At 42.0% G+C, this 72,089-nt stretch overlaps 1 long non-coding RNA gene across 2 annotated transcripts; it reads right to left on the reverse strand.

The window, feature by feature from the left end:
- Positions 1 to 41,575: 41,575 nt before the first annotated feature.
- On the reverse strand, positions 41,576 to 53,591 carry LOC141573943 (uncharacterized). 2 transcript variants are annotated; one of them, XR_012500444.1, is made up of 4 exons: positions 44,978 to 53,591; positions 43,296 to 43,392; positions 42,820 to 42,995; positions 41,576 to 41,993 (listed from the first exon to the last, which is right to left on the reverse strand). It is a non-coding gene; the product is annotated as an uncharacterized LOC141573943 (long non-coding RNA). The 2 variants fall into 2 exon arrangements; XR_012500443.1 differs by lacking the exon at positions 44,978 to 53,591 and having other exon boundaries at positions 43,296 to 44,966.
- Between the last annotated feature and the right edge of the window lie 18,498 nt (positions 53,592 to 72,089).

A 72,089-nucleotide genomic window follows, 5' to 3' on the forward strand; every position in this document is an offset into this window, starting at 1 on the left:
GTTTAGTTCTGAACTTTCTATTCTGTTCCATTATTCTACTTCCCTGTTTTACACCAACACCATACTTTCTGATTACTGTAGCTTTATAAAAAAAGTCTGAAAATCAGATAGTGTAAGTCTTCCAAATTTGTTTTTCTTCTTCAAAGTTGTTTTGGATATTTGGGATCCTTTGCATTTTCATGTGAATTTTAGAATCAGTTCTTAAATTCCTTACATCCTCTTCTGCCAAAATTCCACCCATGTCTTTGGCCATCTCCAAAGCCACATTTTCTGAAGAGGTCTCTCTAGATCCTAGGTGAAAGTAATTTCTCTTTCATCTGTGCTCCATTCACATTTCTTAATATTTGATTACATTTATTCATATTTGGCTTTATGCACTTGTCTGATCATTCCTGCCATATAGTAAACCTCTCAAGATTAGGAATCTTGACTTGGTTCCCTCTGTCTGCTGAGAAAACTAGTTCTATGCTTTGCAGGAGTGAGCCCTGCAGTAAGAGGTATCTGCAGCACACATCTATCTCATTGCTTGCATATTGTCAAGGAATCCTGCAGATTTGGGATTGTTTATTGATTGTTGTCTCCAAGACAGCTCAGTCTTTTTTATTTCTATTACTACTGCTGCAGTTTCAAAGAACAATGGGCTAATTATTTTCCAAATATGAAAACATACTGTAATTGAGTTGTGATGCAAATTATGTGCTGCTGTGTCTTAAAAACCTGCTTAGTGTTCACAGGCTCCTTCACTCATGGAACTTTTGGGAGAATGACATATCCTTAGAGATAGCACTGCGGACTTTGGCGACTTGAGCAGCAATATCTGAACTCACTCCTGCTGTTTTTCCAGTGTCCCCTCTAGCCCTCCTCCAGCCCTCCATGCCCGAACCTGCAGTTCTGCCCTCGAAATGCCTATTACTTCTCAGGAAGACTTCCCTATGAAACATAATCATATCCTTCTAGTGGGGACATTCAGTCCAGTGACCTGACAGCAGGGGAAAATGTTTAGTCTGCTCTTGGTAGAGCCTAAACTCTTCCATACTTATTAGAAGCAAATCCAATGAGGAAACTGTGTTGGCATCTAACAAATCAGCATAAATGTCGATGAGGAAGATCAGCTTCCCCATCCCACTCAGGCGTCATGTTGGTGTGACACTCACCGTGGCTAACATTTTCTCCTGTGTGCAATGTAAGTTTCAAGACATTATGAATGGCTTTTTGTTTTTCTTCCTTGGTCTTTCCACATTTACTGTGTCTGATGAGATTATATGAATCCTGCTTATTTTCAGCCCAGCACTTACCCTTTTTAAAGGATCACATGTTTAAAAGGCTAGTGGACAATTTGTTAGAAGATAGAAATCCTTAGATTTTGTCCTAGAGTTGAATCTTGGTTAGGGGTGAATGAAAATTCCCATTAAAATTTTAAATTCAGTGTTACAAAGTTTTAAAAATAGTTAAATATTAGCCAATTCCATTAAACACTTTAGCAGTTATTTACTTTTAATCCTGCTTCTGGGGCAATTTTGCAATGATTGCCTCCCTTTGTTGATTCCCTCTTTGTCAGAATCCTTGAGAGGCCCCTGTCATCACTGTCAGTATCATCATCATCATCATCATGGAACTGATTCCTCTGGAAAATTCTAGGAAAATAAACAGATGGGTGGGGTTATGTGTAGGTCAATGTGTGCATATACAATAAGAACTGTTATCAGACATTAGATGCAAGATATCCATTTTATTTAGAGAAGAATGTGGTCATGAAATCCTGATGTGGTGAATGAAGGAGGCAGTGGGAACAGGATAGTCAGTGGAAAGGAGGAGGAAGTGAGCGAAGCAGGGAGCATAGATCCTTGGTTAGCCGATCATCAAATTGGTGTGAATGAGGGGAGTGTGGTGGCAGAATCATGTTCCTCCCCTGCCACAGGTTAGCCAACAGTGACATGTTTCTGTACATGGCAAAAGGGATGACAGATATATTAGGAGAAATATCTTAGAGGATTTCTGTATTCTAAATTCTCTATTAGCCTTTTAAACCCATGATACATTATTAAAGTTTAGTGGAGGGCCACAAATAAAAAGGATTCATATAATCTCACCACACATACTGAAGGTAGAAAGACTAAGGAAGAAAAACAAAAAGTCATTCATAAGTGCCTTGAACCTTAAATTGCTCATGGGAGGAAACGTCACACAAGGTGAGTGTCACAGCCACATACATAATGCCTGAATGGGAGGGGAGAAGGGGATCCTGAGATGAGACAATAGGGTGAGTAGCCTGGATTGTCCAGATGGGCCCAATGTAATCACAGGGGTCTTTAAAATTGAGGACGTAGCCCAGCTGAGTTTAAAATCAGAGGGAGGTGTAGCCATGGAGCAGTGTTCAGAAAGGCTGCTGGCCATGAAAATGGAGCAAGTCGTGGGACACAAGCTAAGGAAGGTGGGTGACCGCTGGAAACTGGAAAAAAAAAACCAAAAACGAGGAAACATTCTCTTCTAGATCCTCTAGAAGGAAGGAACCCTGCTGGCAACTTGAATTTAGCTCAATGAGAACTGTGTTGGATCTCTGACCTCCACAGCCATAAGCTGATAAATCTGTGCTGGTTTAAGCTGTTAAATTTATGGAAGTTTGTTACAGTGGTAATAGAAAAATAACATAGTGAGCGGTAGTGTAAGGGATTAAAGTTCTAGGCTGGGGTGTGGAGAGGATTCTGACATTTACACCTAAAAAACTACCAGGTGCAGTGGAAAGGTGTTTTAAGGAAGACCTACCTGGCAGGGCTGTTAATAGGACTGTTTGGTGTGAGGAGAGCATTGGAGTAGAGGAATCAATTAAATCTCTACCAGAAAAATAAGGAATAAAATATAACAGTGCTTCAGTGTTAGTGGATGCAGGAATGGAAATGGGCAGAGAGATATAAACATTACTTTGAAATTAGCTACAGGTTTGATGATTGCATGTTGGGGAGAGTTAGCCGATGTGTGGACTGAATGTTTGCATCCCCTCAAAATCCATATGTCAAAACCCCATCTCCCAGGGTGATGGTATTGGGAGGCGGGGCCTTTGGGAACTGATTACTAGGATAAAATAAGGTCATGAGAGTAGAGCCCTCATGAATGGGATTAGTGCCCTTATAAAGGGCCCCAGATTGCTTGCTTCTCTCTGGCCCATGAAGATAGTGGGAAGACAGCCATCTTCGAGTCATGAAGGCTATCATCTCCCAGATGCATTGACCTCAGCCTCCAAAACTTAAGGAACATGCTGGTTGTTTAAGCCACCTGGCCCATGGTAATTTGTTACAGCATCCCAGACTGACGAAGACAGTGGAGAATGCCTCTGAGTTTGACACTGATTGCCTGGAGAATGCTGAAACCCAGGGAAGTGGGCAGCACAGACGTTTACTCATTTAATCCTGGCAACACGGTACGAGATAGAGTCTACATATTCCTCGCTATTTAAAAGGGAAGGAAAAAGAGGCACAAATAACAACAACAACAACAACAACAACAATTTTTCCAAGATTCACACAGAACCCCTGGAGGCAGAGTGAGAATTTATACTCAGGCAGGCTGACCCGAGAGCCCCTGCTCATAACTACTAAGTCAGATCACCTTGCTTATGTGGATCAATTTTTTTCAAGTGTGATATGAGGGTACTGTGTCCAGTAACTTATAATTTCAAAATAACTCACTGTAAGGGAAACATTAGTCGCAGGCATTGCAAACCACAGTAAGCTACACATACAAAAATAACTCGTTAGGGCAAGATAACCAATAATATTTTTAAATATTATACTTGCTGTACCTTTGCAATAAAATGTGTATTTATAATTCTGTCTGCCTACAGAATAACTTCATAATCCTGAATGTGGCTGGTGGCTCCCATGGTGGACAGCACGGGCCTAGAAAATTTAAGTGACTTGTCCAGCCTCGCCCAGGAAGCTAGTGGTGGGATCAGAGATATAGGTTGGGACTTTTCCTTCCTATCCAACAAGTCCCTCATGGAGGCTTAGAAGCTTCTCCTTTGGTGCCCAGCTGTCTATTCGTACTTATGACATCTTGTCAGGTGTCCCAGCCTGCTCCTGAACATAAGCCAGTAACAACATCTGCTCTTTTCTGGCCAGGTAATACCTTCTAGCAGCTTCCATTGACTTCTTGGCATCAGTTCTTACCTGGAAGGGTAGTGGCTAGAGATGCAAATGTGTCCATATGACAGGGTTTTCATAAACATAGCAGGAGTTGTCAAGAGAAGAAAACGTCAGGAAGACGAGTGGAAGCAGGTCATTTAATATACCAAATGGGTACTTTCAATGAATGTTTGTGTTTCCAAGTCCAGTCTTGTTCTGCTCGTGCATTACAGGCCAATAAATCGGGAGACCAGGTTTTGGGGCAAGAAATAGCGACTTTAATTTGGAAACCCAGCTGAGAAGATGGAAGCCTAATGTCCTGGAAAACCATTCCCCAAAGTCAGAATTCAGGCTCTTTTTATATTAAAAAGGGGAAGCAGGAATGCTTGGTTGCTGCAAACTTGGTTTATGAATTCTTTGTTGTTAGAGCCTTTTGTTCTTGCAGCTCTTAGCCTGGGTCAGATCCGTGTAAACCTCCAACAAACAAATGTTATTTTCTATTCTGTAACATGTTATCTTTATATGAATGGAAAAGTGTTAATATCCTTTAAAGTCAGAGCCTTGAGAATAGGGTCTCCTGTATATTTCAGGCTCTAGGCAACATTGTTTTACAAAAGGTGCAGAACAAACAAGAATAAACCTAGGAAAGAGGGCACAGGGTTAAACTCAAAAGAACAGATATAACATGGAGTCAGATTTGTTCTTTCCTATTTCAGTAGTGCCATGGAGAAGGCACTTTGGGCAGCTTGTTGTAGGGTCCTGGAGGCTTTCTCTCTCAGCCTCTGGGCGCCTCTATTGCAAAACCTTCATAGCTGTCTGGCCTGCTGGAAAACCACTCCGACTGTTTTGCCCGTAAGATGCGTTCTGTTTATAACTCATCTCTACTCCTTGGAAAACAACTCAAGAAAAACTCAGTTGGTTTTCCACCAGCGTTGGGCAGGGGTGAGGGATAGCATGTAATTATTTTATAAAATAAAAATAAAAATTAAAATAAAAATTAAAATAAAAATTAAAATAATAATAAAAATAATAAAAGAAGTATTAAAACAGCACTGGGCACATAGGAGACAGTCAATAAATATTTCCTGGCTTAAATTAAAAGTGATGGCTCAGTGATTCCATGGCTGCTCTATTTGCTGAGATTGTTACTCCTTTGCTCCATTACAATTTTTTTAACTGAAAAAGAAATACATGCATATGTTTAAAAAAATTCAAACAGAGCACAAAAATACACAAGTGAAAGAAGTTTTCCCTCACCCTCTGTTCTTTCAGCCCTCCCTGGAGATGTCACTGTTTATTATCCTTTGTGTGCTTTTCCAGATAGGCTATGCACATTCCCACCTCTGTATGTAAATTCCTTTAAACTTTTACCTATTTTTAACTTAAAGGGGTTTAAATCCTCAAGTGCCTTCTGCCTGGGTAATAGAAAAGAACAAATCTGACTCCATACTAGATCTTTTTCTTTGAATATAAACCTGTGCTCTGTCTCCTAGGCTTAATCTTGCTTGTGAAACAGTGTTGCCTAGAGCCTGAAATATACAGAAGAGCCTAATCTGAAGGCTCTTACCTTTAAGGATATTTAACACTTTTCCATCCATATAAAGATAACAAGTTGCAGAAAAGAAAATAACGTTTGTTTTGCTGGAGGTTTACAGAGATTTTACTCAGGCAGATAGCTGCAAGAACAAAGGATTCTAACAAAAAATAATTCCTACACCAAGAAGTTTGCTACAACCAAGCACGTAGGAAAGGAGCCTGAATTCTGACTTGGGGAGATGGTTTTCCAGGACATTTGTTTGCCATCAAGGTCTACAGAAACTTGCTATTCCATGCCCCAACACCTGGTCTCTGAAATTATTGGCCTGTCCTGCACTGAGGAGAATGAATTTGGACTCGGTAACACTCCTATCTACCTAGCAAGCTGGGCACTGGATCTGAGGACAGCTCTCCCACACCCAGGGAACTACTGTGAGCCCTTGATTGTTCCACTAGGGTGGGGTGTGGTTTACTCAGGAGGGATGGGCACTATGCACCAAAACTGAGGCAGTCTGCTCTGTCTGGGGCTCTGATCTTGTACCTCCCGCTCCCCACCAGCCCAACACCTGGAACAGTGGAGCTAAGACAGAGATCGTGCCTGCCTGTTTCCCAGCGTGTAAAAGGGGAATATGAACTCTTTCCAAGGTAGTTCTGAGCGACAACACCTTCGGGTGCTTGGTTCCCAGAGCAACAGGGAACCCAGCTCCGCGTGGGGTCAACGGGTGTGATCCCGTAGGGGTTCTGCAGAGGCCTCGGATGGAGGGCTGGACCAGGGAGGGAAAATTTGAGCTGCGGGCCTTGAAGTGTTAGTGAAGGGTACAGAGGCAGGACTGACTTCTGTTTCAGGATGCCACCAGAGGTACACATTTTTCTCTCCATCTCTGCTACTCCCCTCCCCTCTCCAGATCCCTCCCTTCTCTCTGCACTTCCTGTCCATCTGTCTCCCTCCACTTTTCTCCTCCTCCCCTCCTCCTCCCATCTTCTCCCTCCCTCACTTCCGCAGCTTCTCTCACAGAAACCAGAGGATCGCTGGCCCTCCTGCGCATGCGCAGTCAGTGCCAGGTGGACCGCGGTTTGGAAGCTCCAGCTCCGAGCCGGGGATCTGCCCCAAAGTCTTCTCAGCTATGTCGCCCGGTAAGCCTTTACCTCCTGCCCCGGGGCCGGGGCTTCCGGCTGTGGAAGTGCAAGGTGGTGGGCTCACGTGAAAGGTTCAGGCGGCTGCGGGAGGGCGGTCCACGTGTCACAGCCCACGAGGGCATGATTCAGCGTGTGTTCAGCTATATTGCTCGGGCCAGGCCCCTCTGCCCGCGCCACCTGCCCAGGCGCCCCGGCCACAGCTGCTAAGGGCCAGGTGTGCACCTGCCGCCTCTCGCCCCAGCTGGTCTCCCCTCAGTCTGCGGCTGGAGTCCCCTTCCCCTCTCCCGCCCGCGAGTCCTCTCTTCCCGGGCTTCCTCTCCTCAGCCGCCGGCCCGTTCCCGTCCCTGGGCGGGCTGTGTCCCGGGACGGCGGGGTCTGCGGACCCGGACGGGGCAGCTGGGACTGGGGCTGGCCTCCGAGGGGAGCTGCAGCCCGCGTCCCCAATCCCCCACTTTCCCTGCCCCGTGACCCCTGGGCTGCCCTCCTCTCCATTTCCAGCTCCCTCAGGACCAGCTCGGTGGCGTGGGCACTGCTCCCCAGGCTGAGAGCCTCCGGCCATAAAGCCCAGCTTGTCCTGGTGGAGTCTGCAAAAGGGATCGTCAGTGCTGAGGGAGCTTCCGTCACCTCCCTCAGTGTTTCTGCCCCAGGTAAGTTCCTTGAACACTTTCAGGTGTCATGATGGCGGTGCTTGATGATGTCACATGGTTTTATACTGAGAGGAATTACAGTGTTGAAAGCAGGACTTGGTTCAGTTAAAAATGAGCTGAAGGCATGAGTATGTGACATCCTCCAGGCTTCCCTCTCCCAGGCTGAAACGTGTGAGCATCGATTTTAGAAAGATAGTTACAGTCCCTAACTAGCCCAGCCCAGCTTGGGTGTGTTAACAGGAACAGCACCACCAGAGGCGTTGGAGACCTAGGGACATTGCAGTCCTAAAGAGCTCCTGGCACACAGTTTGGTTTGTTTTGTTTTTTTCTTTTTCTTAAATTGTGCGGCAGACTAGTTGTATAGAGGGGAAAATAATTGTCAAGAGATTATTTTTCATATAACAGCTTTATTGTGATATTGTTCACACACCATGAAGTCCATCCATTTAAATGGTACAATTCAGCAGCTTTTAGCATATTCACAGTGCTGCAACCATTATTATTCGAGAACGTTTTCGTCACTTCAGAAAGAACAGTGGAAATCAATGACCTATTCACCCTTACCCAGTGGTGGATCTAAAGAAGTTTCTTGGCTGTTCCTGACCATGAATTAACTTGCTACATTCCATGAAATATCTGGTAGTAATTCTAATCAGAATTGCATTGAATCTGTCTATCAAAACAGGAAGAATTAATGTCTTTATGGCATAAACTTCTTCTAACCATGAATATATCTGAGACCCTATTTTTTCATCTGTCCAGAGCCTGGCCCATGGGAAGTCCTCACTAATTTTGGGGCTTGTGAATGATGAGATTCTATACATTGTTGGTTGCAAATGTAGTCTTTCACAGAAGAGAAAAGTAACCTCAGTGAAGCCAAGTGACTCTCTGATAGTCAGAAAGGGTGACAGTCAGTGCTGGAGTGATACAGTGGACTTGCTGCTTGCAGCCAGAATTCTCCACCACCTACAGCTACGGGGATTACAGTGTTCTTTTATTTTTTTAAAGACTTGCTTTTATTTTTCTAATTATTTTTTATTGAAGTGTAGTTAACTTACAATGTTAGTTTCAGGTGTACAGCAGAGATTCAGTTATAAACATATTCATATGTATATACATACGTTTTAGATAGTTTTTAGTACAACTCATTACAAGAACTTGAATATAGTTCCCTGTGCTATATAGCAGGTCCTTGTCATTTATTTTATATTTATTAATGTGTATCTGTTAATCCCCCTTTTCCTGCCTGCTAACCACAGTTTGTTTCTATGCCCATGAGTCCATTTCTAGCAGCATCTTTTTTCCTAGTTAATATATGCTGCTTGGCTGCTGTCAGTTTCAGTAATTCCATCTTATCTGTGGGCGTTTTTCTTCTGGTGGACCTCTATGTGGTTTGCACACGTGGTAATAGAGATCTGTATTTTGGAGAACTCCAGGCCTCGTGTAGTCCCTGGTAGAGAGCGCCCACTGAGCTGATGCTTGAATTGGGAAAAAAGCATAGTAAATGTTGGTATTTCCACTATAGTTGAGACTTCCAGGTTTCTATAACCTCTCTAGCCAACCTTAATGTTGGCTGCACCCATACTGGGTAATTTGGTGGAACTCCATGGTATGGTGATGTAGAGACACGGCTTTGTATGCTTCTTCTCTTTCCTTTTTCTAACACTCATTCTCCTGGGCCTCCCAGATCCTCCCACAACAGTGCCCAGGGCTGGCTTGGTGCTGCACTCAGGCAATATTTGTTAATAAGGCCCTTTCCTCATCTCTTCTGAGCCTCCGTTTCCTTCTCTGCACAATGAGACCGTAGACTAGATAAGTCCTTTTCAGTTTCTTTTATAGCCATGTTTCCTTTGAGAAACAGAAAATGCAAATCTCTCCTCTCATTCCAACCCTTTAGATTTTGAAATGTCCTCCAAGGAGTGACATAGCTCTTTGTGGAAAGCTGATGTGATTGTGATTCCAGGTGGCACAGGAAAGACTCTTCAGAGATTTATTGCAGGGAAAAGGCAGGAAAGGGGCAGTATGTCACACTTTCTGGTGTGAGCAATGGAGCAGGGGATTGGGTTTAAATACGGTGTCTGATGTGGCCTCTCTCTAATCTTGCACAATGTGATAAACCTCTATCCCTCAGTTTTTTCATGTATGAAGTTGGGGTGATAGTATTTTAGGGTTTTTGTGAAACATTATACACATAATCCATTTGTTTCTCGGTAGAAACAAGAGCTGCTAGGGAGTCAGTGATTTCTTTAAAAAAAAAAATCTTGTCCATAGCACTCTGTCTGTGTGTATTTTGAAGTTCCTGGAGGATGAGTGTTGAAACTAAAGTCCATCATGGGACAGGTGGCCCATGGTCCTCTGTGCCCCAGATTGCCCCCTCCTCCCCAGTCCTCTTCCTCTCAGTCCAGAATGACATTCCCTAGTAGATTTATACAGAGTTCTTGTGGAAATAGCTTTTCATTTTATTGTTTCACCAAGAAGGGCTGCCATCATGATCTCTGTGGTCAGGTTTTGCTGACCTGAAGGCTATGCAATTGGGGGTTTCTATTTAATAAAAAGAAAAAAAATTACAAATACAAACTTAGACCTAGGGTGGTGACAGGGGCTCTTGGAAGTGGGGACCATTAGCTTTGTTAGCTTCAGGTGCAGTGGCCTTTGGCCACGAGGACCCATCCTCGTGCTCTGAAATTGGAGGGACCAGTGGGTTCAGTGGGAAATTTAACTGAGTGTATCTCATGGTCTAGGGATTGTCCTATTTGTGCTGTGTGTTCCTTATTTGAGACAGTGAGCTCATTTAACCTCAATAGCCTCTTTAAAAATTAGACTTTTAATTTTGTGATGTAACTTAGATTCCCATGTAGTTGTAAGAGATAATATGGAGAGGGCCTATGGACAATTTGCCCAATTTTCCTTAACGGTTCAATCTTGCAAATTTCGGGTACAATTCATTACTGAATCACTAACCCTTTGAGGTTTGTGTTATTGCCCTCATTTCTATTCATGATTAAACTGGGGCTTAGAGAATCACACAGGCCTGCCCAGGTCACCCACATGGTTAGTGTAGAGTCGGGTGAATGTGGGCTTGGGATTTCCAGGCAGTACCATTATGATGGTCTGTGGCAGGGAGCAGCATTCACTTTGCTTGTTTATTCATTCATTCAACATTTATTGAATAAACTCTGTGTGTCAGATGCTTTAATAGGGTTATCAGATTCTTCAGCAGTACTGAAAATCAGGTAATGTTTTCTGTTTTTTAATCTGAGAAAATTAGCTCTGAGAGGTTATAACCCCCCGAAAGGTAATATAGCTGATAAAGGAGGGATAGTAAATTTGTACAGTCCCCCCTTTTTATGCAGGTTGTAACCTAGGCATTTAACATTTGCAAACTTCCGTAATCCAGATAATTTCTTCTAAGGCAATGATTTTTTTTTTAAATTGAAGTATAGTCAAGTTTACAATGTTGTGTCAATTGCAAGCTGTTTTTTGAAATTTGAATTAAAAAATATTTTTTGAGGAGGGTAATTAGGTTTTTTTATTTGTTTCATTTTTTAAAATGAGGTACTGGGGATTAAACACAGGACCTCATACTTGATAAGCACGTGCCCTACCACTGAACTGTACCCTCCTCCCCAAGGCAAGTTTTCTTATTCATTATTCTGCAGCTTAGGAGTTCAAATAAATTGGATAGAAATCCAGATATTTTGATCCCGCTGTGGTTCTTTTCTTTATATTCTGCTTAAAGGGGTGTGGAAAGCAGTTTCTTTGTTCATTTCTTTATTCAGCAGTTTTGAGCACTGTCTTTGCATTAGGGTTTGGCTAGGTGCTTGGAACAGAAAACAAGAAATGACTCTGCTCTGCAGGGGCAGGAAGCCTAGACCAAAAGCTGGGTAATGTGATCCGACCTACAGTAGCCATGTGCAGGCACTGAGGACAAAATGTACCCCCGTCTTTGCTTGGGCTTCCCTTGCCTTCTGGCTGGTACACACCAGGTCACCGCAACCCAGAGGGGCCCACAGCCCACAGCAGAGTAAGTATATCGATCTCCTCTCCCCTCTCGGCAGGGGCTGCAACATGAGCACCCCTGACTACGTGCAGTGCGCTGAGAACGACCAGATTCTCCCCGTGGTGGTCCAAGCCATTGGGATCATCTCAGAGGAGAATTTCTTTTGCATCTATAAGCGAATCACCTTGGTGAGCCATATCAGCCCCTGTGGCTCCCATTGGGCACTCTGTATCCACTACAGGCACCACTATTCACCCGAGAATGGGTGGGGAATCTTCCAGACCCACAGCAAGGTAGTGGGCCTTGTCACCATTGCCGACTGCCTCTCTGCCAAGGCCTTCGAGAAGCTCCACGTGCAGAGGAGCTGTATGGCACATCGTTAATGACTCTCAGCTCTTTATGCTGCATGGGTAGGTAGCCGAGCAGAAGCGCAGCGACGTGGCCTTCAATCTACGAGGACTGCAGGCTGGTGGAGAAGAGTATCGAGGACTTCACTGTCTCTCTCTTCATCATGCTCAAGTCCAAGTGGCTGGATAGGGCCACCAACAAGTCTGGGGATAAGATCCCCCTCCTCTGCACCTTGTTTGAGAAGGAGGACTTCATGGGATTGGACACAGACAGCAGGTAAGTCTACCTGGAGGCCCGGCCACCCTCGATGTGTGCCAGATTGCTTCCCTATATCCAGGAAGTGATCATCAAGGAAGAGGGCTGTCTTGTAGCCAAGAGTGGATGGAGGTGCAGCCCGCTGGTTTACAGACACTTAAAAGTGAATCCGCCTTTGTTTCAGAGAGATCCTTTTAGGGATATTGTGGACACTTACTCCAGCTTTTCAGCCAGGACCCCTGGTGGGACCCCTGGAGTTGCTGTCCAATAGAGTAGCCACAGCGTCTGATGCTAGGAGAGCTGGGGAGGAGGCTGGTCTGAGCTGACATGTGCTGTAGGTCAAATGAACATCAGATGCTGAGACATCTAATAAAAGGAATGTAATCTACCTTGTTCCTTTCTATATTGTTTACATGTCAAATTGATAGTATTCTACGTACAGTAGAATAAGTAAGATCTGTTCTTAAAATCACTTTCTAGTATTTGTTTTTTGTTTGTTTCTTTGTTTAGTTTTTAAATGTGGCAACTGGGAAACTTTCTTTACATGGATCTCATTTCATTTCTGTTGGGTAGCCTGTCCTGGGACAGTCTCATCCCTTTGCTTAGATAAGAGATGCTGAATCCCGAGATGCAGAACGAGGCTCTGGTTGAGCTGGGGGTGGACCCGGTGTCTCCTGACTCCTAGGCCCAGTACCTGCACGGCTCAGGCCCTCTCTTCATGCCCGACAGCCACCATGCCAGGTTAGGTCATCAGAAACACCACCAGGGATTTCCGAATGAACTCCTTACGCAGGAAAAGGCGTGTCACGGAGTATGGGACAGAGCAGGGAAAGGTTCATCCTCACTCTGTCCCTGTGATTAGGTCAAAGGCCTCACTTTGCCTCTAAATTGTAGACGAGCACTTATGGGCTGCCTACCTGCCACCCCCACTTTCTGCTCTGTTTCCCCGTTTGTCCATTGTGCCGTCCCTCGGGCAGAAGAGTTTGAGATGCTTTGCCGAGAGGTGGTCCCCCTTGGCTGGGGAAAGTGAGGGAAGTTGTGTACCCCAGGCCTACGGCCTCGGGCCTTGAGTCTGGAGAGGGCTCATGGCGGTCTCACAGGTGACGGTCGGAGAACCTAGCACGTGCAGCCGGGTCCGCTGTGGAGGCGGTGATCTGTGATTCTTGAACTTGCCCAAGATCAGATCCTACTTTCTGGTTGTTGTTCAGTTGGAGGAGAAGGTGCCAGAGAATTGAAAAAAAGAATGTCCAGACCAGCCCTGTGAGTGTGAGGCACAGGGGACCTGAGTCCCACCTGCGTGTGGATGCCTGGCGAACTCTGCATGAATTTTCAGTTCCTCCCCGGATATTCCTCTATGGCTTAAGGAAGGGGCAAGGCATGTCGTGGCAATGATCTGTACTTGTCCTCACACGGCCCTGCGATCTACATGTCCGCACTCCCCTTCTGCTCCTTGGAGATGAGGTGGCAGGTTTAGGAGCCTGGGCACTGCTGAAGGCACAGCTGCCAGCACCGGGCTTCTCCCAGACTGGCTCCGTTCACCTCACCTGTCACCTCCTGCTGAGCCCCCAGGCATTAGTCCAGGTAGGTGCATCGGTGCAACGTAAGAAGGGACCAACTTCTCCCCCTGGACAGACTGGTGGGTGAGCAGTGGAAGCCTGGAGCCATGCCCCAGCCCCATGGCCAGTGCTTCCTCTTTTGTCATAGGAGGCACTGGTGACATTTTTGCTCAGCAACTGCTTGGTTCTGAGTCTGTAGACACACCAGAGAATGCCAGCTTGTTTTTGCCATTTCAAGTCTGTCCTTGGGATTTGGCAGAGTAGATGGATGTGTGCTTAGCCAATAGCGGTTGACACTGTCACCATAGTTTACCCAGAATCTCGTGTACCAGGCATGGTTCTCGGCATCAAAATACAGCAGCGCATTAAACCTCCCTCCTGGTGGGTCTGTCTGTTGTGGTACAAAAAGCACCCAGCCAGCATCTGAACGTCAGTGAGATAACGCGGCCAGTGAGCTCGGGTCAAGCACGTTCTTCTCCAGTCACTTTTACTCCATTGTTCCTTTTACTATTCTACAGTCATTAATTTATAAAACAACGCTTTGGTGCAGGAGCAGAGCCTAATCCTCTAATGCTACTCTTGGTGGGAGTGAGTAAAACTGTCCAGCCTGAAATGTGACCACAATTTGTAGCTCAAAAGCTGTCTAGACGCATGTAGGTGGAGTTTTGGTTTGGGGCTCTGACCACGTTGGTGTCCCCCGGCAGCACTGTTCCACACAGGCCCCTGCCTTCCCTGGAGCAGGAGGTGAGAATGGGTCTCACTGTCCCTGCGTCCCTGGTCTCACACACTCATGTAAATTCTTGTACAGGCTGTCATATTCATTTTTGTTCTTGTGTGTTTCTAATTTTCGCTTGTTCCTCTTTTCCTTTTTCTTTTTTCCTTTTTCTCTTATACTGCCCTTTGAGTATGTTGTTGCATCTGAAAAGGTGGGCTGTGCACACCCTGCATTGGAAATAGCTGGATCGCCCTCCATGCTGTCTCCATCGCTTTAAAAACCAAAAACTTAACAGCTGCCTTGATCCATGTATTATCCTAGACATCTTTTAATTTTCTAATTTTTTGGAATATTTGCTTTGTTAGCACATCACCCACTGGTGTTTGATACCTGTTAAAATCCTTGCTTTGAGGAACCTGTTTGGTCCTCCTCATATTTGGTGACGAATGCACACTTATTAAATTTGTTCGTTTGTTTTGAATAAGTGAGATGGGAATTGATTCAGGCGGCTGCTGAAGGATTCTTTTCATGGAGTATTTAAACTTCTAAAGTCAAAGTCTGCAGAACCTTGCTCGATATCTGCTTTTACACAAAAGTGCTCAGCACGCGGTTCTTGGCTGTCGCTGTGTGACGTGCGTGATAGCCCTTCCTGGCCGGTGGTCACTGGTGAGGAAGTGGCATTCTCGGGGTTGAGCAGCTGCAGGGTACGCTGTTGGAGGAAGCAGTGACTTTTTTTTTTTTGCATTCAAATTCCCCTATGCCATTTACTTTACTTTGCCTTCATAAAGGGGCAGTATCAGGTCCAAAATCCATGCCACTCTTTTTTTCCCTGTACGAGGCTGGTTTTTCTGAGTATCAGGACAACATGGCCTTCTCCGAAGAGGCTGGCTCACCTGGATCTGGTGGACACAGTGACCTCTAAAGGGGACCGTATGTTCCACTCTGCTTCATCCAGTGGGCATTCAGAGCCGGGTCTGTGGTTTGCCTCAGCAGCCGTGGAGGCCTCCCTGCACTGGCCTTTACATTTAACCCACGTTGGCAGTAAATGGCTGACTCAGTGTCTCTTGCAGCTGACGTCCACCACTGACGGCCGTGTCGTTACTTTTCGGTAGTGAGACACCAATACCCTAGTCAGCCGTGAAGGAAGATGCTTTGGCCGACCAAACCTTGCATTCTCACACCTACCATGGTTCATCTCACCCAGGGGAAGGGTTTGGTCACCACCATCATGCTGACCTTGAGGCTTTGTTTCTCCTTTTATGCTCTGGTCCAAATGTCGACACTGCGTTTTTCACTGACTTGGTCTTGCTTGAGACAGGCCAGAATTTATGAAAGAGTCCACCACATTCTGGGTGGGGAACAGAACAGAAGTAAGTGTCGCAAATAGAAGGAGTCTAGGCTGTCCGGGTTGGCAAATGCAGGCTGGGATCTGTGATGGCTGGGCTGTGCCCTGGACACAGGCCTTTCCCGTGGCTCCTGAGAGCCCAGGGGTCGGAGTGAGAACAGCCTTGCCTGGGTTCCTCCATTCTCTTCTGCTCAATGGCAGGTGTGTCTGCTAATTAGGAGCTCCACCAGACCTCGGGTCCTTCAAAGCTCAGACCATGTACGAACCTTGAGTCCCTTCTCCTGGGCCTCCTGTGTGAGAATCCAGTGCCTTCTGAGGTGACCAGTGGCAGGAGATGCCTCCTCCTCCAGGGAGCACCATTCGGAGGACTGTGACTCACTGCACCATGCTGTGAGCTTATGGGGTGACGGCCATGGTCCCTGCAGAACCAGACTTGAGATGGGCTTAGCAATGGAAATAACAGGACTGATTCCAGGGCAGGGCTGGTGGGAGGGAACAGGGGATATTGAATGTGACCTCAAACACCTAGGTGGGTGATGGTTCTGTTAGTTAAATGGGCAGCCTGGGAGGTACCTGCCAGGAATCGAATTCCAGAGTAAATGGTGGACATGAGGCATTTTTAAGATGCCATTTGTCATCCAAGTTAGGACTTCAAAGAGGCACTCGGGTCTATGAGCCTGGGGCTCAGGTGAAGGTGCCGGACTAGAGACACACGTTGGGATTTGTCCTTCTAAGCTGGAGTTCACAGCCTTACATGTGGGTTAGCTCTTCTCAAGAGGTGCAGACTGAGGCTGAGGGAGGGCAGGGCTGTGCCTCGGTTGGAGGAAAGCCCAGATAATGCAGCTTAGGTGTGTCAGTCTGTGGCATTTGGGATTTTCAGAGCAATGCCATTTATCCTTAAAGGGCCGGGTGGTGGGCAGGGCCAGCCAGGATGAAATATAAAGGGAGGGTCGTGGCCACGTGTGCGTCTTGGGAAGATGCAGAGGCTTCAGGGTCCGGGAGGGGAGACTCCTCAGAAGCTGGAGTTGGATTGGGGAGTGGGGAGAATGTAGTCACATTTAACTGTGATGGTGGGAAGGAGTCCTAGGGAGTCCCGACCCTACCGGACTCTCCCATGAACAGAAGGCAATTAGACAGAGGATCTGAGATGAAAAGGGATGGGTACTGTGAGGGGAGCCAACCTGGAGAATGGTGCTTGGACAGTTCTGGAATAGTCTTCCTGCAAAATAGAGTTAAAAAAAACACAGACTCTAAAGAATATTGACAGTAACTGAGGAGGAGGCAGTTTTTCTGGCCTCCTAAGGGTAAGTCATGTATACGGGGATACACAGAAGAATCGGGCAGTCTTTTGCGGGGGCTTGATCCTTACCAGAAACAACAGTGCAAGTTTAAAGGGGGAGAAGGGCAGCGGAGGTAAACTAGCCAGGCCTTGTGTCAGGTACCAGTCGGCCGCCCTAATTGCGTGTTCCATTCACATCCATCCCTCCCATGTGGGCGGTGGCAGCCCCCTTTTGCGGATTGGCAAGACTTCTCAGAGGGGTTAAGATATCGGTCCATTTAGCGGCTAGTAAATGCTGTAGCAGGATTCAAGCTGGGCCTTGTCAGACTTAAAGGGCATGTTTTATCTACTAATTCCTGTACCTCCCTGTTTTACCTGGAATGGTGAAGTGGGTCAGTTTTGGAGCATTTCAGAAAAAGTGCGATTTAAGTGCCTCAGGACTGCTTCACAAAGCTCAGTGTTCTTTGTTCGGAAACAATGCAGTGCTTTACGCCCCACCGATGTAAGGTCTTACTCCTTTGACGATGACGTGGTTGCAAATGACATACAGGTGCAAAACCAGACTTAGCAGCTTCTGAAGGGAAACTCTCCAGTTCTTCCTTGATCCGCTGTCTTCTGCGGGATGTAACTCTGCTGCAGCGTAAGCCTGAGTTTTCCGTATGGATTGAGGGTTTGATAACCAATGTTAACATAAAACGATCAGATGGAGAAAATTGACCTTGGCAATTTATTTTTGGGTTTCATTAGACAAGATGCACTATCGGTTAATGGCCCATATAACGTATGAAATTGAGTACAGAACATTGCATTTCTTACTTTCTACTTAGAACTGTGTTCCATTGTAAGGAAAATTGAAAATTCAGCTCAGCCACTAGGGCGCCTGTCAGTGTGTTGGTGTGATTGCATTTACACAGTGCATGTAATCTGGGCTTCCTCAACCCCAAACACTCCAGTGCAGAATCATGGGCTGTAGCAATCACTTAGTTATACAAATACTTCTGAAACTATATGATTCCAAAAAAAAAAAAAAAAAAAAAGGAGAGAGAGATTGCCTTTATCAAAGTTCCTTTGGAATTAAACTGCAAACTGTTGTTGAGAAGTTCTGGCTTGCTTTATATATGAATATATACATTTCTTTGCATGTAACTTGGTTTTTGGACTAGAACACCAAGCTCTTGTTTTCCATGAGCCACAAAAATCGTAGCCAAATGACACACGTATGAAACATTTTATTCTTTTTTTCTGAGAAAGGATACTTAAATTTTGAACTTGGGCTCTGATTTTGGTTTTAGCTCTTCCCTACCCTCTTGTCATCTCACTCCTATTTCCCACGTGGCCTCCAAGATGTCATGGTCTCAAAGGAGTGGGTGGACAAACACCATTTGTTTGCCATGCACTGCTGCTCTAGAGGAAGCCCAGCCAAGAACTAAAGGGCATTATCAGAGAATACTTCCTGGAAGAAATGGGCTCTACATACAATTCTGAGGACAGAGTAAGAGTCAGCCAGGAGAAGGAGTCAAGAAGGTGGCTCAGGTGGCAGGTGAAGCCCGGGCAGAGACATGGAGGCTTGTGGGGTGGGGACCCAGGGAAAGTGCCCTCTGTGGTCCAGGGTGAATGGTGCCCCTACTGGGGAGGACACTGGAGGGGACCTGGGAGGAGGGCTTTGGAGGAGCTTGGGTTTTACTAAAACTGACCCAGGAGGCAGTGAAGGGTGTCAGCAGGAAGTGACTCTCAGGAAAGGTACTTCTGGTTTTGCTTCTGATATTCTACAGAAAGAAGGGCAGGGATGGGCGACAGCAGGTAAGTCTCTCCCTTTGAGACCCATCCCGTCATTCATTTATTCATAACATGCGCAGTTCTGAATGTCTAGGGGAGAGTGGGTCCACATTAATAAGCAAAATTTATTAGCTTCTTGGGAGCTTAGCAGTGTCAGAAGTTGACTTAGCCTAGAATGTTCTAGGAACAGAGGAACAAAGTGCGGAGGTTGGAGGGAGGGAAGGCTTCCTTGAGAAATAGTCAAGATGAGCCTGGAGGCAAGTGGGAAGTAGAAGCAATTCAGGGGTCCCCTGAGGTCACTGGGGACCATGGTGCTAAGGTGAGGCTTGGCGAGCAGGGTCAGGGTCAGGGTCAGGGGTGGGGCTAGAACTCTACCAGGGGGCCTCTGAAGTGTTTGAAGTGGGGTTGATGTAATCAAATTTGTGCTTTGGGAAGGCTGCCCTGGCTATGTGTGTGTGTGTGTGTGTGTAGCAGGGAAGAGGGGGAGGGTGCCACCAACTGGGGGGGCATTAGAAGACCATTCTCAGGCTGGGAGGCGACCAGTGGGAGAGGGACGTCGGGGTTGCTTGGGGACTGCAGGGGCAGTGTGGGTGCCGGATTTCCTTTTGGGGAGGGCTTGTTAGCGGGGCCGCCTTAGCGGCACCTTGTGGCTGGAAGAAAACAGATGGAGGTCGCCAGGTGGACTATCCACTTCTCTCCTTCCCTGCCTTGCCTGATGATCTTAGCTCAGCCAACATTCGGAACAGAAGAGGTAAGTTCTAGGGTAGCCCAGTACTTTGTTCTGCTCGTTTGAGTGAGATCTGATAGGACATAAGTTTGTGTTCAGATCTGCATGTTCACTTAGCTAGAAACGTCCCGTCTTTTGGATTTCCATAGGGGTTTTTATTCTTGATAAAGATTGCTTTCTTGGTGAGAGGAAATTTAATACTGCTGTTGTTTTTCTCAAAAAGAAATCATATCTTTTAAGAAATTTAATATTCAAAAGAATCGGAATATTTAAAAATGATAAAGTAAGGTTTTGGTGTAGTTTCTTTGGTTTCAGAGTTAATGTGGAGTTAGAGCCTTTGCATTACTTAATAGTACATCCTTGTCAGTATTTAAGGAGCAGTTAGTGAGCGCCACAGGCCCCACCTCTCAAAGCATCGTTAAAGTTTGCTCTGAAATAGTGAAGTCATACAGTTCTTGTTTGCAGAAGCCAAACAGTTGGTTTATAATATGCAGCATAGCTCCCTTTATAAAATAAAAATAGGATCAACATTAAGAAATTGGAAGATAATTGATTTTTTTTAAAGCTGAAACAAAAACTTTCTTGTTCTAATGTTGCAACTGGAAATTTTGAAAAGAAAAATCCTTCTGTAATATCATCTACGTGGAATACATATATACATTTCACGTTTGAAAAGTAACTGCCCAGTGGTTTTTTAAGTCAGGAGCATTCCACATCAGATAATGGCAGTGATGGTTGCTGATTTTCAATGGAAGAGCCCAAATTTGCCTTCTTAGCTTTTTTCTTTTTTCTTTTTTTCTTTTTTTTTTTGTAGTGAGCCGGTTGAGTAGTTCTTTGCCAGCATGATTTTGGGGCAATTTGGGGGCAGATGTCATGCACCAGCAGTGAGATATTTCCATGCATTTTACTTTCTTGACATCAACAGGGTACATGTTGGGTTTATACCTGCAGGCTGGGATGCTGAAGTACTCCCTGATCCATCACCGTTATGTCCTGGAGCTGCTCCGGTCAGTGAATGATTTTCTGTGGCTTGGATGTAAGGTGGTCTGATGCAGATGATCAGATGTATAGTTAAAGTGCTATTACTTGAAATAAGAGAAACCAAGAAACATGGCTCTAAAAATACAGGATGAGGGATGAGAATTACCTGAGCTGCTTGCAGTAGAGAGTCTTCTCAGATGACACCCTCACCGTGATTCCTGCCAATATCCTCCCCAGCCCTGCACGGTAATCATGCCGAAGCAAGCATGCACTTTGCTCAGAAACGCAGTGAATTTCCTTGAGCCTCCATTGGTTGGCTTTTTTTTTAAGGTACATCTTGCCCTTTGTTTAAATGCCATCCCTGTTATTCACATTTTTCACTCATTGTTCTGGACCTCGTCCATATATAGCTGCTGAATGGATGAAAAGAATGTAGTATCTCCATGTAGTGGAATATTATTCAGACGTAAGAGTGACAAAAAAAGAAAAAATAAAAATAAAAGGGCAGATGAAAAAGGCCTCCTGTTCTGGGAAGTCCACCCTGTCTGCTCAACCCGACCTTTTATCTTTGAAACCCAATCCCTTATATTCCACTATACTCTTTTTGACAGTACTTACCACCTTCTAATAAACTTTAACATTTTCAAAAAAAAAAAAAAAGAGGGAGATGCTGATACCACTTCAACATCTACGAGCCTTGATAACAGCATGTTAAGTGAAAGGAACCAGACACAAACGGCCACATATTGTTGATTTCAGTGATCTGAAATGCCCAGAAAAGGCACATGCAGAGGCAGAGAGCAGGTGATGGTTGAAAGGGGCTGGGTGGAGGGGGGTTGGGGAGTGACTGCTAGTGACAGGGGTGCTCTTCTCGGGTGATGAAGTGTTCTGGAGATAGATGGTGGTGAGGGCTGCACAACCGTGAGTGTGCAGAAGACTGCTGAGCGCTGTCTCTGGGAGTGCCTGTTGTTGGGGCGGCTTTATTTTGGCCTCATCCTGCAATGTGAACTGTCATATTCTGCTGTGGCCTTTCTACTCCTGTGAGTGGTGAGGCTCAGACACTTTGCAGAGTCATGTTTCTTTTTTCACCCTTGCTAAGTGTAGGCAAAAAAGGTTTAAGCCTGAGAAATTACTCCATCTGCAGAAATGTCTTTTAGTTTTGCATGGTGTAAAAATCTTGAGAGCTTTTTAATCGTTGAGGACAGTCTGTGGGGGGAAAGAGCCTGTGAAGCCTGGGTGAGACCTGGAAGAGCCGCGCTTCCCTTCCAGACACGGGTGGGGACTTCACTCCCGTTCAGGCAGTGAAGGGCCCAGACCCGTGAGCGGAGTTGACACTCGTGAATATTTACGTGTATCCGCTGCTTCATCTTGGATATTAATTTCAAGCTGAGTCAGTTTGTGGCGGCAGCCTCATCCTACATCAGGAATTTATAGTATCTGCTCTTTGAGGTGAAGACCAGACAGACTTGATTATTTAACAGTCTCTCTTGAATTGATATCTCAGATTCCTTTGTCAAAAGGAAAACAGCAGAAATACAGACGTCCTTTAATGCCGATGTGACCTGGAACGGGTTTAGTCTCAGTGCCTCTGTGGCCTTGTCTGCGGGTGGAGAACATGATAAGAATGCTTCCCTCAGAGGGGCTGGGGAGGGGGGAGTGAGAAGCACAAATGTAGGACTTACACGTGATGCTCATGAATGACCGAATTTAGTGCTCTCAGCCTGGTGAGGCCTCAGGGGCAGAGATGTCAGAACAGAGCAGTCCTAGCCGGAACTTGATCCGTGTTGGCAGCTGTTACGATCACTATCACCACTGTGGGTTATCAGGTAGTTTTAAGACTTGGTAATATGAATTCTTGAATAATGTTAAAAGACTAGACATCTCAGACCCAGTTTACATAGTTCTCAAGAATTCCTCTGAGAAATGGATGTTTTTTTCCCCATCTTAAATCTGAGTTGAGTCTCTAAAAAAATTCTGTATTCCTCCATCATTTTGCTTTAATTCTCCATTTCTTAAAAAATTTTTTTCAATGGAGCTACTGGGGACTGAACTGAGGGCCTCATGCATGCTAAGCACATACTCTCTCAAATGAGGTATAATCTCCCCCCTGTTTTTTTTAAACTTTACTTTCTTAATATTCAGAGGTTAGAGGCCTCTAATTCTTTTTCTGGAGACTTGTCCATGAACCTGTAAATCTATAATTAATGGACAAAACTTGTTTTATTAAAAAAATCAATAGAATATTCTGCAATCCTTCCAAAAGGAAATGCTCATTGACTTAAAATGTTTCTCTTTATGGTGATTTCTACTTTTTGGTCTAGCTTAATTTATTAACAGCCATCCTCATCATCATAATGACCAAACTCTCTGTGAGTGGACACTTACCTAAAGCTAAAATGCTTTCCTCATGTTTTACTTCATAGCAGGTGTTTGAGGGTAGGTATCAGTGTCTCATTTTTTGCAGCTGAGTGATTGAGAGATGGGCCAGCTTGTCCCAAATCACACGCAGCTGGTGGTGTCTAGCTTGGTGCTGGAATCCAGGCTGCACAGGATGCAATCTCAATTGCTCCTCTAATCAGCCTCCCATTGAGTGGTTTCCCGAACTCCTCTGAGTCCATAAATGACCGAATTTAGCGATCTCAGCCTGATGAGGTCTTCAAAGGAGAGACACCAGTGAGAATGTGAGACAGACTGGCATAAATTAAAATTGTACATTTTCACAAATGTTTTATTCTCAGGTAATGACTTAAAAAGGTAATTATTTTTTATTTTAGTGCTTTGTAAGCACTAAAAACAAAACATTTAAAATAATTATTGTGCAAAAGAGAAGTGGGCTTTGAAAATCCAACCGGTGCTAATGATGTTGGAGTTTTTCTCTAGGGGCGCTTATTGACTGAAAAATTTACAAAGACTGAATTGTTTTTATGTAGTCTTAGTATGGAAGAAAAGATTGTCAGTGAGTATTGTAAGTAAAATCCTTACTGTTTTCTTTCCTGATGATGAATATGTTAGTTGTTTTTATGGCTGAAGTACATTTCGTTATTTGTGAAATTTGAGTAATATCGTTTACCTTGTCTGACTGTGAGAGTTAGACCCCTTGTATACAAAGCACCGTAGAGGTGCTTAATAAAAATGTGCTGTCACAATGACTGATACTTTAGAAGTATCAACTCTGAATACTAAAAAGTGTAGCTTATTTCCGATGCATATTCAGTATGTATATACATGATATATATGAATATGGCTTAAAATAACAAGGATTCAGTTTTTTTTTTCCTTAGTGCAGTATGAAGTTTTAATGAAATCTGTATCATTCTTGTGAGAGAGGGAATACTTAAATTGCCTTAAGCAGACGACCTAGAAGATTATTTACACAGAATGTGTAGTGTTAAAGCTCAGAATTCATGTTGCCATGTAAACATCCACTCAGACATTTAAATTCGTGGGATTCTGACCAGAAACATTAAGTTTAGAAAAATCCGCATTGATCATTTTCAGGGAATAAGCTTCTCTCATTTGTGATTAAAGAAACTTTTGATATTTTTTCTGCAGTCTTAACAGGTTTTAAAATATCAACATTTTGATTAGACATGTCACATTTTTAATAGAGAGAATAAAGCTCAGGCTGTTTTAATATGTAAATAAATGTTTTTTTATTTCAACAAACTTGTATGATTTCCTGGCCCTTTGAGAAGTATTTTGCAAGATACTTTGATTACCTGCTGTTGGAAAAATACAGACGTGAATTTTATGAATATAGGCCTAGTACAGATCTGTTGGTTTTTGCTACAGTGCAAGACATGAGGCCTAGGAGAGTTTTGCTGCGGATTGCCAGGAGGATATATCCAAGGTCTCAGTCTCCCCTCCTGTAAAATGAAGTGGCTGGACTGGATTCATTCCTCTTCTAAGATGAGTTTCCATGAGCCCGTGTCTTTTGTTTATATTCAGGAGTATTAGCAATATCAGATTAAATACTGACTACCCCTCCCTTCCCCCAAAGCAAAGTGCAGTATGTGGTACACAAGCTTTTAGTTACCTGATTCTCTTTTCTGATGTTACAGGCAATTTTTGTGTTGCATGTTTCCCGGGAACCTGGAAGGTATTTTTAGCCGTAGGTGGCGCTGTTGCACCTTCTTAGAGTCTTAATTTTCCTGTTTATAAAAGAAGGTTTAAAAAACATGATTTTATTTTGATTTCTTCGCTTAATGCTTCAGAATAGCACAATGTCCATTGTGTCTGTCTACCTGGAAAAATTATTCTGCTTATATCTTAGTTTTTTTCTGTCATCTCGCTGTGAACATTTCAGACTTGCTGTGCAAACAATGGCAAAATCGGACTTTTCTTCCAGTGTTAGAAATCAGTGGGCCAGGATATTATAAAAGAGCAAGAAGCGGCCTCTGGATCAACTTAAAGCTAAAAAGTGTGTTGAGTTCCCTGAGAATTGACCCCGCCGATGTGTGTTAATTGGTGGGAGATTACTTGGTACATATACAAAGGGGTGTAGTTTTTTGACTTGGATTTGTGTGTACGTGCTGCCACTGAACCACGTGAGCCTGAGTCAGTTCGTTCTGAGTTTTTCCCTCGTCTGTGAGATGGGGAAGCTCATATCTGCTTTGTAGAATTGTGTGAATTAGAAGTTATGTGAAGTGTTTACCACAGTTGGTATGTCAAGAGGGCTCTTAAACTTTAGCTGCTGTTTTGTGTGAAGCATTCATTTGATGGTCTTTGGCAATTACTAAGAAACAGGAAAATAAGAAAAGCTGGTTTTATGACGAAAGATATTTGAGGAGGTTCCATAGTTCCTATACCCATAATTTAGCATCAGCAGAGTCAGAACTGTTACACAGTCGCCCTGAAACAATGTTAAGCCTCAGAATTTTTTGTTACTTCATATATGTTGGGGCCTAAGGGGATCCAATAATATACATATGTTGTCTCCAGCACCAACTGAGAGATGACACAAAAGAGTAGGCAGGCAATAAATGTCTTATTTTTTAACTGATGAAGCCAAGTTCTCCATGAACTTCAGGGCTGTGGGTAAATGAGTGTCGTGATACTGTGTCCCAGAAGTAGAGACTTACCCTGTCCTAGGTATCTCTGTGCCACAGCGAGCCTTCCCTTGAGAGGATCTGCCCCATCATGCACATGGATGTCCTGCCATGGATGGAGCGGAGCATCCCGGGTGCTTCCCAAGGGTGGCCAACCCTGGAGGGAAAGGAAGGGTTTCACATGCCCTGCTTGTCTCCCTGGAATCACACCTCAGTCTGTTAGTGTGAGGAGGGCTAGCTGTGTCCAAGGGGTCAGGGGTGTGATGGGAGATGCACTCTCCATGGCCCAGAGGAGTGGGGAGGAGGCATCCCCTCCCTCAGTTTAAAGACATGGTGGGATGGAACAGAAGGGTGCACCCCAAGATTTTATAAAAGGAGAAATAAGGATTTTCTTTGGGACTTAGTCTAGCCAGGAAACACAGAAGATGATTAGAAGGGAGACTTGTAAACCACTGTAATATTAAGTTGACATTTGTTGAGCACCAAAAAAGTGCTACATTCTTTTCTGAGCGTTTTACAGAAATGTATCCTTCAATCTCAACAAGCGAGTAAGAAAAGTTTGATTTTTATCCCAGCTTTACAGTGTGGAAATTGAGGCACACAGAGGGTAAGTTGGCCAAGGTCACAGAAATAGTAAGTGGCAGAGCTGGTATTTAAACCCTGGCTGTCTGGTTTTGAGGCTCACAGAGACGGACTTTGGGTGTTTAGATGTACCTGCATCCCTGGATTTCTGTACATCTGTGCATCAGTTAGCCCAGAAAGGACAGAGGAAGGAGAGTCACACAGTTGCTCACTGTCGTGTCTCGGCCACTGTCCACGAAGAGTGCACCGTGATTACAGTTAATTGTTTTCCAGGCAGTAGATCTGTTGGTATAACAGAAATTCAGTCCATTGAATTAATCTAGAAATCCTTACTGCTCTGCTTCTGTCCATGCTTGCCATGTGACTGCCTGCCTGTGTTTGGGCCATGGAGGAGAACATGTACTCATGGTTGAACTCTGATATTGCAGTCTGGTTCATATTTTCACATCTTCTGTTACATTAATGAGTTAAATTTCTGGTTTTCTTGCATCAGTGTCTCATGAGTTTGGTTAATTTGAAACCAGTCCATGGGAGCCCAGGGGTAAAGGCAGTATAATTTCTTAGCACGTTGTGGCACTTCTAGCCGTGCACACCTGACTGGAGGATGTTCGCCTTCCACAATGATTTCTCCCAAATGCAGGGTCCTCTCCCATCCCTGGATGTGACGCTGGGAGCTCTCTTAGTAGGCCAGTCAGAGGCCAAGTCCACCAATCAGAAAATGATGAAGTACCTGGAAGTGGGTTTAATAGAAGAAAAGGGCTTCCAGGTAGTCCGAAGGGCTGTTCTAGTAATTTAGTGAAAAGCTGTCCACTGTCTGTGGTTGAGCTGCTTCTTTGCTGTTGAAAAGTCTGGATTAGATGAAGGGATTTTAAAAAGCAGAAAGGAATGATTTCAGGTGGTATATCCACACCGGGGAGAATTGATGGATGACCGCCTGTGTGAGGCATAGACAGAGTCTTACAAACTTAATAAAACAGCTTTAAAAGCTCTGCCATCTGAGTGCACTTCATAAGGGGTCCAGATCATCACTGGTCGTGCTGAGAGGGCAAGTAACTGATGATGGCAGAAAGGACATGGAGGCATCTAAAAGGTCTCAGTCACGTTCCCTTTTTAAAGAATGTGGCACAGTGTAATATATTTGAGCTGGTTTTCCACTGAAAAATTTTTAGTGTTTTCTGGGACTCCCCAGGTCCCCAAGGTTCCATGCAGCTGGGTGTCCCCTCAGTGCAGCTCTGTCAGCTCTTGCCCTGGGCTGACGTGGTGTCACGGGGAGCAGGATGGTCAGCGTCCCCAGCTCCTCCGAGCTTCGTCTCCTCATCCTCAGTGCCGGGTTTCTCATCTCTGTCTACTTAGTAGGGTTGCTGAGAATCACACGTGATGGTTGTCAAGGGTGATTTGTGGTTGTATCTGTGATTGGCATATAGTCAATATTTGATAGAAACACTTGTTTTTTTATTCCAATTGTGGCTCCTAGATTGCAGTGGTTTTTAGTCTGCATTTTTTTTATAACTTTACTCATTTTTAAATAAGCACTTATTTTTATTTATTTTTTTGGAGGTACTGGGGACTGAAGCCAGGATATTTTGCATGCTAAGCAGGTGGCCTACAACTGAGTAACACCCACCCTCCTTGTCTGCACTTAAAAATAAATATTGCAATACACAAAAGAACTCTTAACACCATCATGGGACATAGTCTCTGTATAGGCATTTGAACATGTATACTATATCAATAAGAATAAATGTTGTTGGGACAAACCCTTCTGAATCTGTTAATGTGCTTAAAAACGATCATAGCTAGTGATAAACACGAGACTTGGATCCAGTACTTCTTAGGGTCTGTTTTGCCATCATGGGAAATTACATTCTACAGAGAAGGCTAATTGGGTCTCTTTGATAATTGTATGGTTTTGCAGATGATCAAGGCTTTCAAAAGCTGACAGTTTTGTATTTTAAACTAACTGCAAAGTTATCTTCTAGAAGTTGGAAGTCCTAAGCTTGTGAAGTGCCCAGTAATCCAGGGGGGATATGTCTGTGTCTCTGTGAACGATTGTGTGTGTTATTTCAAGAATGTAGAAAGAAGTTCCATATAGACTTCTGATATATTTCTCCTCTAGTTTAAGCTGTAGGCATATATTTACACAAATAAATTGATATTCTTTTGTCATTTGGCATATTGAGAATAAGAGGTTCTCATACTTGTTTCAGAAGGGTTGGGGAGCATGAGCTTAGAAAACGGGAGGAGAAAGAGGCAGGGAGGCACTTCACACACTGCAGGATGTGAGAAACAGTAGCTATTGTTTTCTCTTTTATTCTAAAGCAAACTGGCACTGAATCGTAACATACTATTACTCAGAATTGCTTTTCTAATCAGATACAAGTGCCTCAGATTTTTCAAGGCAACATGAATGATGAAATGTGTTTTAGCATTTATCTTTAAAAGTAGTTTTATTTTTCAAGGAAAAGGGTATAGTTTGTTCTTTCTTCCAGTGGTACCTGAAGTTCTCATTGATCCAGGTACATGATCTATGTGCTTAGTTTCTTTGGGTTTTTTGTTTTTTTTTTTAAGTGCTTGTTTCATTGTGGTGTGAATGAATGTTTAAAATTTCTGGATTTTGATCTTTACAACATGCTGATTTATCAGAACTGTTAAAAAACTGATTGTTCTTTGGTCCTTGTTTGGTGGGGCACCCTATTGATTACTGTTGTCTGATAAAGAGAAAAATTCTTCCTCTAGCCTGCAGATCATTAAGTGAATGGTTTTCAGTGTGCCTTTAAATTTCCTTGAATGCATTGAACATGATTGTCCAGTGAATTTTGAATTGACTCATAATAATGACTTTGCTTTGTTTCTGTGGCTTTTGCTCCTCTCCACAAGAGTTTGAATTCTCTGTTGCATTTTGTATACGTGTTCTTAACAGTGGAAGAAATTTTGAATATTTTACAGAGGTGGGTTTTCCTAACCCCTCTGAATGCCTTCTGTAATTGATACAACAAAAATCTGTTATTGCACTGCTTCATTATTTCATACACTAGTTTTTGGCTTAATCAGAAACAATGACAGAGTGATAATAAAAAATAGGATAACCTTCCTTCCTTTGAAGAATAGAAATCAGGTGGTCACGCCCACCCATGCTTTACTCTCATGTCATTGTGTATCATGATTCGGAGATGGAGTTGTTTCAGGTTTATAGATTTTTGTTTAAACATTTGTGTTGAATTCTTTCTCCAGGCTGATGTATCCTGTTGGGTTTGTTGAAAGTGTAGAAGGGAAACAAATGCTTTTTTTTTTTTTTTTTTGGTTTCCGGAGGCCTGAGTTGCTGATGATAAAGAGTTGAGGGTGAGCTGAGGAAAAAAGTGACACTCCCTATACTCCCAGCTGAAACTGATGAACAATGAAATCAACTAAGTGTATCGGTATTTGACCAATAGAATTCAGCGAGACCAAAATGGCTAGTTATGCCCAAAGAAAGTACTGAATTCACCTGCAGAATTAGTTGCTTTACCAAGAAGAAGCAGCTTAGAGCAATCAGAAAAATCAGTCCTATGATGAGATATAAAATGAATATAATACCTTTTATTTCTGAAACTTTTCTACGTTAAGTTGTGTACTGCTAAAATTAAGTTTCAAGCACCAGGAGTTAAGAGTGTGGGTGGTTCTGTAGGATCGTTATTCAGGGATCTGCCTAGACCCTGCTAGAGAGGCTGAAGCTGGCAGGAAAAGGCCCAGAGCCAGGATTTGTCACCCAAGGGTGTCCTCCATAATGGTTCCATGTGGGAGCCCATGATTGGATTAACAAATTTAAACAGACCCCAGCTGCCTGTCAACTTTAAGGAGAAAAAAAAAGCTTAGTAACTGCTTTGCAAGCAAGCGCTTGTGCATCCTCACTCCTGTCTTCTTGCCTTAAAAAGCAGAGACAATGTTTTGCTTGCATAGTTGAGATTTTAGATAGCACTCTGCTCATTGCAAAACAAGGACCCAGGCCCTCAGCTATAAACGCTGGGCTTGTGTGCAGTTAGATAGTCTATTATCCCCAAAACAAGGACTTAGCTGGTCCGGTGGTCTGCTTTGTAATTCACATATCAAAGAATGTATCTTATTCCCCTCAACCCATGACTTCCCTAAAGATACAGTAAGACTTTGTACTCATGGTGGATTCTGCAATCTCTTTCTCATCCCTTCTTTCCCTAAGTTCCTGCTTAGTATCACACAACTGTTAATGACTTTTTCCTTTGATTATACACAATAAATATGGGAGCATTTGATAGGCTCGTGGAGTTGGCTCCCTACTCCCTATCGATTGCTGGGTTTTTTCCAGAGTCTTGAGTAATCATTTACTGTAGCTAAGACTTCTGCAAGCAAGAAACCACAGTTCCAGGTGAGAACGATGCAGGTTTATCTCTCCTACCCGAGGAAGAGAGACTAGAGAATTGAGATCTGCTCCTTCATGGTCCCTTCCTGCCCCAGGGCAACTCCAGTTCACCTGCAGCCTTCTGGCCTCTGCTCACAGGGCCTCTGTCCCAGGACCGACTGCAGCCTTTTCTTCCCTGGTCAACATTTCCTGTGCCTTTTAGAAGTTGGTCTCTTCTCTGCAATACAACCCTGGCAGATGTGATGGTGGTCAGTGTGCTGGTGGGCAGTCACTTGGGGACTGCCAGAAACCATGCTGATTCTCCTGAGTCTCTCATTCGGGGTTACAGAACTGTCGCGCACCGGAGGAAGCCCATTCACGTGAGGGCAGTGCAGCATTGCATCACTTTCATTTTATTTTTGAATTTTCAGTGGAGAAATTATTTGTAGCTAACTGTTCCAGAATTTCGGCCGCCTGCTTTCCTCACCACCATTTCCTTGTTGGCTCTGGTGCTTGTTTTAAGAACCAGGTTTCTTCTCTGGTCATTTTTAGCAGCTGGGCTAGCCGAATCCTTGATCTTCATTTGAAGCAGAATGCTTCTTCATGATGTCAAACTGATTTTCCTATTTGTGAATATTTCGTGTACACTCAGCAAGTGTTTCAAGTGAAATGCTCTTGTCCAATTTCAGTTTACCCACATTTGAAGATCTCCTGCTTTCATTCTGAGGGCAGTTTCTTCTTCCTGTAATAAAAGTTAGCAATTTGCATCTACTATTTGAAAGTACTGGCCCTAGGTGCTTTTGTCCTTAACAGTTTTAATACAATTCACCCATTAAAATGTACAGCGGTTTTTACTCTATGCACATAATTGTGCATTGCAGTCAATCTTAGAACATTTTCATCCCACAACAGGAAGCCCCGTATGCACAAGCAGTCATTCCCATCTTCCCCATCCTCCCTCAGCCCCAGGCAGCCACTGTTCTCTCTCTGTGGATTTGCCTGTGTTGGACATTTCATGTAAAACGAGTCATTTCATGTAAAAGGAACCGTCTATTATGACTGACTTCTTTCACACTGAGTAATCTTTTAAATGTTTGTCCACGTTGTTGCCTGGGTCAGTACTCTATGCTTTGCTATTGCTGAATAATATTCCACTGCATGGCTTGGCCCCACTGTTTACCCATTCATTAGGTGATAGTCATTTGTGTTGTTTCTGCTTTTTGGCTGTGATGAGTAATGGCGCCGTGAATATTCCTGTAGGAGTTTTTATGTGGACATTTGTTTTCAGTTCTCTTACGTGTGTGCCCAGAGAGCAGAAAGGCTGGGTCATTCATAAACCAAATGTTCAAATCTCTGAGGACCTGCCAGGCTGTTTTCCAAAGTGGCCACACAGCGTTACATCCTCACCAGCAAAGGCTGCGAGTTCCGCTTCCTCTGTGTCCTCATTAGAGCTTGTTACACTTTTTTTATTATAACCTACTGTAGTGAGTGTGAAGCCGTTTCTCCTAGTGGTTTTGACTTGATTTCCATTACAGCTAATGATATTGAACATCGTTTGATTGTGCTTATTGGCCATTTGTATATTTTCTTTGAAAAATACATTTCCAGATCCTTTATTCACTTTTTAATTGAGTTCCCTTTTTATTGTTGAGTTATAGGAGTTTTTTTTTTTTAATTTGAAGATAAAAATTCCTAATCAGATAAATGATTTGAAAAAATTTTCTCCTGTTGCTTTTTCACTTTCTGGATGGTGTCCTTTGAAGAAAAGATTTACATTTTGATGAATTCAAATTTATCATTGTTTTCTTTTTCCTTGTGTTTTGGGGTAATATTTATAATCTGAGGTATTTTATTTAAACCTTTATATATAAAATAACTTAATTCTTAGGACCGTTCTATGAGACGGGTTCTGTTGTTGTCCCCAGTCTATGGATAGGAGACTGAGATGCAGAAAATTTCACTGACATATCAGTGTCAAAGCTACCAAGTGCTGTGGGAGTTCAGACACTCATGTTTGTCCCAAGCATCTGTGCTCTTCACCAACATGCTCCACTCCTTCCTGGAATCGTTATGGAAACAGTCTTTCCTTTTTTGATTTCTTGTTAGTTTGTTTTCTCATTGGGGACCTCAACTCCTCATTTTCCTTGCAGAGATCAGTGTAGGTTAATTTTAGGTCTCATGTAGGCAGAAGCATTGCTATCAGTTTACTTCTTTATTACTCACTTTCCAGTGATGATTGTTGCTAGTTGAACTAATCAAGTCATGCTTAAGTATTTCCTGCTCATGACACTAAAAACAGAGTCATTACTTACAGAATGCTCAAAGAAGAATGTACTTGAGTGATTTTATTTTTCTAACAAATCAAACCAATCAAATAAAAACCCCTATGTTGGAATAGATTATAAGCCCTCCAGAATAGGGTCACTGTCATCCTTGTGTTTCATTTGTTTTGTCACAGTGTCTGGATAGTGCCTTGTTGTCCAGCAGTTTTGTTAGGATACGGTGCTCGTGAATCATTGTAAGGACAGAATTTTGACAACAGACTGTGTTGTTCATTTCATGAGGGAAAAGATCATATAGAAATACTGCTCAGATCTATTTTAAAATTAAGCTTGGAATTTTGAGAAGAGTTCAAGAAAGCATGTAAAGATCTTTTTCACTAATTTAATATCTATCTTAGACACATTATGTTTACATAGCAGAGTAACTTATCAACAAGATTTGACAAGAGTAGTGTATTATTGATTATTTGTTTTAGTTGAAATATTCTACCTGGGATAAAGTAATCAGTGCCTATAAATGAACATATATATATGTATTTCTATGCAACATGGGAGCAGACTTCATATGTTTCTGTATAATATATATGACTGTGTGTTTTAATCTGTCTGTCAGTGTTTTTATAGTTTTTCAGCAATGTTGTAGCCTTAGAATTCTTCTAAGAAAATCACCCCCTATTCTAGTGCAGTTTGTGCTGTGTATCCTGTCTTATGCATGGGATTCCACTCTTCCCTCAGTGAGGAATTTCCTCTCCTACTGAGGTAGTAGCAGAGATAAAGGAACTGTGATTTCTAGGACTTTGCTCTCCATGTGTTTGCAGTTGGCTGTCAATCACGATTTTCCCTTTCTTCAGTTTTCATTCTTCAATTAGAATTTTTGAAAATAACTATTAATATGTTGCATCAGTCTCCCTAGAAACTTGATGTGTTTGTGCTTTTCAGTTTTCAATTTCTTAAAAATGTAAATGCACTCTTGTTTTTAAGTAGTCCTTTTTCACTAGATATTTGTTTACCTCTTTATAGTTAAAATATTATTTTCCCAATGAATGAATCTGTGTGCATGTTTTAAAAGATAACTTACTTTTTATTTTTCTTATTGTAACAGTTATTTTCATTGTAGAGAATTTAGAAAATAAGGATAAACACAATAATAACTTAAAAATGGCCTCTAGCCTCACCTAGAGATACAGTTGTAAGGTTTGAAATTGAGAATTACAAGTCCTCTCACGTTGTTCTTTTTCAAGCACATTTTGATTACTGAATTCCCATATGAATTGTAGCAGCAGCTAGTCAGTTTCTGCAGTGGAACCCGCTGGGATTGTGATCGAAACCACGTTGCATGTATGGATCGCTCTGGGGAGCACTGCCATTCCAAGAACGCTGTCTTCTGATCCAGGAATGTGCGTGCTGTGTCTGTCCAGGTATTTAGGTCTTCTTTAATTTTTTTCAACAATGCTTTGAGTTTACAGAGCATTATTTTACTTTTTTCTTTGCCTTTATACTGAGGACAAGTATGCCAGTTCCGGGATCAGAAGTGTATTTGAGCCCCGCCACTTGCTGCCACCATGGACGCTGCACTCTTGCTTTGCCCTGTGTAAAATCTTGCACAAAATAGGACCTCAGTAATTCTCTTTTGAATGAATGATAATATGATTGTTGAATGATGCTTGAGAGTCCTTGTAATGATGTATTTTTCCCAGCCTTTCCCCTATTCATAATGAGGCCCTTTCCCTTCCTTTCCTCTAGCCTGGTTTTCAGCCTGCCTGTGGCATTGATTTTCCCTGTCTGTAGACTCTTCTTTTTACTGGTTCACGATAATCTTACACGTGCGCTTTGGAAACTTGCTAAATGACAAGAAAGAGCAAATCCATTGCATGCTAGTATTTTTAGAGTGTGTTATTCTTTTATCGATTGAAATTAAATCAGGCTGACCCCCTGAGCCCTCCCATGAGCTTTTTCCGCCTTCCTACAGGTGATACTGCTCTGGTTGCTGCATGTCCCTGCCCCCAGCCTTGGTTTTGGAGTTGAGTAAGTCACCATCAGTGGAGTACTCTCTTTAAAATTTGAAGACAACATTTGCTCCTTCTCCATTGTTGGGGACTTGGATGAGATGAGGTACCAGATAAAGAATGGAGCCCCACCTCATTCTGACCCCTGCTCTTTCCGTTCCTTTCTCCAGGGGAAAAGAGTACAGTTGAACAGTATAAAGATTGATTGTGAGCTAATGAGATAGACAAGACAACCGAACATTTATTAAATATACTTTCATGCCAGAAAAAAATGTATTATACACACAAAAAGCACACAGAGCACGTTAGTACCGTGCTTACAAATGTGGGTCCGAGTTCGAGTCCTGCTCTGGAGTGACCAGTACTGTGAGATGGAGAAATGTTAGGTCAGCTTAGCCTCTCCCGGACTTGTTTCCTGTCCTGCAAAGACGGGCTCGCTAGGCGTCCCACCCCCATAGAGGTGCTGTGGGGTGTAAATGACACCATGGGCAGACCAAGCACAGATTCTCGTTCCTCGTAAGTGCAGGGTAGAATGGATTTGTGGAGACGGCGTTATGGCCGCACCGTGTAGACTCTCAGTGCTCCAAAGGGAAGACTTGTGGTTTGGAGATGGGATTCTCACATCGGTAAATACCCAATGATTGTGTTATTGGGCTCTTCTGATTTGAATCTATTCTTTGGAAAGTACATATTGTAGATATATTTTTCAAGCATGCGTGCTTTTTTTCTTTTATTATTTACAGTTCTACCCTCTCATCTCTTGGTGTGACTTTTCATGGAATCCAGGAAACAGCCCTAAGCCACCTGCCTCTTCACACTTCTCCGTGGTGGTTTTCTTCCCTGACTAGAAGAGGGTTTTGCATAGGAAATTTTCTTTGTTCCCCTTTTCTTGCAGTCTCTCTCTCTGTCTGCCCACCTCTCACCTGTCCATCTGTCCATTTATCTACCCACACATTCTTCTGACATGTTCCAAGAAGCACTTCAGGCAGCTTACAGAAGAACAGATACCAAATAAACAGGTGAGAAAATGGGGCCAAGTTCAGACAGTGAGGCTAGGAAGCGAGCTTGTGTGATGTTTGCAGGCGTGAAACACACGCCTCTGCCCTGTGACTTATCAGATCGACAACAAGAGTGTGCCTGAGGCTCCCAGCAGACACAGGGAAATAGGGTTTGTGGGAGATGCTCACTGGCTGTGAAATAAATAAGTGGATGTGGAGAAGCCCAGCCTTTCCAGCTACTAAGGCTTAGGAGGATATTTTGAGTGTCTTCCAAAATCAGAGTATTTCATCTTTTATTTTGTCAGAGTTCTACATACTGTTGGTTACATTCTATACCTGGAAATTTCTCCAAAACTCCTTCCCACATGAGTCCCATGGCTCAGGAATGGGGTGGTCCTGCTTATTGACAGTGTTTGGACAGAAACAGAAAATGACAGCCTCAAAGGTGCCTGGGATTTGTCAGTTATGTTTTGTCAGTTCTGTAGATTTCAGAGAATGTTTTCACAGTTTCTCTCCATCTGAGGCGGCAGTGTGCTCTCTTAGCAGCATCAGGAGCTCAGGGCCACGGGATGGTGAGTGCTGACTGCACTGCCGTCAAGGCATCTAAGGTAGTCACTGCAGGCGTGGTGCTTTTACATACGGCATTTCATGTTCTTTAATAGAAGGTTTCAACAGGGAGTTAATTGAGTTAATTAACATTTAATAAATATGATACTTTGTTGAAAAGACAGTTATAAGCAGAATATAAGCTGTGAAGATTTTAAGAACGGTTTCATTACTGAAATTTCAGTAGGGAAGATTCAGTTTACCTTATTTATGCCTCTCTTTTAAAGTAACAAAGAAACAAGACAGAAAAAGCAGAGGATGATTTCTGTTCTTCCTCTCGGCTTGCAGGTGCCCTCACCTCCAGTGACACCCATCCAGACACCAGCACTGACACTGGCCGTGCTCAGAACTGCCTCAGCCCTGAAGACACCACTGACAAATAGAAGGGGGCCACGCCCTGTTACAGCAGGTGCTCTCACTTAGTGGGTCCTTATGTAACTGTCCAGTGTTAATCAGGATCGCCCGTTCTACATTACATGACGCTGCTGCGGTGTCTCCTAGTTACTTGTTTCAGTATGTACTAGTGTATTTTCTCCAATGTGTGGTACTACACATCTTAAAATGCTTTTTTCAGATGAAAAATAATGTATATTTAATATAATAAGTCTGAAAAAAGGGGCAAAAGAGGCTATCCTGATCCCACTACTCAGAGATAATAATTAACACTTTAACATCTATTTTCTTTTCTTTTCATCAGTGTGTATCAACTCTTTCATAAAAACCAGTGAGCACTCTGTGCCTGTTTACTGTGTGGAGACCTCCATTTTCCATTTGGCTTTTTATATGTTTTTCTACAATATTCTCATTCCCCTGGCATGATTTTTAATGACCAGTATAGCATTCTGTCTTGTGGAGGCATCGTCCATTTTACTTCGGACTTAAATAAACTTTTAAATTCCAAGTATATTTAACTGAAATACTGAAAAGAGAACTGTGGTGGTACTGAAAGGCCCCTACATCCCTTCCCCTTTTTTCCTGAGGGCAAAACTGTTGACAATGTGGTGTATATATTTCATGATATTTATGCCTATGTATATACACATACATACATAGATACATACATGAATCTGAGAAATCTATGTATATGTGTGTGTATATATGCTTTATTGAAAAATAAGGTCATAATACATGTTTTATGCAGCTCGCTTTATTCACTCAGGGGTATAACATAGACGTCCTCCCACTCCATACTCACCCGGTCCTTTCAGATAGAGTGGAGGGGTCCCCTGATATGCAGGTGTGTTCTCTTGTGCAAGGACACCTTTGATGGGAGAGTGCTGTGGACAAGGCCCTGAACCTTGCCGAAACGCCGGCCCCATCAGAGCCCACAGCTCGCCGTGATTTACCGCTTCATTGTCTTGATGGTGGACACTTAAGTTTTCTCCATTTTCCACTGTCAGAAAAGATGTTTGACTGGCATCCTTCTTCTGTAAATATTCCTGTGATCTCGTATGAGTATTCCTTTAGTTAAGGCTTCTGGAAATTTAGTCCCTGGATGTGACATTTACATTCATCACAGGCTCTTTTCAAGTGACTAGAAATTCCATCTCCAGTGGGGAATGAAAAGATGTAGAATTACTTATGTAACCATTTCTCTATAGCTGGATTTGATTTCACTTCAGCTTTTCATCCCACCATTGTAAACAGTGCTGTGAAAATATCCTGATTAGTACATCATTTTGAATTGATTTTTTTCTAAACGAAACGATTCCTAGAAGGGGAGTTGAGTCTGTGTGTACACACGTTTTTCAGAGTTTACATATCCATTGACATGTCGTCCTCCAAACACGTTGCTCACAGTTTGTTCTCTCACAGATGGACACTAGCTAGAACAACTTTTAAAAATATTTGCCAATATGATGAGCAAAAGTGCTTTTTCATTGTTTTAGTTTGCATTTGATGACCAATGAGGTATTCAGCATTTTTCACTTATTAGCCATCTGACTTTTAAAAAGTGAATGATCCCTTTTGTCCTTTGCACACAGTTAAGTGAGGGAGCTTCTTGTTGCTTTGTGACAGCTCTTTGTATGTTATGAACATTAACCCCTTGACTTCATCAATATGTATCACACAGTTTTTACTTGTCATTTCTTGCCTTTCATTTTATTCAGTAGGTTTACTTTTGTTGTGGCCCAAAATATACTTAAGATAGTAAATGTCTTCTTTTTGGGTTTTATTTTTGGTATTATTTTAGAAATACTTTCTTATAATGGTACAAATCTCTTCTGTAGGTTTTTTAATCTCTAAGATGGAGATGATAATAGTACTTGTTATAGTGAGAGGAAGTTGAATTAATATGAGCAAAGAGTTGTATTTGCTGTTATTAGAACTTTTTAATATTTACATCACTATCTGTAATTTTTCTTGTGGTCATTATGACAGGAATATAATTTGTTCTTTCCAGGTGATTCTCTGATTGTCCCAGGACAATTATTGAATTCATACTTTGCTCTTTGATTTGAAATCCCCCATGTACAAAATACTTATGTACACTAAAGTCTCTTTTTGAGCTCATGGTTTATTTCTGTCAATCTTAATTTATTACTCCAGAACCATAACTTACATATTGTAAAAATTTATTTAATATCTGACAGTGTGATATTTTTTTTTTGATTCTTTTCTCCCATCCCAATTTTTCTTGGCTAGTATTATGACTTTATTATTCCTGAAGAATTCTATAATACTTTGTTCAAGTTAAAGAATAAAAACAGATAAGGGTTTTCATAGGATTTTTTAGTAAGTTTTGAATTATCTTTAACAGAACATTCATCTTTACAAAACTGCTTTCCTCCATGCAATATGTTGATGTCTCTACATTCACATCTCTTACTTTACCCCTCAGTATAGTCCTGTAGTTTTCTCCATGTACAAAATGGGCATGAGTTTTGAGTTTAGCCCAGATTATTGTTTATGTTTTACTTAATTTTGTAAGTGAGAATTTTTTGCTATTATATTTTTTAACTCTTTAAACTGACACCTAGGAAGGCAGATTCGGATTGTCAATACTCACTTTGTAACTTGTCATTTAAAATTGTAAGTATTAAATACTTGTTCCAGAATCCTTTCTTTTCTGTTTTTCAAAATTTGTTTCCAAGATTATCAGAGTGGTCGTAGCTAAGTAGTATATTTGGGGAGACTGATGGAGAGAGGTAGTGTGGCTCATGTACAAACTGTGAGCATTTTCATGGCTGCCTTTAGGCTGGAGAGGCCTCCGAAGAGCCCAGGTTAGACCAGGGATGGCTTTTTATGCACTTGAAAGCCAGCATTCCTGCCTTTGTGGAGAAGCCTGTTGGGCGTGGCAGGTAGATGATCAAGGTCTGATGGAGGCCATTGGCTGCACAGAGCCCTGTGTCTGTGAGAACTGGCGACCATTAACATGGGAAATGCTTGGCGCCAGGAACACTGCAGGGGAGCTGGGGAGCCTGTGTGTTAAGGATTTTCCAGTCCTGGGAGTGAGAAGAGCAGACTCTGCATTCAGATCTGAGTTTGAATTCATCCTCTCTTGTTTACTGGTCCTCTGACTTTTGTCAAGTTATATATCCGCTTTGAACTCCTGTTTTCTTGTGTCTCAAAATAGGAGAATTAAGGCCTGCTGCTAGAGTGTTTGATCAGGGTAAATGATTTGTGTCTATAAGATGCCACGTACTCTCACAAGTTCAGTGAGAAATGGGCTGTTGCCTCTTCTGCAACTCAGTGTTCGACAAGACACCTGGGGAAAGCCAGTCCCTAATTTGTGTGTGATGCAAGTAGGAACAAAATTAATGTCTTGCCGTTCACTAGCAGTATTCTTACTCCTTTGCTTCATTTACTTCTTTCCTCCTTTCATTTCCCCTTTCCCCTCCTCCACCAAAAGAGCCTGAGAATGTCTCAGAACACTAGATTCAAATTACTTTAAAGGTTGTCTCATCCTCATGAAATGACAGTAACATAAAAAAATCTGTACACATCCCAGAATTCATTGTATTTGATTTACACACACACGCGCGTGCACACACACACACACACACAATCAGGCTACCTCCCACTTACTGAGGAAGAAGAACCACTTATTCTGAGTTTTCATTCACTGTCCGTGAGAGCAAAGTGTCTTACGCAGACTTTCACCTGGCTTCATGCATGGTGTTTTTAGTTGGATTTCTGCTTTGTGGCCATAGAATTATTCTCCTAACAGAAGAGAGGAAGTGGAGACATAGACATTCTGCTCAGATATTCGTGTCATCATATTTGAGTTGGGAAGGACTTAAGACAGCATAGAGTCGTAACTGTTTATGGGTGAGAATCCATGATAGTGTAACTTGGACAAGAACCTGGATCTTCTGCCATCGTGCCCACGCGGGTGAAGAGGCAACTTGGTGGGGGATGGCAGTGATCCTTCTTGCTTGAGTTCCAGGATCTTGCTAGTTTTCATTGCTCACCTGCCTTTAGTTAAGGTCCATGTGGCCTCTCATGGGAAGGTCACTCTGTTCTGATAAATAAAGTTACTAATCAGCAAAAAGCTCTGGACCCACTCATATTTCCCAGAGTTTTTTCTGCTGACCTGCTGACACTTTATATAAATGAGACTTAAGAAACTACTGGATATAAAATCCTTTGTGTTATCGTTAGCCCTCGAGTTCCATAGGAATGGGGTGCTGTCTCAGGCTGTCTAAGGCTAGATCTGAATAAAGATAGGGTGATAGGCTTTGCTGCTGGACCCTCCACAATCAAATGTGTTTTCCACCTTAGTGTTTAGAATCAGGCAGATGAGCTCAAATCTTGCCTTTACCAGTTATTAGCTTAGTGACCTTGGGGAAGAAACTGTACTTATTTGTGTTCAATTTTCTTTGTTTGTAAATAAGTTCAGTATTTATTTTAAGGTTTTTGATTTAGAGTTGAATGAGTTAATTTCCTCATTTATACCTAAAATACAGATCGCGTGGCTCTATGATGGTGCCTTTGTTGTTGATTACTAAGGCACTCGGCAGGGAGAAAGGGGGTGGGGGACCCCTGGATTCTAGAGCTTATTATATTCCAGGATATGCTTGTAAAAGACTGGATGTGCAGTGGATTTTTAGTAAATATCCATTCCTTTCCTAATCCACATTGATTGTGTATATATCTTTATATTAATATATGAACAAATTTATAATGCAATTTAAATCTTTCTGTAGAATTTAAAATATGTAGTTGTAACAAAAATACGTGAAATAAAATGATTTCACTTTTATTTTCTTTTCAATAAGCAAAACAAAATAAAATAGAAAAGAAAAAAAAGGTTTGAAGGAGTAGAAATAACTTTCCGTAGAATCAATTCCCTAACAAAGGTTTTTTGGTTGTGTTGTTAAACAGCATATAAAATTGATAGGTTGTGACATACTGGAAATGAGGAAACAGTGGAGACATACTACCTCCAATGAAGTCATTTAGTTACCACGTCAAAACTAGTTCTGCTTCCTGAATGACAGGCCAGTAAATCGGGAGATGAGGTGTTAGAGCAAGGAATAGTGACTTTATTTGAAAAGCTGGCAGACCCAGAAGATGGCATACTGATATCCTGGAGAACCCTCTTCCCCAAGTCAGAATTCAGTCTCCTTTTTTACTAAAAAGGGGCGGGGGTGTGGTTGGTTGTTGCAAACTTCTTGCTGTACGAATTGATTTCCTTGGAATCCTTTGTTCTTGCAGCTGTCCATGTGGGTCAAATCATGGTGCCCCTGTAAAACCTCCAAAAATAAACAAAGTTTATTCTGTTTTACTACTTGCCATCTATATATAAGTGCAGAAGAGCTAACATCCTTAAAGATCAGAGCCAGGAGAATAGTCTCTCCTGGATATTTCAGGCTAAAGGCAACTTTCTTTTACAAAAGCTCCAGAGCTATCAAGTCTGAACCTAGAAAACAGGGCAGAGGTTTAAAGCCAAAGGAACACATCTAATATGGAGTCAAATTTGTTCTTTTCTATTACAATTTCTTTTTCCACCTCATAAATAATTTTATTAAGAAACATGAGCAATTTTTTTTTTATTTTTGCTTCTTAATAACGGATAAGTGGTCCAAATACATTTTTGTGATCAGGGATGCTGTGCGTGCCTTGGGGTCACAGCAAATTCTTGTTGGGGGTGGTCGACCCTGCAACATGCCTGATGCCCCGTGACCCTTGGTGAGAGTCCCCCTAACCAGGGGCTATCTTCAGGAACCAGCATATGGGCATTGACCTCTGGAGACCTCTTCTTCAGGTGCAGGAAATTTTTTCAGATACTGTGATTGAAAAATCACTCCAGCTGGGGAAAATTAGGGAATAAAGGAAGAGGAAAGGGGCTTGGAGTAGAGTAGAAGAGAAGGACAGAAGATCATGGAGCCTGGGGGTTTGGCAGCGGGGCCTCCGGAGAGAGAGAAGCAGGGGTGTGGAGGGGCCCGGTTCCAGAACCAGCTCCTGCACCTGTCCCAGCGCCCAAGACACACAGCCTTTAATGACCCAGGACTCTCTGCTGTCTGGGCGTCACTCTAGGCAGAACCTTGAGAACAAAATTAAGGGGTGGGCAGTACTCACCTAGGGGGTCACAGAGGACTTTGTTCAAGTCCACAGTGCCTTTTCTGGTCATGTGTCTTCAGTTGTCCTTTATCTTAGGATCTGAGGAACAGGAGCAAGGAACTCAGGGAGAGATCCAGGAAGACATCTGAGTGTGTTAGGGAGGACATTCACAGCGAAATGGGGAGCGAGGACACCTGCAGCAAAGTAAAATGACTTTACAACTATTGCATCAGAGCTGCAGGTATGAGAGAGCCTAAGCCTGTTTCAGAGTGCAGGGGACAAGTGGAAAGGAATGGTAAAATTTCCACTGACAATTGAAATTTTGTTAAACAGCCTGCTACTCTTAATTGTATCACTTGAATGTAGGCAGGTGTATGTCTGTGAGCATTTATAGGTTCACACAAACCCACCAGCCCCTCTTGACCCCATCGGGGATGGGCTTTCTCAAGCACAGTGCACCTCCTGCTTGGGTGGGCCATGCTGCATGTCCTCACCTTGGGCCGGGCTGCTGCAGGGCACTGAGTCCCCAGGCACGGGCTGTGAGACACGACAGGAACATCTCTGCTCATAACTGAGAGCATCCGTTTCCCCCTGCAGTGTAAGAATGCCGGTGACTCAGTTAGAAGCATGCTTCAAAGCTGTCCGTGTCTTTGCCATCCAGAAGCGGAGCCTGAGAGCTTCTGAATTTCTACAGAATGCGGTTTACATTCACCTTCGATAGGTGAGTGCATGTCCACTTACAATTGGAGGAATTACTGCAGTTTTTCTGAAACTTACCACTATCCCATCTGATTTTTCTGTGCTAGGATTCAGTATAGCCTGCTAAAAATTCTGGAGTCAGATCTTGAAACCATGATGAAGAGGACTATTTATCTTATTTCTTTATATGATAGTATTTTACTTTCAAAATTCAGAGTTTTTGGTTTTTTGAGGAAATTTGGGGGGGTTGGAGAATCAACTTTTCTCTTACCATCTATGTGACCTGTTGCTATATGCCTCTCACCTGTCTTCTGTCACTTGTGAGGCAGTTCCATTTGTGACCCTGTCCGGTTGGTTCATGTTATAAAACATAAAGTCTGTAAAAGTACAGTCCCTTTTACTCTGAAGACATTCCACAAGTACTACTTAAATCTGAGTGTGGTTTTTAGAAGACAGAATCATTAGAACATGTACTTGCAGGTTGCTAGTGCAAAATCCCCAAATCAATATTCTAGCTCAACATCTAAGATCTTTCTAATCTACCTTGGATTTGTATGGATAAGTGAAGCAGTTTCCTAAGAACATAAGACCAGGTTTAGAATATAGGCTGGTGTAGTTCAGCAGGTCCTTCCATGCTGATGCTCTGCCAGAGGGTGGGGCCGAGGAGAGAGGGCGTGTCCTGCCCTCCCTGAGCTGACAGTTTCATGGCAAAGACCTTCATCAGGTGAAGAACTGGGAGTTTCTTCTAAGAACAGTGGGATTGAAAAGAGTCCTATAAGCGCGGGACTGACAGAATCCCATTTGACTCAAGTAGGGGAGAGCGGTTGTGGGGCCACTTGGGAGACTCGTGAGTCCAGGTGGGCAGTGTTGGTGGCTTCCACTTGAGAGGTGAGATGGTCAGTGGGTAAAAGCGAACAGATTGAAGACATGTTTAGATGGTAAAAAAAAGGATGAATGCTGTCTGTGAAGGTAGGATGGAGTAAGGCCCAGCTTTCTGGGTGGATTAATCAGGTAAATGATGGTCCTGCTGTGCTTTTAGGAGGGAAACTTGCAGAGGAAGTTCGGGGGGAAAACTGATGAGTTCAGTTGTGGGTAAAGTGAAAGGCTGCTCGATGTGTGGTCTGGGAACTCAGGTGAGAGCCAGTAGTGAGTAGAGGGAGGGGAGAGAGACTTTCAAATCATTTTGTCTTGTGAACATACAAATAAGAATGAGTAATGACACACAAAACCTCTAAATTCTGGATTTAAAACCCAATAACATTTTGTTATATTGAGTGCAGAGGTTCTTAAATTTTTAATAGAAATTAAACAAATAGAAACAAAATAGTGGAGTTAATCAACATCTTAGAGTTGATGTGTGTCCTTGTATGTATTTTGATACCTCATCTATTTATAAGCATAATCTACAAAAGCTTGTTTAGCATAAGATTTAAAAAAAGGGACGGGGCACACAATGTTGTGGGTTGAGGCTGATCACCTTGGGCAAATTTTGTAGTCTCTCTGTGCCTTAGTTTCATCTTCTGTGACTGCCCCCGGGCCCCTCATCACAGCTGATTTCCTAGAATAGATTTTGGGAGGGAGGCTGCTGAAGGGATTAAGAAGTGACAAATGCTAGAGATAATGAAGAGAGACAAAAAAACAGATTAAAGCCTATAAACTTTGTACAAATACCCTCAAAAGTGAAAGAATCCCACAGTGTTTTGAGCCACTTAGCGTAAGGGAAACAAAATCACGTGGACCCAATTCTCTTGAACATGTGAGTATTGTGGGTGGGAGGATTTCATCAGAAAAGTGTTGAGAAGAGGCTTTTGGTTTCCCTTGACATTTCCAGTAAGGATGGGGCAGAGGAGCGAAAACCCCCTCTTCACAGTGGAAGCTGCTGTTTTGTGCGAAACTGACCAAAGGTTGGAGACCAATCATCAGCGGTGCTGGCAAATGAAGAGACTTCAGGATTGGGTGGGGCACTTGCTGTGACTTCCAGGTGACCTGCTGGCTGGGGGCTGTGAGGAGGGCAGTAGGTTTGCAGGGAGACCCGGGCATAATCCCTGGCTCTGAGGCTGCTGGTCTGATTAGCAGACCTGGGCACCCGAAGTCCTAATGGGGCAGCTCATGATGTAGCCTGGGACACCTGCCATTCTGAGGGTGAGAAGAGGGCTCCTCTGAGGGGGTGTCCCTGTGGAGAGTGGAAACATCCTCCTGCAGGGGAGAAAGTGCCTCTGAGCATGGGGCCGGAAACACAGGCAAGACCAGCCTGAACACGGAGGGTTTGGGAACCCGGAAGTCATACAGTGGCCTGAGCAGCCTTGTTCCTGAGAGACTGGAGGGAAAAGATGCTGAAAAGTCAGGCAAGGGTCCGACCCTGTGGTGGGTTATGAGTGACAAGAAAGGACTGGTCAGGCAGGCACGAGAGAACCCTGTGGGTGTCCCAGCTGGGGCATCATGCCGGAGGGAGGAGCAGAGTTATAGACTATGCCACTTATTAGCTGTGTGACTTTGAGCAATATCACTCCACCTCTCTCTACATATATCTTGATGTGTAAAGTGACAGAGTGACAGGCTCGTGTCATCAGAAGGCTTAGTTTAGCTCTGATCCTCTGTGTCCTGTCCTGTCAGTGCTGCCCTGCAAGTTTCTGCAGCGGCTGCTCTTACCCTGAGATGGGAGGGCGCAGAGGGACATTGTAGAGCCTAAGGGCAGGAAGAGGTTGCTTTAAAAGCAGACATGTAGCCGCCTGCATTTGCAGACCTTCAGGCAGTTTGGTTGAAGTTAGTGGAGAGAACTTTGGAGGCCTTAGTATCCTCACAAAACTTGTTTTCCCTTGGGGACTGGATTTAACTTTGCAGATCCATGTTGAAGATTTGAGCTTCTGGCAAAGCTGTTTTCAGAGATGGGTATATACGTAACATATGGTATAAAATAAAATGCTTTTATCTAATGTGTGGGACTTTGCAGGTCTCGGGAACAGCTAAGTTGGCCTGGTCTCCACGGATGACAGTAGGGGTCAGCAGAGCGTGCGGGAGGGCAGGCTGACCGCCTTGCTTCTGCAGGGGGTTCTCCATAGCAAGACACTCTGTTGAGTTGACTCTTCACTAAGTTTGGTCTGAGCAGATAGCAAAGTAATGAGTTCTGGTGGGATTGTATAATGACAGGAAGAAAGAGGAACCCGTGGTTTTCGGGAATAGAACACGCTTTTGGTTCCTGATCCAGTGTGTTCCATTACAGAATTGATGAGTTGTGTCTATTCTGGGACTTGATTGAAAGAAACATTCAGCCTTAAATTTAAGAGTTATGTATTATTTGGCGGGAGGACTCGAGCCGGGATGACAGCCTTTCAGATCACTCTGAGGGACTGCTCCCAAGAGGTAGGGAAGGAGCTGGGTTATATAGGAGCTTTACAACAAAGACCAGGTAGTTGGAACAATAAAAGATTTTTTGTTATCTAAGAAAGCCAGGTATCTCAAGTTCAAGAATTTAGTGCTTTTCTATGTATGGGAGGATGCGAACATTTTGGTCATTGAATTCAATTCTTTGACGAGCACCTGGCTATCTAGGGCCAGTAACCTGTTGTTTCTTACTGTGAGTCCGCTCAGAGGGCACCACTGTGAGTGGTTGAGAGGCTAGGCTGCAGGCTTGTACTCGCTGGGGTTTGGCAGCAGCTGCTGATGACTTGGTTTCAGCATTCTTTGTTTACTGACATGGATGCAGTATTTTCATTCACATTGTAGTATTTTCAGTCACAGTGCTCCCCCTTGGTCCTAAATTCGGCCAATATTTTGAGAGACGTTTCATGACCAATTTTGTCCCATGGTGCTAGGATGGCTCATTCCTAGTTAAGTTGAAGAATATTCTGAGCTGCCATTCAAGGTGTTAGATTTTTTATCAGGACCTGTTGATACTAAAATTTCTCTGGATCGCCTGTCTTACTAGTCTATTATGATCCAGGAAATGTTTGCCCTTCGTTGCTCATTCCCATACCTAGAATCACACTATTACAATTATTTTATACAGGGTTATAAACTTTATCTATTTCTTCAAGATGTTTAGCCATCATCAATCTTGTAGGCCTAGTTACACATTGGGAAATGTAACAGACAACAATTTTATTATATAGACAGGATATAAGTTATAAAGCTAGTAACGTTAATAAAGTCACGAATAAGAATTTAATAGTCGAGAAGTTATATTTTTGGGTTAAAATTTTGCTTGTGTTCCTGATTGAGTTTGAGTGATCTTATGAGAAATTTCATATTTATGCTCAGGGTCATAGCAGGTATTAATTAGCCTGGTGAGGTCTCCCACCTTGTAAGATCAACAGTGGCCTAAACAGAACTATAATTTCCTTTTTAGAATAACGTTTCTGAGGGTTATCTAGTTAGAGCCTTGGAGTAGGGAAACCCACCTAGGTAACACAGAAGTACTAGACATAGGTAATTTAGCATAAACTTCACAGTTGGAGTAGTTCATAATCAAAGGTAGGAGAAATTATCAAAGTAATTGGCATACAGGCCTGGTTTGGTGTTTTGGGTCAGCTGTCTTACCTCAGATGTCGTCGTCTTCTCATCCTGGCCTGGGTAGATTTTTCTTCATTTGGGCATTGTTTTAAGGTGAGCAGTGCTCTATAGCCCAGTGCACTGCAGGGGATGTTTCTGATAGGAAATGAATCCAAAAGTCCATTTCCTTCAGCTTTGGTATGTACGGTCTAGTTAAGAGTACCTGATAAAGGATCCTTCCATTCAGGTTGGAGACAGTTCTTTAAGTCATGCCTGTTCCAGTATGTATAATCCCCTGGCTTCAGGTCATGGGGCATTGGAACTTTACCGAGGATAGATTACTGAACTTCAGAAACAAACCTAGAGTATTCTTTTCATAATTCAATTAACCTTTACAGCAATGTGACATAACAGCAAGGAATGATCTGGGAAATGTCTTAGTAAATATAGACCTCAATTAACAAAACTAGAAATTAATATCCATTAAAATATAATCTTTTTTCTCTCTAAAGTTACCCTCATTTTTCTCAAATAAAGCCATATCAAGATTAATTTGTTTACAAGTTAAGTCTGATTATTTGATCATATAGGCTTTTTTAAATTGGCTGTGTTGGAACTTTTAATAGAGTCTCAGGTTAGAATGTTAATAAGGTTTTCTAAGGCCAGGAAAGCCACATCAAGGTCTTGTCATGGTTTTCTGCCTTACATATTTAGGTAAATTCTTTTCTCCTTAAAATCCTTAGAATACCTTGAGATTCCTATATCTGTTAGGAGATGATCTTCCTCATTTGTCTGATAGAGCCACTGGGGACCTAAGAGATTTTAGTCTCTTGAGGGATCAGATAGAGAGAAAAGATAACTGTTCCAAGTCTGATTACATAGGTATAATTTATCAAATTTCTGTGAATCATAACTAGTTAAGGAGAAGAGTTTCTTTATGTCAGGGAAACAGGTTAAAAGCCAGTAGTATTTCAGACAAAATAAAAAATTATAACCATATTCACCAGTTTACTCAGTCCCATGTAACTAATTTTTTAATCAGTTTTCATTAGACATTTAAAATTTCTTACCGAGTTTAGTTCACTGCTATAGTTTGAAATTTATTAGAAACCAGTAAATCTCCTTGAAGAGAAAGCATTTTGCAAAATCATCAGAAGAAAGCAATTAACTGTCTATAAATGACAAAAATTTAAAAGCATGGTTAGACACCGTTACACTAAAATCGATGAAGAAACCTGGTCACTATAACCAGAAATATGACTGGTAACATTTTAGATATGCCAGATTTTAGTGAGTCCATATAATTTCTAGAGTATCTATATTAATAATGTTTTCTCATACCATATAACCTTAGAAGATTTATTATTCATTTGACAATACCATGTATTTAACATGCCAAATAAATTTACTAGTTTAAAATCTCTCTTTGGGATGTTTCAGGGGCCCTCTGTAGCATCCCAAACTTAACTGGAGATTAAAAGAACTTTAATTAGAAATTGATATTTGGGGAGCTTGTTAAAAGATTTCAAAACACTTGGTCACGTAAACATATAGATCACTGTAAAGTAGTACTTATTCATTAAGAAAATACGTCAAAGGTAAAGGCAGAACAGATCAGGTAAGTGGTATAAGAAGCTTTACAATTTGTTACTGAAGGTGGATTAACATTTCAAGACAATTTTGTCCTCTTAACAGAAAGTAAACCAAATCTACTCTTGTACCAGTTTATGTCTAAGATTCATTTACTTTGCCCAAGTTGATTCTAAATTTAGCCAATTCCGACCACGTACAAATCCCTTTCTTCAGGGTTCCTCTTCCACAAGCCTTCCACAGCTTTCTATACTCATATTAGTTTGTTCCTTATTTTCTATTCCATTCAGAAGTAACCAGCTTCAGGACAAAGTCACTATTTTTTATTAACAAAATATAATTCCATTCTTATATCTTCCTTTACACATTTATCTTACTTTCCTAAGATACTGAGATCATTCCCTTAATAATAAAGACTATTTCAGGGTGGCACCAACCATTTATTAATACTTCTAAACACCTTTATTTTCTCTGTAAGAGGAAGTTAAATGTTAAATAATTCATATTTCAATCTTATTTTATCTGAAAATGGCATAGCTATTTAATAAAATCCTATCATTTAACTTAATGTAGCACAACTCTAGAATTTAAAGATATCAAACATTTAGAGATTATCTTAAACATACATTTTAAAAATATATTTTAAAAATTTACCCAAAGCTCTCATCTCATTTGCATTTAATTTATTTAAATTTTACCACACCACATTACTATTATATTTTTTAACAAATCTGCACCAGATATAACAGGATCTTATTTGACTTTCATTAAACCTAGGTTCAGTAAAAGTACTATACTTAATATTGGTGACTTTAAAGATGTCTACATAAATTAGAACATACTTAAACTAAACAATATCAAATATTATCTTAATATTGAATATTTTCCAATTCACATGAAGCTGAAGGTCAATTTGGTCAGTTTTTATTTTAAAACTACTTAATTTGTAAGCTCTTATTTTTTACGCCAATTAAGCAGAGCTCTTTGACATTGATTTTTATTTTTTCAGCTGTAGAATTATCTCACATCTACAATGTGTACGCAGGCTTATAAACAGACAAAAGCTAGAGATTTCATAGCTTCACTTTAAAACTTACTTATGAGATAAGTATAATAATAGTTGTAGTAAACTGAATTTGCTTGCTCAAATAACTAAGTCTTACCATTTATGAAACAGACATTTAAGATTTCTTGACAAAGACTTAAGGACCCATCAGGGTTCTGAGTTGTAAAATGCCACAAATTTCTTTGGCCCTGAGTTTTATCTCGTTGAGCTAATTAGGCTCAGTCCTAGGTCACTGTTTGCTGTATTTACATTTCTGATCTGCAAGACAAAGACACACGCTTCCAGTTCCCCAGAGAATTTCTCTGTCACGCAGGCCCAATTGTATCTCCTTAATTTGCTTCTTTGTATCAGTGAGAAGAGCTGTAAACAAAGAATTCCATGTTTAAAATTTTAAGGTTTACTTTATCTTGCCTTTGAAAGCTTGCATAAGGCATTTAGTAAGGTCTCTTTTCCTTGAGTTATAAGTTAAACCCAGGGTAAACCTCTTATTATATTTTTTATTAGCTACTGAATATTAGTTTTTAGTTTTACGTTATATTGGACATGTCATGTAACTCTATTGGTTTCCTTTACTGTGTTCAATTAATATTTTCTGAGGGATAGATACGTGCCCAGCCTTGTAATACCAAGAAGGGGAAGCGTTTTTCCGTTGAAACATATCTATCCCAAAAGATAATTAAGCAAGATGTTTATACAAAGCCCATTTAATATACCAATTTTACAAACTTTTATCTCAATTTTATTAAATCTTATACCTTTAATTTTTATATTTATTATGTTTAATCAATAATTCTTATTTCTAGAAGGAGTGCCAAAAGCCTTTTTTTTTTTCCGTGCATTGTATCTAATTTTATAGAAAAGTCTCTGGGATCCCAAAATTTGAGCCAAAGAGCTTAGGCCCTTCTCAATTTTAATTTCATTAATTGGTCTGTTGTCCCAATCATTGATCAAGTATTTCAGTCTATATATATTTATATATATATATATATATTTTTTTTAGCCCTATAAATACATATATTTTAAACTGTGGTAAATAAAACGGACTTGTTTGAACTTTAATGTTGGGGGTAGTAAGTGATATCTTTGGCTCTTTTTTTTTTTATCTTTACGTAGTGTAGTATCAAAACCTTGTATGTAAATGCAAAAATGTCCATTTTATTTATCTCATTCAAAATAACCATATAAAAATATTTATCCATTTGGGATAAGCCCCTTATCTTTTTTTTTCCTACATCTTTACAATTCTTTTTCCAGTTATTCAACCTAATTAACATTAATTATTCTAAGTTTTTATTAGCATGTCTAAAACCATTGATTGGAAAGTAAAAACACAAATGTAGCTTTTGAAACCAGTTTTTTTTTTTTTAAAGAGTTATTAAGTTAAACATTAGATATATTTTTCGACCTTTAAACTTGATTTTATTAGGTACCAATAAAACAGATGTTTATAAAGAGAGCTCTTTCAACTTTCACCAATTTAAAAGTTTTTCCAAATTAAAGGATCCAACATATGGCCATCAATTTATATATATTTATTTATATAAAACAAAATATATATATATATTTTAAACCAATAAGATGAAGAGGATTTTCCACATGAGAGTGGGTGTGTTGCCTAAATAAAATTCAAAAGTTTACTCTCCAAAAGCTAAAGGCCTTTGTGGTACATGCTGATGAAACAAAGGTTAAGATGGCAAAATATCTGAAAATTGGTACAATCAAAGGATTGTTGAGAATCCCAATTTATTTGCGTGGCCACCATATGTATACAATATTTCTACCTTTTGTATGGCAGATTCCAAGGTTTCCTTTAAAAAAAAAGGAAACACATATATATATACGTACACAAAAATAAAATACCCAGAGAAAGATAAAACGTTTTCATTTCAAGGACATAGGAAAAAACATCCAAGATACCCCTAAATGGGATTTTGTTTTATAAGTTCAGAATTCCTAAAAATGTTTTTATCAGGCCTGGTTAGTTACTTTCAGAGTGAGGTATTTTTTTTTTTTTTTTTTGCAATTAATGTAAGATTTGTACGTATATAAACCTGGCTGTGGTATTAGTTGAAGGCTGGCAATCTGTCATTTCTTTTTCTTTTCTTTTCTTTTTTTCTTTTTCTTCTTTTGAAAATTCTATTCCCCATTCTAAGGTCGGGTTCTCAAAATAAAATTGCTAGTAAGTTTTCCCGCAGGGGCAACTATATGGCATGAAGTATTTGCCTCTACCAATCCTGCAAGTTTCTCTGTCACTGGAGAAAGCTGTTACCAGCCAGGAGGAGGGTCCCATTTTTGGAGTTGAAAGGTTCCTCATAAGAGTTTTACTTTTATCCTGAAAAATTCAGTAGAGGTAACCAAATTGAGGAAAACATTAGACCAGCCTCTTACCTAACCACTCAGTCCTGAACCCAGTGTCTTTCAACTTGGACCAACTCGGGACGTCTCCACTGGGTGAGTATTTTCCTGGTATGTTTCCACCAGCCCCACTTTGGACGTCTCCTCAAGGTGGGTGTTTCCTGTTATCTTTCAACCAGGCCCCACCCAGCATGTCTCCACTGGGTGGGTAATTCTCCCCCAGTATCTTTCAACTGGAGGGCCAGGTACCTGGATACACTGCCAAATAAAACTCAGGATCATCAACCAATATGGGAGATCCGAGAACCAGGAGAGACTCACCCAAACTCATCTGGACTCCCCGAGGAGGCAGACGGGCACAAAGGGCCACTGCTGATACCAAGGCTCCGGTTCCTCGGAGAGCTCAGCTGGAGAGAAGTCTGCTCTGGGTCCTTTCATGGTTTCCAAAACTGTTGACTGAAATACATGTGCAGACTAAAAGTTAAGAGTTATGATTTATTTGGCAGGAGGACTTGACCTGGGATGACAGCCTCTCAAATCTCTCTGAGGGACTGCTCAGAAGAGGTTGGGGAGGAACTAAGATATATAGGAGCTTTACAACAAAGACCAGGAAGTTGGAACAATAAAAGATTGCTTGTTATCTAAAGAAAGCCAGGTATGTCAAGTTCAAGAATTTAGTGCTTTTCTATGTATGGGAGGAAGCAAACATTTGGACTCACTGAATCCCTTCTTTAGACAAACACCTAGCTATCTAGGGCCAATATCCTGTCTTTTCTTATTCTGTGTCTGCTCAGAGGGCACCGTTGTGAGTGGCTGCAGAGGCTGGGCTGCAGGCCTGTCCTTGCTGGGGTGTGTTGGTAGCCGCTGATGACTTGGTTTCAGCATTCTTTGTTTACTGACATGGTTGCAGTATTTTCATTCACATTGTAATAATTTCTTTCACAGACTGACTATGGATAATCTGCAACCTTGGAAAGCAACCGAGATGGAATTACTCCAGGTACCTTCTACTTTAATAAGCCGTGTGCAAACATAAACATGGAGGAAGGATACAAAAGGATTTGATGGTGTAGGGAAGGCTTTCTGCACATTACAGGAGAAGGCAAGGCAGATTTCCTCTCCTTTGTGGGCAGGGACGTGATTCCACCTTTCTTTTCTGTAGTGGTTTCTGAGAACAACTTATGGTAATTAACCAACATTGACAAAAGTTGGAACACAATGCATTTAAGAGCTGGCCAGCTGGAAATTGTGTATTGGACAGGTGGATTTCATAGGCAAGTGGTCAGGTGGATGGGAGAGAGATGGAGCCCAAGTCTGGGCCCAGATTCAGGTTTAAATCGCCATTTCCTCACCATAGGGCCTTGAAATAGAATGTAACCTCTCTTAACCTGTTGGTGATTCTGTGAAATGTGCATGATAATACTCTTTTGTTCCTGGGATTGTTGTAAGTTGTAAAGAGTATTATAGCACACATGAAGCACTTAACACACTGGCACTTAGCAGTGTTCACTGTGTGTGGCCGCCCCGCTTCGCGTGTGTCAGAGCCGTAAATGCAGCATGTGTCTGTTGAGGGCGCTCTGGTGGCCCCTTGAATACGTTGTGAATTTGGTGATTTCTATTAATTCTTGTAACTCTGTGTGCCATGGGCAGTTATTTTCATGGACAGATGAGGAATCTCATGATATAGAAGAATGTGTAATTTGCCCAAAGTCAGACCATAATTTTGGGTGCAGGGGCCTCGATTTGGCATGGGCCCCTGGACCTTCTACCCTCTTCGTTAAGCACCAGAGCCAGATGTGGGGTCGACTGTCACCCAGCACAGAATATCCAGCAGGTAGCAAGACACACCTGGCCCTGTGCTGCTTGAGCAAAACTCCGGAGGGGAGGCAGTTACAAAAGTGATAAACATAAAAACAGATAACAGCAAACTGTGATCCAGCTCTGAGAAGGAAAGGAACAGGCCTCGCCATGCAGCGCTGGGATCTTTCTCATCGGGGATGCTCTGGGGGCGTTCTTCTCAGCTAAACAAGCTCTGCTGCTGCACCAAGGCAGGAAGGCAGAGCGCTTGTGACCAGGTAGACTGGGCCTCGTTGATCATTCTCATTCCCCACTAAGTGGCAGCTGTCACGGTCACTTACCTAGTAAACAGATGTTGGCCATAATCATCATGCATTTTGCTTGGTAGTTTTATTGGCCCCACCTTTGAGATTAGGTACTTGAAGCTGGGAAATTTGCTGCATGCCTGTGATCACCATGGAAATAACCCCGCTTGTCTTTCAACTTAGACTGGTGTGGCTGTCATGCCCCAGGCCTGTGAATGGCATCATGTAGCTTCTCCCAAGTGGCCCAAATGACTGACATTGATTTTCTTAATTCATAGGAAATGGTATGTGACAATAGGAGAAAAAGATAGTAAGAAATTTTTTGGAAAAATACAAAAAAACCCATTTCTTCCCTAGCTGGGGAAGCGTACCATGTGTCACTCACCCCACTCACTGCCTGGCACCTCCTCCCTTCTGACTCCGTGTTCAGAAGCCACTCTGAGCCTTTGAAGAAAATTTTGCCTCATGACACTGTTGACTAGGACCTGCGACCTCTCTGTCCCTGGTTAACTCTCTCTTCAAAGCCATTTAAATTTTATGCAGGCTCATCTGCTCAGATGTAAGAATAGCCTCTTTAAAACGCCTTGATGCAGCTCCTTAATGAAGATCTTGAGAAGGAAACCTAGCCAAAAGCAGGGATGTATGCACATAGTGACTGTAACCTCAGCACTTTGTGAAGTTCAGAATCAGATGGGTGGGAGACTCAGGAAAGACTTTTTTAAGGTAGCAAGGGTAAAGTGAAAGGACGCAGGCTGTGTGAGACTGAAACATCTCGGTCCCAACCAGCAAGGCACCTGCGTTCACGATGGTGTGTGGGGAGTGCAGAGTTCTCACAAAGAAAGAAGTGGTGGGATCTGAGGGAGGACAGTTAGGTTTTTACTGGGGAAGGAAAATGTGGGCTGAACATTTCCTGGTTGAACAAGAGGACTGTGACATGATGTGCTTGTATTTTGGAGAGAAGGGTTTTGTGGGGATAGGCCTAGGGAGAACTCTCTCTGGCTGGGGAGTCAGCACAACAGAGAACCACAGAGAACTGAGCAGACCCCAGGCCCCTGCTGGGGGAGGGGCTGCCTGCCAATTTGAGCCCTGGGGGCTGCTTCTGTCCCTTAGCTGGGGCCTCAGAGCTCCCTTCAAAATCCAGTCCTGTTGATACAAAAAAAAACATGGGGCATGAGAAGGGCTGTGCCCCAGGCTTTGCTTGAGCCCCTGGAATGTGCCCCGTCCGATGTGGGTCCTTGGTTTCATGCAGGAAAGAATTCAAAACCAAGCCACTGTTGAGTAAAGGTAGATTTATTCAGATAGATACATTGAAAGGCAAGAGAAACACCACGAGGTTTTGGGGTTTGATGCTCAGATTAAAAGTAGGTACTGGGATATCAAAATTGTAGAATAGATAAACAAGATTATACTGTACAGCACAGGGAAATTTACACAAAGCGTTATGGTAACTAACAGAGAAAAAGTGTGACAATGAGTGTTAATATGTGCATGTATGACTGAAAAATTGTGCTGAATACTGGAATTTGACACAACATTGTGAAATGATTATAAATCAATAAAAAATGTAAAAAAAAAAAAAAGAATGTGAGGAAGTTTTCAAGGAATGGTTCCAGATATAAAACCCTTTCTGAACATTTTCTTTATTTTGTGTGAAATGCATTTTTACTTGAAATTTGACTATAGTTGATCTTAATTCTTTCAAATATGGCAGGGTTTTTTTATTTTTTTCAATTTCTTCTTTCTCTCTTTTTTTTTTTAGCATGAAATCTGTTAGAACTATGGCTAAAGCGTAAACAAAGCGTTGCTGAATTTTAAGTGTCATCTGTTGGCTGTAATGCTTAGAAAACGTCTGTATTTTGAAATAAAAATCTTTAATGCTAACTAAAAAAAAAAGTAGGTACACACTCCACAGACAGAGTGTGGGCCTTCTCCAAAGAGGGAGAGGGAGGGGTGCCCGCGAGGTGGCGCTGTGCTGCTGGTTTTCATGGGCTTGGTGGTTTCATATGCTAATAAGTAGAAGGACCTGCCTAAGGGCAAGGGGTTGGAATTCCCAGGGAGTTGGCCATTTCCCACCATTTGACCTTTTTTGGCTAGCCTTGGGACTGCCATGATGCCTGGGGTTGTGTTATTCACATGTTACTATTACAGTGGGTGTATAATGATGCTCAAGTTCTGCTAGAAGTTAAATCTCTTCATCCTGAGCCTCAAGGCCTATTGGGGGTTGAATGCTTCACCATTTTGATGTTAATTACTGTGGCCTTCCTTGAATGGCTGTGCTCTGGCCCCTTCCATCCTGTCTCACTGTGATGACACAGAGAGAGCAAAGGCCAGGCCCTGCCTGTGCTCCTGCATTTAAGAGGGGGAGGGGTGGTGTGGGCTGAGGATGACTCTGAGTGGTGAGAAGGATGTTTCAGATTTTCCCACGTGGGACATGGGGACTTGCCAGCAGCCACCGCAGATTTATCTCACGGGCATTATCGCTTGTGTCACTCATCTTTTTCTATTTTTTTTTTAAGTATTTAATCGAAATTTAATATCAGATACCTTTCATAAAGAAATTTCTCTTTTCCTTTTCTTTGAGGCTCTTTTTGGTGGTTAGGCAATTAGGTGTATTTATCTGTTAGTGGAGGCCCTGGGGCTTGACCCCAGAACCCCGTGCATGCTAAGCACTCGCTCTACCACTGAGCTCTACCACCACCTCATCATCTTTTTCTTTTTGCTTTAGCTGTCAAGAATCTTACAGCTGAATTTCTAGTCGGCCTTTAACACTTACCCTGACTTCATGGCATCCATTTTTATGACTTTACCTCCCCCTGGTTTCATTTAAGTATTGAATCTCCTTTTTCTCTTCACTGTCACATTTGTCTTTTTGTTGTTATGGTTGTTAAGCTGTGTTTAAAAAATTGTTTAAATTCTCTTTTAGCAGGAAGTTGAAAGTAAATATATATGTAAACAAATTTATCACACTTAAATGCTTTTATACATTCTAAGCTGTTTAGTAGTTACTTAAAAACCGAATGGAATATTAAAGGGATAACATTTTAAAATCACTTTTTTAATTTTTTATAAAGGTATAGCTGATTTACAATATGATATAAGTTTCAGGGTGTTAAATAGATGCACAATTTTTAATGTTATGCTCCTTTTAGAGTTTTTGTAAAACATTGGCTATATTCCCTCTGTTGTAAGATATATCCCTGTAGTGTGTTTATGTTACATGGAGCAGTTTGTATAAGAAAGCTGGTTATCGCAGAGTCTGGGGCGTGGCTGTGTCTGACCCAGGTTCACGCTCACCCTGCCTGTCAGAGCCCAGGCCCTCACTCCTGCCTGCAGGGCAGCGAGTGGAGGCAGGTCTCATCAGCGCTGGCACCACCCCCTGAGTGGCAGTGACAGCAGTGACTGTCTGTGGACATGCTAATTGTTGTTCCAGGAGCTTTACATGCATTTCTGCATTTAATAATTAAAGCCCTCCTGTGAGGAATCGTTTTATGTTTTTAATGAATAATACATTTTATTTTGATTTTGATAGAATTCAAACCTCAGGAAAATTTACAGGAATAGTACAATAAACGCTTAGATACAGTTCACCTAAAAGGGCACAATTAGCCCTTTTGTGTCTGGCTTTTTTTAGCATAAAGTTTGAAGGTTCATCCTTGTTGTAGCCTGAATCAGTACTTTATTTTTTGGTTTGATAATATCCTTTTTCTTTTTGTTCATTTTTGGTCTATTTAAACATATTTTAATTGAAGTCTAGTCAGTTTATAATGCTGCATCAGTTTCCTGTGTACAACACAACACTTCAGTTATATATGAACATACCTGTATTCATTTTCACATTATTTTTAAACATAATTTACTATAAGATACTAAATATATTTTCCTGTGCTATACAGTATAAATTTGCTGTTTATTCTATACATAGTCGGTATCTGCAAATCTTGAACTCCCAATTTATTCCTTCCCATACCCTCTCCCCTCTGGTAACCATAGTTTGGTTTCTATGTCTCTGTGTCTGTTTCTGTTCTGTAGATAAATTTATCTTTTTGTTTGTTGGTTGTTTTATTTTTTTTTAGATTCCACATGTGAGCGATCTCATATGGTATTTTTCTATCTCTTTCTGGCTTACTTCACTTAGAATGTCATTCTCCAAGTCTATTCATGCTGCTGCAAATGGCATTAATTTATTATTTTTTATGGATGAATAGTAGTCTAATGTACAAATATGCTACAACCTCTTTATCCAGTCATCTGTCAGTGGACATTTAGGTTATTTCCATGTCTTGCTATTGTAAATAGTGCTGCTCTGAATATTGGGGTGTAGGTGTCTTTTTGAATTAGGGTTACTTCTGGATATAAGCCCAGGAGTGGGATTTCTGGGTCATATGAGAGGTCAATTTTTTGTCTTTTGAGGAACTTCTATAGTGTTTTCCACAATGGCTCCACCAAACTGCATTCTCACCACACTGTAGGAGCGTTCCCTATTCTCCACAGCCTCTCCAGCACTTATTGTTTGTGAACTTCTGAATGATGGCTATTCTGACTGGTGAGAGGTGATACTTGATTGCAGTTTTGATTTGCATTTCTCTGATAATGATATTGAGCATTTTTTCATGTGCCTATTGGCCATTTGTATGTTTTCATTGGAGAAATGTTTGTTTAGGTCTTCTGCCCATTTCTGGATTGAATTGTTTGTTTTTCTTTCTTATCAAGTGTAAAAGGTGTTTACATATTCTGGGAATTAGGCCCTTGTCAGTTTAATTCATTGCTAATATTTTCTTCCATTCCATAGGTTGTTTTTTTGTTTTGCTTACTGTTTCCTTTGCTGTTCAAAAGCTTGTAAGTTTAATTAGATCCCACTTATATATATTTGCTTGAATTTCTATTGCTTGAGTAGACTGCTCTAGGAGAACATTGCTGAGATGTATGTCAGATGATTTGCCTATCTTTTCGTCTAAGAGGTTTATAGCGTCTTGTCTACATATTTAAGTCTTTAAGCCATTTTGAATTTATTTTTGTGTATGCTGTGAGGGAGTAGTCTAACTTCATTGATTTACATGCAGCTGTCCAGTTTTCCCTACACCATTTGCTGAAGAGGCTATCTTTATTCTATTGTATGTTCTCACCTCCTTTGTCAAAGATTCAAAGACCAAAACTTTGTGGGACTATGCTTGGTAATTTTGTTTATACATTCATTGATGGATGGATATTGTTTGTAACTTTTGGCTACTATGAATATTGATGTACAAGTTTTTTCTGAGAATATGTTTTCATTCTTTTGGCTGTAGAGTTGGCCCACCTTATGTGTAGTTTCCACTTCATGGATCCAGATGGCTGATTGTAAAGGGACTCGAACATCCTTGGATTATGGTATCCAGGGTGGGGGTTCCAGAAATCAACCCCCCGAGGATACTGAGGAATGGCTCAATATGTAGGAGGGGAATTGCTGAGCCATATAACTCTAATCTTTTGAGGAAACACAAGACTTCTGCAAAGAAGCTGCACCGTTGTCCCTTTCCAATGGCCACATATAAGGTATCTCTTCCTCCTGAACGACACTTGTTATTGTCCATGTTTGATTATAACCATCCTATTGGGTGTAAAATGAGATCGCATTTTGATACTGATTTGGCTAGTGATGCTGAGCATCTTTTCATATGCTTATTGGACATTTGTGTATCTATTTAAATCCTTGGCAAATTTAAAATTGGGTCGATTTTCTTTGTCTTGTTCAGTTGTAAGCATTTGTTATATATCCTGGATACTAGTCTCTTATTAGATATATGCTTTGCAAAATTTTTCTCCTATTCTGCAGATTGTCATTTCACTTTAGTTTTCTTAAACATTAAAAAAATTTCTTTATAGGGGAGGTAATTAGATGTATTGATTTATTTTATTTTTCTTGCTAAGCACGCACTCTATCCCTTAGAAACAACCTTCCCCTGTAATTTCACTTTCTTGATGATGTCCTTTGTAAGAAAAAGGTTTTAACTTTGATGAAGTCCAGTTTATCTGCCTTTATCTTCTGTCACTTCTGCTCTTGGTATTGTATCTATGAAACCAAAACCAATCCTAGGACCACAAAGATTTATACTGTGTCTCCTTTTAGAAAGTTTATAGGTTTAGTTATTATGTTTCTGTCTGTGATCCATTTTGAATTAATTTTTATTTGTTATATACAATATGGGGGGTCCAGATTCCATATTCATTCTTTTGCCTGCAGATACCCAGCTGTCCCTGCACCATTTGTTGAATAGACTATTCTTTCAATGGAGTGTTGTTGGCACTCTTGTGGAAAACTGACTGTAAATGTAAGATTTTCCCCTCTGGGTTTTATTGTGTCTCATTGATTTACTTATCCAAACTTATGCCAGCACTATACTGACTTGAGTTCTATAGCTTTTTAGTGAACTTTAAAGTGAGTCCTCCAACTTTGTTCTTCTTTTTCAAGATTGTTTTGTCTGTCCTGGGCCCCTTGCACTTCCATATGAATTTTGGTATCAGTTTTTCAATTTTTGAAAAGAATTCAGCTGGAATTTTGATAGCGATTCCACTGAATTTGTAGATCACTTTGGGGAGTCTTAACATTTTTAACAATATTGTCTACCATTACATGAACATGGGATGCCTTCCATATATGTAAATCTTTTAAAGTTTTCTTCGGTGATACTTCAAAATGTTCAATGTACAAATCTTGTAAATTTTTGTTAAATGTATCTCTCATTTTATTTTTAATGCTGTTGTAAATGGAAAGGCTAAGTTTCTTAAGGCTGGGACTATATATCAATTTGTTTATTTCTAGGATTCCTACACAGCAAATACCCTAGGTTTAAATTTGCTACATAAATCTATCCACATCTCTTCCCAACCCTGTGTTATAAGAAACCAAGACCCAAGTTAGGCTACCTGAACACCTATGTGGAAGTGAGAAATGAGACCCTTGGGTGGGGCTTTGTGCAGATGATACTGAGAGCTTATGTAGGATGGCTTCATCTTAATTTCTTTTAAACAACTCTTTCAGTGTATTTAGTCAGATACATTAAGAACATGCACTTTTGATGTGCAGAGGAGCTAAGATTATCATTTTCAAATAATTTCTAGTGAGAGTGTTGTACTTGAAACCCAATTTGCATCAATCTTTGAAGATTTATGTTTCAGGAGCTTTGACTAAACTACACTTGTTTATTCAATAATGACAACTAAATGCTCAAGCAACATGTAAGAGTTTGAGCAAACTGCCCCCGCCCCATAGTGCTGGTTGGCTGCAGCTGTAAATGGAGTCAGCGCTTACCTCTCCCTGTACGCTTGTGCTGATCTGCTCAAAGGGTTTCGTCCAACAGTTTGTCTGTAGTCTGTTGGACAAAGCCATAAAACATTGATTTAAGTTTGCTGGAATGGAATATATTCTTATTAATATTAAGTAAGCACATATTGAGCGCTTACTGTATGGTGGAATTGTCCCTCAGCCTCACATGAATATTATTTCTCTTAAAACCTCACATATTTCATTGTTATTTTCACTTTACAGATAAGGAGACTGAGAATTAGGTCTTCTCTCTTTTGGGGGGAGCTCATTATCAATGACTGGAAGTTGTGAGGAAAAAGATATTGATTCATCCTGAAAAAACATTTTTTTGAGAGTCAGCAATGAAGAGGGTGACCACTGAAGAAGGTGATCATTGTTCGAGTGAGATGAGCCCCAGGTTGTACGGAGTCAGCATCCTTGTCTTGGACACGGCCAGTGTAGAGCTGCGTTGTGGGTGAGGTGGCGATGCCGCGCAGGGAATGAGGATGCTGGGCCATTGGGCTGTTCTCAGGCCCGGTGGGGCTTTCTCTTAAGGGCAGTGGACCATCATTGACAGATTTTAAATAGGGGAGTAGGGTGCTCTCATAGATCACTTTTGTATTGTAGAATGCTTGGAAACATTTAGAAGGCTCGGCAGGAGGTGATGTGATGAGTCAGAGTAGGGTGGCTGCGAGGTGTAGCAGTGTTCAATTTTCAAGTGGTTTTCAGTCCCATGTTTGTGGCTTAGTAGCCGTTTCACTTTGGATGACGCACTTAAGGAAGTGAAACAATTTATCTAATCAATTAAAGCAGTGACGTACCGACTTCCCAGGACTGCTGTGGAGATCCAGTGAGATAACGTGTTCACAGTGTGCAGCATGGACCCCAGCACAAAGTCAGTGCTGAGTGATTTCCAGTGAGTACCTGGTAGGTCAGGTGTGGGTGGTGGGGCTCGGTGACTGAGGAAATCTGGGCCCTGAAGGATGGGTCCAGTCACATCTGTGAGTGATGGGCCTGAGCTGGGAGAGGCAGAGAGACCTTGCTCCCCAACCAGTGGCCCTGGGCAGGACGGCTATGGGAGGAGATCCGTGAAGTCAGCTCTTTGCAGGTGGAGTTGGAGGTGCCCATGAGACATCTAAGTGCAATGTCAAGAGCTCAAAGAGGAGGTCTGGGCTCAGGCTGTGCATTTTCCTATAATCTCAATCCCTGAGGACGCCGAGGTATTGATCACTGAACGTGAAGACATACTTTACAGGACAAGTGAATAGTAGTATCATCTCTGTCATGAAAGCTCACGTCTCTTTATTCATCACCCACTTTCCTAATTGGGTACTTACAGGGCGGTTCTTCACCGCCCTCTCCTGGGCTCTGGCTCCACATTAAAGAGCTAGTGGGCCTCCCTCTTTTCCAGAGAAGACACATTTAGCTGGTAGCCTTCTGTACCTTGCCAGACGTAGAATTTCAGTTTGTTGTTTTAATTCTATTTTCTGTTGGCCATCTCCTGACAGGAGAGAAGTTCTACCTCATGGTCATGTTTCAATTAGCTGTTACTGAGAATTGCTGCTCTGATCCATTATGTATGTATTTTATTAACTTTGTAGAGTATTTCTTATTTTTCTGTCTTTGCCCTTTAATTTTGTATGCCATTTCAAGGTTCTATCCTATTTGGGGCCTTATTTTTTTAATTAAACAGTATCTGTTAGTTAAGAAAAGAAAAGCAAAGAAAAAATGCACATGATACCTAAATTTAGAAAATATCTAGTGTGTTTCCTGTCTCGGCAATGGAGTGATATAGAAACTCGTTAAAACCTTCATTACATAAGTTCCTTAAAATGCTGATTAAGAAATAAAACCTTCCTTCCTCATCTTTCAAGCTGCACAGCTAATTGCCAAGAAAGTGAGGGGAAATACTCAGAATCCAAGACAAACAAGAAAGGGATTCTGGGAAGTAAGTGAGCCTTAGAAGCACTTGGGGGGCCATTTGGCTCCTGAGCTGGGTTTCAAATGCCCTGACAGGAGGGCAGGAGTTGAGCCCAAAGCCTCTCACAATGGGAGTTGAGTGGCTGATCTTATGTAAGGCCAAGCAGATCCTGAGAAGCCTGGTTTACTAAAGGGTGAACTAAGAAAAAAAATTCCTCAAGGCAAGAAAGTAAGGAAAGTCAATTTTGTTGGGAGAGGGGAAAAATAACAAATCCAAAGTAGGGATATAATTTAAAGCTGTTCTGGCATGAGAGTGACCACAAACTCCTGGCAGAAAAACACAGCTACTCCTGGAATGAGAAATTGTGTTTTGAATGGATCAGTGAACAGCCATTCCGAAAAAGGCCTCCAGAGTCTTGTGGATCAAGATACTGGACCGCAAACACCTCTCTTCCAAGGTCTCATTCAAATAACCAGAAAGGTTTTAAAGGAAAGAAGCCATAATCATAGTTCTATTTATTGACATTACTGTATGCTAGGAATTCAGAGGTGACTATGGAGTCACCTCTTTTATGGACCTCACTTTCTGTTTGGGGAGACAAACTGACATAGTTGGGGAGCTTGGTGGAGGGAGTTGTTAGTCTGTTGCAATTAGCTAGGTAAGGAGATTAAGAAATCAGTGAAGAGTGGGTGAACTTTTAAGCTGAGGAGAGTCTTGTTCAGTTGGCTTTTAATTGCAGGCTCGATGAGTTTTCACTGGAGCGAATAGATTTTATGGAGGATGGACTTAGCTCAAGCCTCTTTAGAATGGACAAGTGAACCTGGACAAAGACAGTCAAATCTGTGCAGACATTGAAGTTCACTTGAATGAGCTCCATCCCTGAGCCAAAAATAGGACAAATATGCAGCACTCCTTGAGGACAGAGGAGTGGTTTTTAAGGTTCTCCAAGAATGAATCCCAGGGAACTCTGATGGCCAGTTGTCAAACTGTGAATTTGTTCTTTGGACGGTGTACCCACCAACTGTATTGGACTTTTATAGGTTTCCATTTCTCTTTAATTCATGTCAGGTGATGAGGACGTGGTCACAAGCATTTGACACCTTGTCGAGGTGACTTTGGGTACCTGCCTAGAAGCACGGGCACAGCTGAGGATGCATCATACGTCTTGCCGCCCTTCCCGTTCCCTGGCTCCGTGATCACGGCAGAGTGGTTCCTTGTTGACCTGTCCGTCTCCTCTGTGACATCATAACCCATGAAAAGACTGGAGCGTATTAACTTGGCTTTGTTAATGTCAAAGGAACAGATCTAATATGGAGTCAGATTTGTTCTTTCCTACTTCAGTAGTACCATGGAGAAGGCACTTTGGGCAGCTTTTTATAGGGTCCTGGAGGCTTTCTCTCTCAGCCTCTGGGCGCCTCTATTACAAACTCTTCATAGATATCTGGCTTGCTGGAAATCACTCCGACTCTTTTGCCCTGAAAATGTGTTCTGTTTATAACTCATCCCTACACCTTGGAAAAAACTCAATTATAACTCAGTGGGTTTTACACCAACCAAGGGCAGGGGTGAGGGATAGCATGTTATAATTTTATAAAATAATAATAATAATAATAATAATAATAATAATAATAATAATAATAATAATAATTAATAATAATAATAATAATAATAATAATAATAATAATAATAATAATAATAATAATAATAATAATAATAATAAAGGAATACTTAAAACAGCACTGGGCACATAGGAGAGAGTCAATAAATGGTTCCTGGCTTAAATCAAAAGTGATGGTTCAGTGATTCCATGGCTGCTGTATTTGCTGTGCTAGTTACTCCTTTGCTCCATTACAATTTTTTTACTGAAAAAGAAATACATGCATGTGGTTAAAAAAATTCAAACAGAGCACAAAAATACACAAGTGAAAGATGTTTTCCCTCATCCTCTGTTCTTTCAGCCCTCACTGGAGATGCCACTGTTTACTAATCTTTGTGTGATTTTCCAGATATGCTAAGCACATTCCCACCTATGTATGTAAATTCCTTTAAAGTTTTAGTTATATTTAACTTAAAGTGATGTAAATACTGACGTGGCTTCTTCCCCGGTAACAGAAAAGAACAAATCTGTCTCCATATTAGATCTATTCCTTTGATTTTAACCCTGTCCTCTGCCTCCTAGGATTCATCTTGCTTGTATAAAAATATTGCCTAGAGCCTGAACTATACAGGAGAGCCTATTCTGAAGGCCCTGCCCTTTAAGGATATTTAACACTTTTTGATTCATAAAGATTACAAGTTGCAGAATAGAAAATAACGTTTGTTTTGCTGGAGGTTTACAGAGATTTGACCCAGGCAGATAACTGCAAGAACAAAGGATTCTAAAAACAAAGAATTCCTACACCAAGAAGTTTGCTACAACCAAGCACGTAGGAAAGGAGCCTGAAATCTGACTTGGGGAGATGGTATTCCAGGACATTAGTTTGCCATCTAGGTCTACAGAAACTTGCTATTCCATGCCCCAACACCTGGTCTCCGAACTTATTGGCCTGTCCTAAACTGAGGAGAATGAATTTGGACTCGGTAACACTCCTATCTACCTAGCAAGCTGGGCACTGGAACTGAGGACAGATTTCCCACACCCAGGGAACTGCTGTGAGCCCTTGATGGTTCCACTAGGGTGGGGTGCGGTTTACCCAGGACGGATAGGGACTATGCACCAACACTGAGGCAGTCTGCTCTGTCTGGGGCTTTGATCTACCTCCCGCTCCCCACCAGCCCAACACCTGGGACAGTGGAGCCAAGGCAGAGATCGTGCCTGCCTGTTTCCCAGCGTGTAAAAGCTGAATATGTACTCTTCCTAAGGTAGTTCTGAGCGACAACACCTTCGGTTGCTTGGTTCCCAGAGCAACAGAAAACCCAGCTCTGCGTGGGGGCAACGGGTGTGATCCCTGTAGGGGTTCTGCAGAGGCCTTGGCTGGAGGGCTGGACCAGGGAGGTAAAACTTGAGCTGCGGGCCTTGAAGTGTTAGTGAAGGGTACAGAGGCAGGACTGCCTCCTCCTTTGTGGTGCCCCCAGAGGTAAAGATTTTTCTCCCCATCTCCGCTACTCCGCTCCCCTCTCCAGATCCCTCCCTTCTCTCTGCACCCCTGTCCATCTGTCTCACTCCACTTTTCCCCTCCTCCCCTCCTTCTCCCATCTTCTCCCTCCATTGCTGCCCCAGCTTTTCTCGCAGAACCAAGAGGATCCCTGGCCCTCCTGCGCATGTGCAGTCGGTGCCCGCTGGACCGCCGGGTTGGAAGCCTCAGCTCCAAGCCGGGGATCGGCCCCAAAGGCTTCTCAACTCTGTCTCCCTGTAGGCTTTGGCTCCTTCCAGAAGCCTGGGCCTCTTGCTGTGGAAGTGCAAGTTGGGGTCTACCGGGAAAGGGGTCAGGCGCCTGCGGGAGGGCGGTCCACGTGTCACAGCACGCGAGGGCGCGAGTCAGCGTGTGTTCAGCTGAATTCCTTGGACCAGGCCCCTCTGACCGCGCCACCTGCCCCGGAGCCCCGGCCACAGCTGTCCAGGGCCAGGTGTGCACCTGCCGCCTCTCGCCCCAGCCGGGCTCCCCTCAGTCCGCGGCTGGAGTCCCCTTCCCCTCTCCCGCTCGCGAGTCCTCTCCTCCCGGGCTTCCTCTCCTCGGCCGCCGGCCCGTCCCTGGCCCTGGGAGGGCTGTGTCCCGTGCAGGCGGGGTCTGTGCACCCAAACGGGGGCGGGCGGCTGGGGCTGGAGCTGGCCTCCGAGCGGGGCTGCAGCCCGCGTCCACACACACCTGCTTTCCCTGCCCCGAGACCCCGTGGCTCCACTCCTCTCCATTTCCCGCTCCCTGAGGACAAGCTCAGCAGCGTGGGTGCCGCTCCCCGGGCTGAGAGTCTCCAGCTGTAAAGCCCAGCTTCTCCTGGTGGAGTCAGGAAAAGGGAGCGCCAGTGCTGAGCGAGCTTCCTTCTCCTCCCTCAGTGTTTCTGCCCCAGGTAAGTACCTTGAACACTTTCAGTTTTTATGATGGCGAAGCTTGTTGATGTCACGTGTTTTTATAGTGAGAGGGATTACAGTGTTGAAAGCAGGGCTTTGTTCAGTTAGAAATGAACTGAAGGCATGAGGCTGCGACATCCTCCTTCCTTCCCTCTCCCAGAGTGAAACATGTGACCGCTGATTTTAGGAATACAGTTACAGTCCCTAAGTAGTCCACCCCAGCTAGTATGTGTTAACAGGAACAGCACCACCAGAGGCGTTGAAGACCTAGGGACATTGCAGTCCTAAAGAGCTCCTGGCACAGTTTGGTTAGTTTTGGTTTTTTCTTTTTCTTAAATTGTGGGGCAGACTAGTTGTATAGAGTGAAAAATAATTGTCAAGAAATATTTTTTCATATAACAGCTTTATTGTGATATTCTTCACACACTGTGAAGTCCATCCACTTAAATGGTACAATTCAGCAGCGTTTAGCATATTCACAGTGGTGCAACCATTATTATTCCAGAACGTTTTCATCACTTCAGAAAGAACAGTGGAAATGAATGACCTAACTAACCCTCCCCAGTGGTGGTTCTAAAGAAGTTTCTTGGCTGTTCCTGACCCTAAATTAACTTGTTACATTCCATGAAATATCTGGTTGGTATTCTAATCAGAATTGCATTGAAACTGTCTATCAAAACAGGAAGAATTAATGTCTTTATGGCTTAAACTTCTTCTACGCATGAATAAATCTGGGATCCTATCTTTTCATCTGTCCAGAGCCTGGCCCATGGGAAGTCCTCACTAATTTTTGGGCTTGTGAATGATGAGATTCTATACATCGTTAGTTGCAACTGTTGCCTTTCACAGGAGAGAAAAGTAACCTCAGTGAGGCCAAGTAACTCTCTGATGGTGAGAAAGATTTCAGTCAGTGCTGGAGTGATCCAGGTGACTTGGTGCTTGCAACCAGAATTCTCCACCACCTACTGCTAAGGGGAGTAGAGTTTTCTTCTATTTTTTTCTTAATGGCGTTGCTTTTATTTTTAGTTATTTTTTAAATTATTTTCATTGAAGCGTAGTCAATTTTCAATGTTAGTTTCAGGTGTACAACAGAGACTCAGTTATAAACATATTCATATGTATATACATATGTTTTAGATTGTTTTTAGTACAACTCATTACAAGAAATTGAATATAGTTCCCTGTGCTATATAGTAGGACCTTGTCATTTATTTTATATTTATTAATGTGTATCTGTTAATCCCCCCTTTCCTGCCTGCTAAACACAGTTTGCTTTCTATGTCCATGAATCCATTTCTGGCAGCACCGTTTTTCCTAGTAATATATGCTGGTTGGCTGCTTTCAGTTTCAGTAATTCCATCTTATCTGTGGGCGTTTTTCTTCTGGTGGGCCTCTATGTGTTTTGCACACGTGGTAATAGAGATCTGTATTTGGGAGAACTCCAGGCCTAGTGTCGTCCCTGGTATGGAGCGCCCACTGAGCTGATGCTTGAACTGGGAAAAAAGCAGAGTAAATGTTGGAATTTCCACTATGGTTGAGAATTCGAGGTTTCTATAATCTGTTTAGCCCACCTTAATATTGGCTGCACCCATACTGGGTAATTTGGTGGAACTTCATGTTATGGTGGTGTAGATACAGGGACTTGTATGCTTCTTCTCTTTCCTTTTTCTAACACATATTCTCCTGGGCCTCCCAGATCCTCCCCCAGAAGTGCCGAGGGAAGGTTTGGTGCTATGCTGAGGCAATATCTGTTAATAAGGCCCTTTCCTCATCTCTTCTGAGCCTCCATTTCCTTCTCTGCACAATGAGGGTTTAGACTAGATAAGTCCTTTTCAGTTTCTTTTTAAGCCATGTTTCCTTTGAGAAACACAAAATGCAAATCTCTCCTCCCATCCCAACACTTTAGATTTTGATAAGTCCTCCAAGGAATGACATAGCTCTTTGTGGAAAATTGATGTGATTGTGATTCCAGGTGTCATAGAAAAGACTCTTCAGTGATTTATTGCAAGGAGAAAGCAGGAAAGGGTCAGTATGTCACACTTTCTAGTGTGAGCACTGGAGTAGGGGCTTGGGTTTAAATACGGTGACTGACGTGGCCTCTCTCTAATCTTGCACAATGTGATAAACCTCTCTACCTCAGTTTCCTAATGTGTCAAGTTGGGGTGATAATATTTTAAGGCTTTTGTGAAACATTATACACATAAACCATTTGTGTCTCGGTAGAAATAAGACCTGCTAAGGAGTCAGGGATTTCTTCGAAAAAAAAAAAAAATCTTGTCCATAGCAATCTGTCTGTGTGTATTTTGAAGTTTCTGGGGAGTGAGGGTTGAGTCTAATGTCCATCATGGGACAGGTGGCCCATGGGTCTGTGTGCCTCAGATTGCCCCCTCCTCCCCAGTCCTCTTCCTCTCAGTCCAGGATGAAGTTCCCTAATATATTTACACAGAGGCCTTGTGGAAATGGCTTTTCATTTTATTGTTTCACCAAGAAAGGCTGCCATCATGATCTCTGTGGTCAGTTTTTGGTGACCTGAAGGCTATGGAACTGGGGGTTTCTATTTAATAAAAAGAAAAAAAAAATTACGAGTACAAAATTAGACCTAGGGTGGTGACAGGGGCTGTTGGGAGTGGGGAACATTAGCTTTGTTAGTTTCAGGTGCAGTGTCCTCTGGCCACGAGGACACATCCTCGTGCTCTTAAGTTGGAGGGACAAGTGGGTTCAGTGGGAAATTTAACTGAGTGTATCTCATGGGCTGGGCATTGTTCTATTTGTACTGTGTGTTCCTTATTTGAGACAGTGAGCTCATTTAACCTCAATAGCCTCTTTAAAAAATTAGACTTTTTATTTTAAGATGTAATGTAGATTCCCATGTAGTCGTAAGAGATTATATGGAGAGGGCCTATGGTCTTTTGCCCAATTTTCCTTAATGGTTCCACCTTGCAAAGTTGGGATACAATTCATTACTGACTCACTAACACTTTGAGGTTTGTGTTATTGCCCTCATTTCTATTCATGATTAACCTGGGTCTTAGAGAAGCACACAGGCATGCCCAGGTCACCCACATGGTTAATGTAGAGTCGGGTGGAATGTGGGCTTGGAATTTCCAGGCAGTACCATTATGATGGTCTGTGGCAGGCAGCAGCATTCACTTTGCTTGTTTATTCATTCATTCAACAAACTTTTATTGACTAACCTCAGTGGGACAGATGCTTTCATAGGGTATCTGATTCTTCAGCAGTACTGATAATCAGGTAATATTTTCTTTTTTAATCTGAGAAAATTAGCTCTGCGAAGTTATAAACCCCCCAAAGGAAATATAGTTCATAAAGGAGGGATAGTAAATTTGTACAGTTCCCATTTTTTATGCAGGTGGTACCCTAGGCATTTTACATTTTACATATCCATAATCCAGATATATTCTTGTAAGGCAAGGATTTTTTTTTTTAATTGAAGTATAGTCGTTTACAATGTTGTGTCAATTGCAAGGTGTTTTTGAATTTTGAATTAAAAAATATTTTTTGAGAAGGGTAATTAGGTTTATTCATTTGTTTCATTTTTTAAAATGAGGTACTGGGGATTGAACCCAGGACCTCGTACATGCTATGTATGTGCTCTACCTCTGAACTGTACCCTCTTCCCTAAGGCAAGTTTTCTTATCCATTATTCTGCAGTTTAGGAGTTCAAATAAATTGGAGTTGAAATCCAGATGTTTTGATCCCACTGTGGTTCTTTTGTTTATATTCTGCTGAAGCGGGTTCGGGAAAGCAGTTCCTTTGTT

Source organism: Camelus bactrianus, chromosome 18 (genome assembly GCF_048773025.1).
Source record: "Camelus bactrianus isolate YW-2024 breed Bactrian camel chromosome 18, ASM4877302v1, whole genome shotgun sequence".
In the NCBI taxonomy this organism is placed as follows: domain Eukaryota; kingdom Metazoa; phylum Chordata; class Mammalia; order Artiodactyla; family Camelidae; genus Camelus; species Camelus bactrianus.